The sequence below is a fragment of the Lithobates pipiens genome, unplaced genomic scaffold, assembly GCF_037356315.1.
Source record: "Lithobates pipiens isolate NorthernLeopardFrog02 unplaced genomic scaffold, aLitPip1_a1.2 Scaffold_16, whole genome shotgun sequence".
NCBI lineage: Eukaryota > Metazoa > Chordata > Amphibia > Anura > Ranidae > Lithobates > Lithobates pipiens.
Window position 1 is genome coordinate 353,634,564 of NW_027507748.1, and position 72,089 is coordinate 353,706,652.

Consider the following 72,089-nt stretch of genomic DNA (forward strand, 5'->3'; position numbering starts at 1 on the left):
TGTACAACACAATGGTACAGAGTGGAGCAGTGTGAAGTATGCAACTCACAGTTAACAGAGTGGACCTATGCTATAGAACATTCAGTACAGAGTGTGGAGTATATGATGTATAGTACAGTATATAGAACATACAGCACAGTGTCACAAGCCCAATGTCCACTGCACACATCCTAACTTTTGATCCTGAGAATGAAGGACTTTTTAGGGAGGCAGTGACCTTCGGTATGCCTAGTGTGCCATGACGAACAGTGGGTGTATCCAGACTGTTAGCAGGCTTAGAGGGGAAGGTTAAATAAATCCCAGGCCTACTTGTACCTATAAAATATTGCTGTGCCACAAGCAAGAGTCTCACAAACATACAATACATACAATACCCTCAGCACAATCATTAAAAAAAAACTGTTTAGCAACCAGCAACTGTTGAGACACCTGAACACCTTTGTGAGAAGTGTATAATGTACAATATAATGTATACAATGTATAAGTCTGTAGGACAAAGTGCAAGGGCCCTGAGTATGCAATGTACAGTGCTGCAGTCAGTGTTGGGTTTAGGTATACATAACACAAATGCCCCATACACACGGTCAGATTTTCCAATCACAAAATCCGTTAGATTTTTTCTGACGGATTTTGCCAAAACTTGTGTTGCATACACACGGTCGCACAAAGTTTCGGAAAATCCGATCGTTCTGAACGAGGTGACGTCAAACACATACGTCAGGGCTATAAACGGGCCAGTAGCCAATAGCTATCGTCTCTTAGTTTATTTTGAGCATGTGTGGCACTTTTTTCGTCGGAATTGTCTACACACGATCAGAATTTATGCGAACGGATTTTGTTGTCGGAAAATTTTAGATCCTTCTCTTCGGAAAATCCAACGGAAAAATTCCGTGGAGCCCACACATGATCCAATCGCACATTTTCCATCAGAAAATACCACCGTGTGTATGGGGCAAAAGTGCAGGTGTCCAGGTTATGTAATGTAATTTAAGGATCAAGAGCATGTAACACAAGGAGTGCTGTAGTCAGTGCTGTGTATAGGAGTGCATGGCACTTAGAGAGCAGAGTTCAGGAGTACTTAATGCACAGAATGCAGTGGACAGGAGTGTGTCATGCATAGTAGGAGTAAGGATGAGCCGAACACCCCCTCCCCCTGGTGCGGTTCGCACCAGAACTTGTGAACATGCAAAACATTTGGATGAACACATTAACACCGTTAAAGTCTAAGGGACACGAACATGAAAAATCAAAAGTGCTCATTCTAACAGCTTATATGCAAGTTATTATCATAAAAAGTGTTTGGGGACCCGGACCCTGCCCCAGGGGACATGTATCAATGCAAAAAAAAGTTTAAAATGGCAGTTTTTTCGGGAGCAGTGATTTTAATAATGCTTAAAATGAAACAATAAAAATGAAATATTCCTTTAAATATCATGCCGGGGGGGGGGGGGGGGGTGTCTATAGTATGCCTGTAAAGTGGCACAGTTTTCCAGTGTTTAGAACAGTACCACAGCAAAATGGCATTTCTAAAGGAAAAAAAGTCAAAGTCAAAACTGATTGCGCCTGTAATGAATTGTCGGGTCTTGACAATATAGTTAGAACACAAAAAAACGGCATGGATCCCCCCCCCCCCCCCCCAGTCCATTACCAGGCCCTTTGGGTCTGGTATGAATACTAAGGGGAACCCCAAACCCAAAAAAAAAAAATTGCGTGTGGTATGGATATTAAGGGAAAACCTGCACCAAATTGAAAAAATAAATGGCGTAGGGGACCCCCCCCCCAAATCCATACCAGACCTACCCCTCCATCTCATCTATCTAACCCTATCCATGCAACCTATCTAACACTACCGTCCCCATCCTAACTATCTAACTTTACTCCTCATTCTAACTATTTAACCCTATTCCCCCCAATCTATCTAACCCTACATCCCCCATTCTAGCTCACAAAACCTACCTCCCCTATCCTAAATAGCTAACCCTACCCCCAGTCTGAACTATTTATGCCTATCCCCCCCACTAAACCCTATCCCTATCCTAATTATTTCATCTGGCCTCCCCCATCCTATCTAACCCTACCCCTCATCCTAATTATTTAAACCCCCTTCCTAACTATTTAACAATACCCCCACACCCCCAAATCTATCCACCTTGCCCACCCACCTAAACCATGTGTCTCTACCTCCCAAAATAATTCTGTCTCTCTAACCCAACCTCACTACCTAACCCAACGTAACTATTTACCACTAACTTCACATGACCATATTAAGCACCGAAACACCCCCCCCCCCCCAGAATCTCCCCGATTTTGCCATGATCTGTTCTTTTCTTGCAACATGAGAATTGCTCCTCTGTGGGGTAAAAGGGAGGAGACAGGACACCCTGATGACTGAGGGGAAGAGGTTAACTCTTTGGGGGCTGGAATGAAATTGGCCAGATAGGGGGTTCAGACATCCCTAGTGCTTATAGGAAGTGAGCATCTCGGGGGAAGGGGAAGATTGTTATCCCTGGAGGAGGATGGGATTGTGAATGGGCTGGTTCCAGGATCTTCGCTCCTCCAGCCGATGCTGTCCTGTTTCTATGACAAACATAGTCGGTCTCCACTCACCCCTGGAACACCAGGTGGTACCTGTGTTCCTGCCCAATCACGTCTGTCACCGCCAGACTCTGCCCACTCTCAAAATGTAAGAATGCATCTGCAGTCCTGGCCAACTAAGATTTGTGGGGAGGTGTCTGTGCTAGCATGCCCCTGTTAGATAAATTAGTGCAGCCAAGTGCTTGAACTTGTTTTGGTACTGGGCTCTGGTATTTATCCTGGATTTGTGGGATGCTGGGATTTAGTTCATATTTCGGGATGGCTGGAAGGTAAACTATCCAGCGCCACTTCCACATAAGCAGAACTAAATCTATCTAGGGCACAATCCTTCTGCTTAAGAGAAATAAGAGAAATACTATCCAATGCAATACACTATGAAGGAGGGTATGTCTTAGCTATTACCACAAAAGAAGTGGGCCTGAATACATCAGTTGCATTATGGGACTGCAATTATGCAACTGAAGTTTTACTCTACAGTTTACAAAAGCAGAAACATTCAGAGGAGCCGCTACTAGTGGGATCCTCATAGTACTAGGATGAAACCTACTGAAAATCCAGCATTGTTTGCAGCGCCGTCTTTAATATTGATTGGACCCTGGGCAAAAAAAAATTTTGAGACAGCTTTTGGGAAGCTTTGGGACATATGATAAAAAGTAGCAAGACTCAAAATCAGTTTACCGAATCAGATCAGACAGCGATTGCATTTGGTTGCCAGAGGTTACAGTGTATGATTATCACTCACTGACTGGTTGCTAGAGGTTACAGCACATCATTTCTGCTTGTTGATTGGCTGCTAGAGAATACTATACATCAATACTGCTCATTGATTGGTTGCTATAGGTTACTGCACACCATGGACAGGGGAGATGAGGGGGCCCATTAATAGACATTAAACTCCTAGGGATCCTAGGACTCCTGGGCTCAGTGGCAGTGCAGACTTTCAAGCATGCCCCTTTGCAGTATAGGTGATGGTGGATCTGACCTCAGGGGGGCATGATATACATATGACTCCTGCCGGTCTGCCTCTATTTACATATGTCTGTCGTCACTATTTACATGTCAATGTCGGTATTTACATGTAAACACGGGGTCTGCAGGTGAGTCATCTGTACACAACAATAGGGCAGAGCTGGGCAGCATTAGTAACAGAAATTCACACTGAGATATCAGGACACAGCACTGGAATAAAACCTCAAGGGACAAGGGAATTTAAACTGGGATAGTTGCCAAGTATGAGGCAGCTGCTTTGGGCCCCACAACAATGACAGGGCCCAGGGCAGATGCCCCTTTTGTCCTGCCTTAAAAAGGCCCTGATTGTTTGTGACCAGACCTTTGGACATGCAGGAATAGCATATAATCAGTGAGCGATATCTTCCCTTGATTCTTGACCCTTTATTTGCTCCACATCCAAGTCTGTATTAACAGTCACACCATTCATATAAACTAACCATTGACACATAAACAGTGGCAAAAATGATGAAGACTATTGCAGATAGGATGATCAGTCCCCATGTAGATAGTTGATCAGTGATGCCTCTGGTACATCTGTGGCCTTTGTCTTTTCTTCCGAAGCAGGAGCCTCTTTGTTCTACTTGCATGGATCTATGCTGGTGAGGTGTCACTCAAGACTGCTGTACATATCTCTGCAATCACCATCTCTGGTTCCCCAAAAGGAGGATCCAAGGTTTTGTTCTTGAATAGCCTTTTCCCCAGGACTTTATTACCAGGCTTAAAAGGATGAGTAGGTTCCCCTGCGGGTAGAAGTAAAGACAAAGACACATCAACATAGATACTATTCAATTACTCAATAAGTTTAATCACATATTCTTCCTATATTATTCTCAAGCTGTCCATGATTGCTGCGCTTAGGGCCTGGGCTTAGGTGTAATTCTGATCTCAGCTAGCATTGCAGGTAAATGATCAGGCCACTTGGTACCCTTCATCAATTTGGCATTACTAGTTATATTGATATAAAGGGGGGGGGGGGGGGGGGTTTGCGCTATGGAGACAAAAGATATTGAGATAAAAAGGCCAAAAATTACCAAAAATTTGTTAAATCGCTTTTATGGGAAGGGGGCTGCCACTACCAAAAAATCCCAGCCTAATGGGCTGGAAAGAACTAAAAATATCAAGTTGGTAGTTATGGCGCTCTCCTATGATAGTGCAAAAATCACATACTATTTATGAGCTGAAAATTATTGCAGCCTTCTCAAGGTGCTAATGTTGCATATGTTCTTATGTGTTAAATCCCAGTGCAAAAATATCTGCAAACTACTAAAAATATAAAGAAAACATATATGAAAAATGTATATTAAGAGTTAATAAAATTAACGACTGTGCAAAAAAGTGTTCACGTGCTATAATGCAAAATACGTGCATATAGAGCCTATCAAGCTTATATCATCTTCAAACAAACAAACATTTAAAAAAACTTGAAATAAAATCCATTTGAAAAAATTTTTGAAGAAAAATCCAAAAACCAAGAAAGCAAAACGAAACAAAAATCCTCAGGAAAAGTTTTCTCAGAAAAAGTTTTTTTCCAGAAGAAATTCACAAAAGTTCAATAAAAGTGACTTGTGCTCAGTGCCTGGTGTATTCTGAATCACAACCGGTGTGTTTTCCATGCGTAAAGCAAATTGCCGCACTCACCAGCCCCCCTTCCCCTGCAGGGGTTAACTCGCCTCCACAGTGTAAGCCTCTGTGCCGCTGTATAAAGCTGGTCCGGTTGGTGTTCAGTTACTCCTCATTTCCTCGTGTTTATATAAAGAAATATAGAACATCCATTGTACAGTACTGTTTAAAATTAGCGCCTTTATTGTATTCAAAAAGTGGCTACTCACATGATCACAGATTAAAAACGTTCGTAAATAACACAAAACACCGCCGCCGCCTTGTAAGAGAGAGTGTGTACGTTAGGCCATTCCCTATGCGTTTCGTCGCTCCAGACGACGTCCAATGACGAAACGCGTAGGGATTGATAGGCTCTATATGCAAGTATTTTGCACTATAGCACGTGAACACTTTTTTTTTTATTTTATTAACTCTTAATATACATTTTTCATACTAGTTATATTGAGTCTTTCTACCTGCCCTGAAAATTGTACATGAAAGTGAAAGTGAAACTTCCAATCAATACAAAACAGTTCACATACTGTATTTTCCAAGTAAGGGCTGAAGTGGAAGGTGTGCCATTATCACTATTACTAGACAATGGACAGCCAAACCTAGGAACGATCTCTTTACAGAGAAGTTTTGCAAATGTCTTGGCATTCTCTGGTCCTATAGGAAAAGTGTCTGGTCATTTGCTGAACTGATCAGTAGCAACTAACAAATATTAGTATTCTCTATATCTAGGCACGTGGGTGAATTCTAACTGCAAAGCTTGCGTTAGTCAATCTGGTGGAGGTAAATGGTCATGTTTTCCAAATGTCAGTCTTTGTGGGCTGTTGAACATGTCAAGCATCTACCTACTTGACTGTCTATAAGTTGATATAAGTCTCTGGACATAAACCTAGTTTCCAGAAGTCTTTTCATCTGGTTTTTCCCTTTATGTACAAAATAACTAATGAAAGTGGTGTAGCTGGTTTTGGGATTCCTACTCTCCCCAACTTGCCTGACCATGTTGGTCCTCCATTAGACCCTTCATCATCAAAAATCAATGTCCTCAGATGTGGCCTACTTTTGCACATCTGCGTGAGAACAATCAATGCAGCTTCTTGAACAGAGACAAAAGGGATGGAACATGTCTCTAGCACCTTATCTGGCAAATGTATACTGGTATATCCTGTGTAGATGTCAGGGCTAGGCTCAGCCCTTCCTTCTCTGAGCTGGCTGCTCAGCTGTCGGCTAAGTGCCAGCTCCTTTCTCTCCACAGTGACTCAGCAGTTGTTGATCTGCTCGTCAGCCCTGCCTACTTAAAGCCATCCAGCTCACTTCATCTCTGCCTTCGTTCACATCTCAGAGACTTTTCTCCTGCGTTCCTGTTGAAGACTTGCTCGGCTGACGTCCCTTCTGGCTCCTGATCCTGCTTGCTGTACTACTACGTTGATCTCTGGCTCTCTGACATTGGCATTGGCTGACTACTCGATCTGGTTACTGAACTCTGGCTATGTATTGGTTACGTTTACACTGTTTACCTTTTTATTATTATTAAACAAGTGTGATTAACTGTACTTCTGTCTCAGTCTGATTCATGGTTCCTGACAGTAGAACACCAATACATCAATACATCTTGCCCCAATAGATTTACTGGGCCGTGGGCACCCTTGAATTACCAAAAAGGCACATTGTGTTAGCGGCTCAGCCTTGTTAATACCCATGGTCAGTGTAGATGTGGTCAAGCAGTGTGTCAAATGTATCACTCAGAGAGGTGCTAGGAGCATTGTTCTTTAACTGGAAAATCCTGTTCTACTCCCTCAACTATCAAGTTGCACACAGGTTGCTATTGCCAATCTGAAGTCAATGTAACACTGAGCAATGAGAGAAGGTCCCCTTCTAGGTATCGCTATGGGCTGGGCCGGGCGCCACTGAAACTAATATTGTGGCTGAATTTGGGCTTGCCCTTGTGTTATCTGAGGAGTATCTTGTAAAGACCCCTGATCAACTTGCCCTACTTTAGGAGGCCAGGCATTCTTCCAGTATTTCATCTGTCTACAAATAAAACAGGCCTTATTCCTCACATTAACCAGTCTGCCTCTCTGCCTGAATCCCCCAAATGCATTTCCACAAGGTCTCTCGGCTTGCTTTAACATTCTCAGGAAAGCAACCTCCTAATTCCGTTGTCATTGAATTTTCTTATACCTTTCCTCACTAGTTTACCCACCATAGCATAACCTGTTTAAAAGAATCATCCTTGCTTAATAACAGTCTTTAATCACTTACATATTCCCTAATCAACTTTCCTTATTACTGTTCTGGCATTTATATTGTACCTTCAGTGTACACACACACACACACACACACACACACACACACACACACACCACTTGCTGCATCACGGATCAGTGCAATTTTCCCCATAAATCCTTTTAACAAAAATGTTAACATCTCACCAGGCTTAAGTTTCAACCAGAAGTCAGCTGTAATTGTTGGCTTTTTTGGGACATTGCCAGCAGTTTTATACTTAATATTCAGAACATTAGAAATTTTTCAGGGTTACCTTGCTAAAAGTTCCTATGACTCATATCTGCAGCAAGCAATTAATATGTAACTAAGCAAAAAAAAGCAAGAAAAAGCTATACAACTTGTTAGAGAAAACTGCAAATATTGTAGCACATTAATCAAGAGTCAGAAGAAAGTATGAATCTGATTCTAGGGACTGATAACCTTATGTGCTTTTACTTTTATTTCTTAAATAATTTTGTCTTCAAGCAATCCTCACTGCTGTTGATGATTTATAAACAACTCAACACACAATGCAACAGTCACTGGCTTTTCAACAGAGGCTGGTCATTGGCTTAACCAGCAGCCAGGCTTGGGGAATCCTACTGTCACACCTTATATCACAGTTTCAGACATAATATAGATACTTCCTTCAAACGTTAAAATACCAACAAAACAATTTACAACTGAGTTCACTGATCCAGCAGAAGCACAACACAAACTCAATTAGTTCCTCTTACATGTGCTACCAACGCACTAATGAATAACCCACCAGTCAGAGATCCCTAGAAGCAGCGAGCAGTCATAAAAACAACATACCCACCACTGCCACCAAATTTTTTTGGACTACTTAATAGTACCCCCAGGGGTTAACCCGCAGGCTTTTGTTTCTGTTTGAATTGGTCAGATCACACCAAGCTTGGGATAATGAGAAGATGGAAGACACAGGAAGGTATTGTATTGCTCAGTATTAAAAGTTTTTTTTTCAGGGCCTTAGATATTTATAGAATTTAGACATAGAAGGCAGCTTAATCAGTAACCAACCACAGGTTAACAGATTGCATATGTAGTGGGAATAGATCTAGCTGATAATACGATCTCAGTTTAATGCTGCTACCTTTGTGAAGACTCAGTCTTCAGTTTTCTGTACAAGTGCATTGTGGTTTAATAGCCTTAAAAAAGAAAGATCTAATGGTTTGTTCACACTTGTGGCAGCGTCTAACACCCCTGCAATGGATCGCATTTCAGAGGGGGATTGACAGGGGACTAGGAGGCAATATGTTCCTTCCTCACCGTCTGTTTTAACCTTGAAAAGTCTACACCATCGTATAACTTTTAGGGCTCATTCTCATAGTCGGCTGGGGGGTAGTTGACGGCAGACTTTGGTAAAAATAGGCAACTGAACCATGGTTTTACAGCCTCCCTAAGCTTTAAGGGCGCTTGGGTGGCAAGGGCTGCCTCAAGTGTCTTTATAGTTACACTTAAAGCGTATCTATGCTCAGAATGTAAAATGTAAATATGATCTATTCCACATTGCTTTTCAATTATTTCTTGGCTACTCCTATTAATCTAAATGATCTTGAAGTTTGTAAACTTATTTTGTGAAGAACCTCACACGTTTACTTCCTTGAATTCTGTGATACGTATTCACTAGGCCCTGCAAGTACGCACTGCTGTGTCACACATTTCATGGAGTCTTTCTTGTAAGGCCCCTTTCACACATGCGGACAGTATGTCCGTATTTCATCCATCCGTTTGCGGATGAAATACGGACATACATGCATTCCTATGGGATAGCGGGTGTCTGCGGATGTTCGCCTCCGTCCATCTCCGCTATTGTCCGATTCTGCAGACGGAGGAAAATCCTATTTTTCTATCCGTATGCAGAGCGCATCGGATGAACACGGACAGACGGTCCGTGCTCATTCGATCCCCCATAGTGGAGAGCGGAGAGCTGACAGGGCCGGGACCGCCCTGTTATCCGCCAGCTCAGCGGGGACAACGGATTGATCCCCGCTGAGCAAGCGGATCATCACAGGGCGGATCATTACTGATCCATCCCATGTGAAAGGGGCCTAAGTGTGAAGGAGTTTCAGGAGGCAGAGTCAGTACAGGAATCACTGCTTGCAGGTAGCAAGGTACCATGTGACATGTAGTCCTTAGAAAAGTAACCAGCAGAGGAAAAGCTACAAAGCATGAAGGGAATCCAGGAATTTTTGGAAAGAGATGGCCAACTGATATCACTCACAACATGAAAGGAACACAATAACTATTGTTTGTATTGCCATTACAATGATGATATTATATGAAAGTATATGCTGTGACCATAGAACTCCTTAAAGGACTACCCTAAATATACTGTAATTAATATGGTCATCCGTAATAAGTATTTTGGATGCATTTACAAACATGGTAATGTAAACGTGACGTCATGGAGCCCGCAAACACAGAAGGAAAACGGATGAAGACGGAAGCCCTTGTCAGTGGTGACAGCGCTCTGCTGGAGGGCTTTGTTTTTAGCAAAGTCTTTCATAATATGCTAGTATGTGATGGATACTAGCACATTATGCTACTAACTTGCAGGGGGAAGATTTTTTTTTCCATCTAGTAGCACTAAAACATTCAGGTAACAACCTCCCCCCGCCCCCTGCCCCCAACAACCCAAATACTCAGTTCTCTCCCTCTTCACTTCTACAAATATATCCCCGATAAAGTGCACCTGCAACTCAGTGTAATAGCTCAAGGATTGGGCTTGACCATTGACCATTCATCTCCAGTAGGGGGCTCAATTTCAATTAAGGCTGAAAACTCCTTGAGGTATATTCAACCTCAGTATTCTCTTGACCACAAGAGGTCAAAAGCCCGAAGGCGGTGCTTGGTTTTTGGGGTCCTGTGCGCAGCTAGGCTCCCACAAAGTCTCCCTCATGTGGTATCCCCATACTCAGGAGAAACAGCAAAATGTATTTTGATGTGTAATTCCACATATAACCATGCCATGTTTGAACAATATATCATTTAGTGGCAACTTTGTGTAAAATATATATATATTGTAGACATGTCACTGGAGAAGTGATCGAGGGGGTGTACATCTCACCTAGGTTGCTACACAGTGTGAGATGGTAAATCCAGGATGGATCAGTTTCTCAGCAGCGATATGCTGCTGAGTTGTTATTTAATTTTGCCGGGCCTGGGTTTATATGGAATGGCAGGTAGGTTTGGTAGAGGGACCTGTCATTCCACATCCCCCGATCCAGTTCTGGGTTTGGGATCAGGTGAGCTTGGATCCTAATTAGCCTGGGAAGCTAAAGGCTCTGTAGGGTCTGCAGGTGTTTGTTCTCAGCCAGGGAATGAACAATCTGTGTGTTGAAGGAAGCTGCAAGCACAGCCACTGCTGGAGCAAAAACTCACCCTGCGATATCCAGGCGAAAGACGCTGTGTTTGTAAGTGTCAGATAGGTGAGCAGAACCTGTTAGTAAGCGCCCAGCCGGGCTAGGACTTTTATTTTTGTTGTACTTAGAAAGCACGGTGTTGCTGTATATTTTGTTTGCTGGACTGTTTGTACCACGAATAAACGCCAAGATCTGCTTTATAAATTCCAAGTCTGCTGTGAACTGTGTCCAAACACACCCTACCCCGGGAAGATCCCTTACAATTGGTGGAGAATGCGGGCAAAGTCGGTTGCTAGGGGCAACGGTGTGGACAGACTTGGCTACAGCTGCTTATGTCTTGGGTGAAAGCTGCAATGACACTCCAGGAACAGTCCAGCAACATGGAGGAGATGCTGAAGCAGTTTATGCAAGTGAGTTTGCAACAACAGCAACGACATGAACAGTCCATGGCTGCACAACAGCAGGCTCAGATAGAGGCCAATAGACGACATGAACAGTCCATGGCTGCACAACAACAACTTATTGAGCACCTGATAGCAAATCGAGAGGCGCCTGTGGTGATGGGAGCCGCTCCAGAGATTTTTTCTGGGAGAAGGACTGTGCAGAAAGCGCTGCAAAAGATGACTGCTGAGGACGATGTTGAGGCCTATCTAACAGTATTTGAGCGCGTGGCTGAGCGAGAGAAGTTACCAGCCGCTGAGTGGGCAGAGGTAATTGCGCCCTATTTAACAGGTGAACCTCAAAAAGCCTACTATGACCTCAGTGAGCAAGAGGTTAAGGACTATACTCGGCTAAAAGAGGAGATGCTTGCCCGACTAGGAGTTACTACTGCAGTCCGTGCCCGGAGGGTACGCAACTGGAGCTACAGTCTGGACAAATCAGCGAGGTCCCAGATGTATGACCTAATCCATTTGGCAAGAAAGTGGTTGGAGCCAGACACTTCTACTCCTGCACAAATCCTAGAGAAGGTCGTGATGGATCGCTACCTCCGAGCCCTTCCTACTGACTTGCAACGCTGGGTGGGACAAGGTGATCCTAAGAATGCAAACGAACTTGTCAACCTTGTGGAGCGGTTCCAGGCGACTGAGGACTACCTCCGTGATGTTCCTGCAGCATCTTCACCTCCCCGGAGCGCCAGATCTGTGCCGTCAGCTGGTAAGAGACTTCCATCTATTGGGGGAGTGTGGAGGGGTGCTGATGGGGGGAAAAGGGCTCAAGTGGTGTCTCAGGGACAAAAGACTGGTGATGGTCCCGGGTGGCTAAGGGGCTCTGAAAAGGACTCCTTGCCAAAGAGACCAGGCCCTATCCAGTGTTGGAGATGCCATGAGGCGGGACACGTGTCGGCCCATTGCCCTCTTACCTCTGAACCCATGGAATGTGACGCTAGCCGGCGTCAGTCGCTATTTGCGGAACCATCTTGTGCTGCAGTTCCTGGACTAGAGACTGAACCGCAAATCTGCGATATTACAATCAATGACTTTCCTGTTAAAGCGTTAATGGACTCAGGAAGCCTTGTAACCTTGGTGCATGCTAGCCTGGTGACTGGGGACTTAGAGTCTAAAAAGCATATGAGTGTTGTGTGCATACATGGTGATACAAAAATGTACCCTATAGTGCTGGCTAAAGTCGGGACTGAACAAGGCACCGTACAATATGAAGTGGGTGTGGTTAAAAACCTCATGCATAATGTAATATTGGGGCGCGATTTTCCATTATTCTGGGCTCTCTGGGAAAAAAGAAAAATCCCCAAAAGGAGTGAGGATACCTCTAAGGGGGTTGCCTTGTCCACTGTGAATGATAAAAGTATGCAGGATGAAAATGATTGTTTTCCTTTACAGGTCCTGGCTGGGGAGGAGGAGGCTCCTCCCACTGAGCAAAATATACTAGACTTAGAGGTGTCTAGAGATAATTTTGGGGCTGCACAATTACAGGACCCCACTCTCAAAAATGCGAGAGAGCAGGTTGCTGTAATGAATGGGGTACCTCAGGAACCAGATGCTGAAAAAAGATTTCCACATTTTTCGGTGACTAATGATCTTTTCTATAGGGTTAATAAGGTTAAGGATGAGATTGTGGAACAGCTTCTGGTACCTAAGCCGTACCGGCGTCAGGTGCTTGACATGGCACATAACCATGTTCTTGGGGGACACTTGGGGACTGACAAAACGCGAGAGAGGGTTCTCCAGAGGTTTTTTTGGCCGGCCATATATGATGACATTAAAAAATACTGTGAGTCGTGCCCCACATGTCAGGTTAGTGCCCCAGTGTCACATTTTCGCAGTCCTTTGGTTTCGCTCCCTATTATAGAGGTGCCTTTTGAGCGTATTGCCATGGATTTAGTGGGTCCCATTGTAAAGTCAGCTAGAGGACACCAGTATATTTTGGTAGTCCTGGATTATGCGACCCGCTATCCTGAGGCTGTACCCTTAAGAAACACTGCATCTAAAACAATTGCACGTGAGTTGTTTTATATGTTCTCTAGGACTGGGATCCCCAAAGAAATCCTAACTGACCAAGGTACGCCATTTATGTCGAAAGTAATGAAGGAATTATGCAGACTATTTAAAATCTCACACATCCGTACCTCTGTGTACCACCCCCAGACGGACGGATTGGTGGAGAGATTTAATAAAACTTTGAAACATATGTTGAAGAAAGTGGTGGCAAAAGATGGTCGTGACTGGGATCATTTATTACCCTACCTCATGTTTGCTATTAGGGAGGTGCCCCAAGCGTCCACAGGGTTCTCACCATTCGAGTTGGTCTATGGTCATCACCCTAGGGGTCTACTAGACATTGCAAAAGAGACATGGGAGAATGAGTCCACCCCATACAAGAGTGTTATTGAGCATGTAGCACAAATGCAGGACCGTATAGCCACTGTAATGCCCCTGGTAAGGGAACACCTCCAGAGAGCTCAAGAGGCCCAAAGTAGAATTTACAACCGGTCCGCAAGAATCAGGACATTCAACCCAGGCGATAGGGTCCTTATACTAGTCCCCACTGTTGAGAGTAAATTCTTGGCGAAGTGGCAAGGTCCTTATGAAATTGTTGAAAAGATCAGTGAGGTGAACTACAAGGTGCACCAACCAGGTAGAAGGAAGCCTTTCCAAGTTTATCACATAAACTTGATCAAGCCCTGGAAAGACAGGGAATCCTTGGGGGCGACAAATACTGTTAATAATTTGTCACAACCAATCCCTCCAGTCAAGGTAGGTGATACTCTATCAGTGTCACAGAAACAGGAGGCTCAGGAATTTTTACAGAAAAACAAAAACAAGTTCTCTGACCTCCCAGGGCGTACACACCTCATCCATCATCACATTGAAACTGAGCCTAGAAGCAGAGTAAACCTTAAGCCCTATAGGATACCCGAGGCACGTAGGGAAGCCGTATCTGCCAAGGTAAAACGTATGCTTGCTCTGGGGGTAATTGAGGTGTCACAGAGTGAATGGTCCAGCCCAATTGTGCTAATCCCAAAGCCCAATGGAACTTGGAGGTTCTGTAACGATTTCAGAAAGTTGAATGAGATCTCCAAGTTCGATGCGTATCCTATGCCCAGGGTAGATGAGTTGATTGAGAAGTTGGGTAACGCCAGGTACATAACCACCCTCGATCTCACAAAGGGCTACTGGCAGATTCCACTTTCTGGTGAGGCTAAAGAGAAAACTGCATTCTCCACCCCCTGATGGGCTATTCCAGTATGTAGTGATGCCATTCGGGTTACATGGAGCGCCTGCAACTTTCCAGAGGTTGATGGACTTGATTCTGCGACCACATCGTGATTACTCAGCTGCCTACCTCGATGATGTGGTCATTTTTAGCCCTGATTGGGAAAGTCACCTCTGTAAGGTACAGGCCGTGTTGGATGCCATAAGTGATGCGGGGTTGACCATAAATGCCGAGAAGTGTGCTCTAGCCCTAGAAGAGGCCAAATATCTGGGCTACATTATTGGGAGAGGGTTGATCAAGCCACAGCTAAATAAAATTGAGGCAATACAGAGTTGGCCTAGACCCCTGACAAGGAAACAGGTTAGAGCTTTCCTGGGTATTACGGGGTATTACCGTAGATTTGTGCCGAACTTTGCCTCAGTTGCTGCTCCACTAACTGACTTGACAAAGGGCGGAAAGACAGCAATGGTCACGTGGACCCCAGAGGCCGAGAAGGCTTTCCAAAGCCTTAAGTCTGCCTTGTGCCAACCACCTGTGTTAGTCACCCCCGATTTCAGGCGAGAATTTCTGGTCCAGACAGATGCCTCTAGCACAGGCTTAGGTGCAGTACTCTCACAAGTAGTGAATGGTGAGGAGCATCCGGTGACGTACTTGAGTAGAAAATTAACCCCGGCCGAGAAAAATTATGCCATTGTGGAGCGAGAATGTTTGGCAGTAAAGTGGGCCCTAGAATCGTTAAAGTATTACTTGCTAGGCAGGAAATTCAAGTTGGTGACAGACCATGCCCCCCTAACATGGATGAAGTTAAACAAGGAGAGAAATGCAAGAGTGACTAGATGGTTTCTCTCCCTACAAAACTTTAATTTCACTGTGGAACACAGGCCAGGGAAATTACAGGCAAATGCTGACGCATTGTCAAGGGTAAGTTGTCTGTGGGGACAAAAGGCTCAGCCCTCCGGTCTGAAAAAGAGGGGGGGGATATGTAGACATGTCACTGGAGAAGTGATCGAGGGGGTGTACATCTCACCTAGGTTGCTACACAGTGTGAGATGGTAAATCCAGGATGGATCAGTTTCTCAGCAGCGATATGCTGCTGAGTTGTTATTTAATTTTGCCGGGCCTGGGTTTATATGGAATGGCAGGTAGGTTTGGTAGAGGGACCTGTCATTCCACATCCCCCGATCCAGTTCTGGGTTTGGGATCAGGTGAGCTTGGATCCTAATTAGCCTGGGAAGCTAAAGGCTCTGTAGGGTCTGCAGGTGTTTGTTCTCAGCCAGGGAATGAACAATCTGTGTGTTGAAGGAAGCTGCAAGCACAGCCACTGCTGGAGCAAAAACTCACCCTGCGATATCCAGGCGAAAGACGCTGTGTTTGTAAGTGTCAGATAGGTGAGCAGAACCTGTTAGTAAGCGCCCAGCCGGGCTAGGACTTTTATTTTTGTTGTACTTAGAAAGCACGGTGTTGCTGTATATTTTGTTTGCTGGACTGTTTGTACCACGAATAAACGCCAAGATCTGCTTTATAAATTCCAAGTCTGCTGTGAACTGTGTCCAAACACACCCTACCCCGGGAAGATCCCTTACAATATATATATATATATATATATTCCCGAATCTTGTGTCAGAATATTAAATATTCCATGGACACAACATGCCTCTCAGCAAAAAGCTTGAAGTGTCTTCTTTCCAAAATGCGGTCATTTGGGGGGGGGGGGGGGGGTGTTTGTACTACCTTGACATTTCAGGGCCTCCGAAACTGCGATAGGTAGTGAGGAAGTGAAATCACTATTTTACGCCCTTAGGAAGCCTGAAGGCGGTGATTGTATTTTGGGGTCCTGGACACGGCTAGGCTCCCAAAAAGTCTCACACATGTGGTATCGCCATACTCAGGAGAAGCAACAGAATGTGTTTTGGGGTGTAATTCCACATATGCTTATGGCATGTTTGAGCAATATATTGTTTATTGGCAACTTTGTACAAAAAAAAAGTTTGTAATTTCCCCGCAACTTGTGGCAAAATCTAAAATATTCCATGGACTCAACATGCCTATAAGCAAATAGCTTGGGGTCATTTGGCACTTTTTGTTTACATGAAAAAATATTTTTTTTGCTAGAAAATTGCTTTGAACCCCCAAACATTATGTATTTTTTTTTTTTTAAGCAAAGGCCCTACAGATTAAAATGGTAGGTGTTGCAACTCTTTTTTTTCACACAGTATTTTCACATCGATTTTTCAAATGCAATTAAAAAAAACAAAAAAAACACTTTTTTACATTTTAATGCACTAAAACACACGATATTGCCCAAATGTTTGACAAAATAAAAAAGATGATCTTATCCTGAGTACATGGATACCAAACATGACATGCTATAAAATTGCGCAAGCTACAGGCATTTTAAAAGCCTTTAAAATCCTTTATAGGTTACCACTTTAGATTTACAGAGGAGGTCTACTGCTATAATCACTGTCCTCCATCTGACCTTCGGGGTGATACCTCACATGCATGGTGCAATTTCTGTTTACATATGACACCAGACAGAAGCTTGTGATCGCCTTTGCGCATTAGCAGAGGGGGACAGGGGTGCTTTTTTTTTTTGCTTTTTTGTTTTATTTTTAAACTGTTCCTTTCATTTTTTTTTAATCATTTTTATTGTTATCTCAGGGAATGTAAATTTTCCCTATGAGAGCAATAGGTAGTGAGAGGTACTCTTTTTGAAAAAATGGGGTCTATTAGACCCTAGATCTCTCCTCTGCCCTCAAAGCATCTGACCACACCAAGATCGGTGTGATAAAATGCTTTCCCAATTTCCCAATGGTGCTGTTTACTGTATATCTGGAGAAACCTAAGTCATGAAATGCTTGTAACTTCCAGTTTCTTAGGCCATAGAGATGATTGCAGCCATTCTGGTCTCCGATCAGCTCTATGGTCAGCTGGCGGAACCACCAGCTACCATCTCGGGTTCTCTGTTGGGACAGGAGGGCCCAAGGAAACCATGGAAGGCGGCGAGAGGGGGGAGGACATTCCCTCCCACTGCTTGTAAAAGCAGTCTAGAGGCTAATTAGCAGCTAGGATTGCTTTTACATGAAAGCCGACCACTGGCTGAAAAGGATGATACCAAGATTATACCTAAACCTGCAGGCATCATTCTGGTATAACCACTCAAAGTCCAGCAACATATAGAGCAGACAATAGAGAGTGAACATAAGAGAGAGAACAATAGAGAGAGAAGAAAAATAAAACCCCAACTATTTTGGGCTTTTTTTTGTTTTTTTGTGTTTTTTTTGCAATTTTATATAAAACTGTAAACTGTAAACGTTCCAGATTAGGGTCTCCCAAAATGTGATGGCCATCTCACCTTTTGAGATCCCGTGTAAGTGAGCCTAGGACTGTGCAATGCTGTACCTTACACTAATACTCCACTAGTGTGTGGTAGCGTTTGAAACAGTCACCAATGCAAAAACCAGGTTGGTCAGGACAGGAGGGACAATAAAAGCGGGTGTCATGAGTATATTCGCGCTTTCTACAGACGCAACATCTTCTTTAGGGATTTCTTTGGGTAGGGGTACCAGGGAGGACATGCAGAAAATGCCTCTCATGCAGCCAGCTCACTGCATTTGGATTGGGAAGTTGGGCCACAGCACCCTCTAGAAACAGAAGGGCTATGATGATCTCTTCCTGAAATTTAAGGAAGGAGTTCGTCCTGAAGCTTTGTATAGCACATAAGCACTCAGCAGAGCCAATTAGAATAAGTATACAGACACTTTTTTATACCAGCGTCTGGCCTTACGGACAATTAGGTATGGCGCCAACAACTGGCTGTTGATGTCCACCCCTCCCATATTAAGGTTATATTGGTGGATACAGAGGAGTTTCTCCACAACACTAGTCACCGTAGGAATTTGGACCATGATGTCTGCGTGAAGGGAGGACAGAACAAAAACATTCTTATTATCTCTCTACTTCACAGCAAGCAAATTATTACATCTCAAGCAGGCTCTCTCCCCCAGCTTAAGATGGCAATCTACAAGCTGCTGGGGTAAGCCCTGGCAATTAGATCACACAATGCCGCATGCAACAATTCCATGATCAAACAAGTGACTAAAAAGTGGCAAAAATTTTTTGCATACAAATAGTACCCCTTTCCGAATAAGGGTGACACCAATTCCCACACAATCTTACCAGCGCTCCCTATGAAGTCTGGGCAGTTCTCCGGTTCTACGTAACTCTCTCTTCCCTTGTAAACCATAAAACTATATGTATAGCCTGTTGCCCTGTCACAGAGCTTATACATCTTGACCCCATATCTGGCACGCTTGCTAGGAAGATACTGTTTGAATGACAAGCGGCCAGAAAACTTAAAGAGGAAGTAAACCCTGATGGGTTTACTTCCTCTTTGTCTCCCTGCAAAGGTAAAGCATAATGGGCTACTATGCATCGCATAGTAGCCCATTATGTGTCACTTACCTGACACAGTAGCCAGCGATGTCACCGCTGTCCCCTGTAGTCTGGAGCATCCATCTTCTTCTGGGTATCGCTACTCCGGCCACTCACAGCGCCGGAGCAGCGATGACGTCACTCCCGCGCATTCGCATGGGAGACACCACTAACGGCCTATCGCCATTAGCAGCGGCATGCTGCTAACGGTGATAGTGCTTCTGCATGCCGCTGTCTACGGCGCATGCGCTGTAGACAGCTGTCACTGTCTTTTAGTAAATATCTCCTAAACCGTGTATCCTGTCCTGGTCATGGAGGTCACGTGGTGAATTGGGTCAGTGGACAAATTTGACCGCAACTCACTTTTTTTAGTTATGCCCATGAGGAGGGATAGGCTCAGGAAGGTCTTAAATTTGAGACCGTAAAAGGTTTCCAATCTCTGACAAGAGTCAACTGGGGATTAACGGTGATTAATTGACCAGCATACAAATTGCTTTGGTCCACAATAGATCTATAGAGATCTTCCGTGAAAAACAGTGACTAAAAATCAAGTGACGTAAAATTAACTGTTTCTGCCTGAATTCTGGGTTGGCCAGTGAATGGGGGAAGTATGGGTGCTGCAGAAGTGGTGGGCTCCCAGTTCGAATTGGCAAATGAAGCATGAAGGGCACGATGGGCTCGACAGGCCGGTCTTTGTCTTCTTGGTGGCTGCGGGACAGTTGTGTTAGCCACCTCACCAGCTTGAACTGCACTTATGGGACTCGCCGCGTCACTACGTAATACTTCAGTGCTGGATGTACGACCAGGATGTACTAGGCCGCTGGTGCTTACCAGTTCACCAAAAGGATGAGCGGCACTAGTGCTGGCTCCCTGCTCCATACAAGAGCACTTGCACCTCAACAACAGCAGAAGAACGGGGTCAGACATGGGTGTCCGCAGATAGAAGCAAGGGGGATCAAGTGCCCCCCAGAAATCGGCAAGGTGTCTGCACACAGACACTGGTGTCCATGAGCAGTCCTTGCAGGCATGGCGGAGAGGAGAGGGGGCACCAGATTGTGAGCTGCACTATGCTCATAACAGTCAGGAAAGCTCTTGAGCAAGCTGTCACACTACCCATGCTCTGAACTCTGACACAGCCTCACACTGAACTGAGGCTGTGCTTGCCACTTTCTCTGTAGCTGCAGCCGTACCAGACAGGACAAGGACGATTCTCCCAGGTTTGGCTGCTGTCCAAGTCAGAGTGATCACAGTCAGAGCACCAGTGATGGTGGGTGGAGCAGCAGTGAGGGTGGGCGGAGCAGGAAGATAAAGTTCACTCAGCAGCCACTGTCCAGCCCAACAGTCACCAGAGCTCACCCCAGGCCAGCTAAGAAGTTCCTGAAGCCATGGAAGCTGCCATTAAGGTGAAGTGCTAAATTATATTTGTAGAACAAGTTGGGTTAGTGTCAGCTTGTTCTGTCTCATGGTCTGTCTGTAATCACCAGTGCTTCCAGATTACTGTTTAATTATCAGTATCCAGCAACTCTGATAAGACTCCAGACCAGGACAGTTCTACTACTTCCCAGGCTCATTACAAATCTATAATGGACATTTTTAAGGCTACATGTTTTGATTGCAAAGGAGGTGAGTGTCTGCAAGAATACATTTCTGACCAAGCATGTAATCAGTTACATATTCTTTAAGGTCAGTTACAAATGTCTAAAAATCTCTCACTCAGTATAAATCATTTTGGGCATTCTGTATGTAGCTGTTAATATTTTAGAAGAAATCTGTATTTTAAGCTAACTAAAGACACCCAACATTAAAGTGGTTGTAAACCCATTACCACTACTTTAACCTACAGGTAAGCCTAGATTAAGGCTTACCTGTAGGTGCAAGAAATATCTCCGAAACCTAAAAGGTTTAGAAGATATTTTTAGAAATAGGCATGCGCCGTAGACATCAGGCGCACTGAGCATGGCGATCATGCTGTTAGTGGTGGCACCAGCACGCATTCACGGGAGTGATGTCATCGCGGCTCCGGCCAGTCACAGTGAGGTCACTCCGGGATAGATGGCGGCGTCGGAGGAGGCGAACAAGGGTTGCTTTGGGGGCTTCGATCTCAGGCAAGTTATTCATAATGAGCTAGTATGCTATACATACTAGCTCATTATGCCTTTGCCTTGCAGGGAGTATTTTTTTTTCCCCGAGGCTTTACTTCCTCTTTAAGGGCAGTTTGGCATCTTCGACCTGGTCACCAAATAAACTTGTTCCGGCACTGGGGTGGCAATGGACACAATAGGAGACAGTAGCATTTGTATGGCCACAATAGGAGTTATACAGTATGGGCAGAATATCATCTTTATGCTATTGTGCCTATATAGATGCTGTTTCACCCATATAGAGGCACACCAGCATCTATATGGCCACAAAAGCAGCTATATGGGCACAACAGCATAAAGATGCTATTGTGTCCATACAGATTTTAAAATCTCCACTGTCTTAAGCCAATGCGGATGCCCATGGGGTCGGGTACACCTGACCTTGGCAGGGACTACTACTCCATTGTCAGAGCTATCTGTCAGGGTGCCACTGCTGTCTATGGGTTCGTATTCTGAGCCTAAATGTGATAGATGGGTGAGTTCCTCTTCACTCTCATCTGTCATGCTCAGAAACGTGTAGGCCTCTTCACTAGTATACTGTTGATTTGACATTTTGGCCTCTAAATTTACTGGTACACTAGTGAGACTCACAGGAAAAAAGAGCATGACTGTCAGCGACTGCTTCCAATGCTACCAAAAAAAACTGTTAGTGTTCACAGGGATCTGGCGCTTACTCTGCAAATACTGCAGTTAAGTGTTTAGTATTTTGTAAGTGACAGTGATCGATTGATACTGCACTTGGGTGGGCTGGGCTGGGAGGAGGGGCTAAACCCAGGTGCTAGCAGGTATCTGGGCTGAAGACCTATCTGGGGCTACTAATAAGAACCCTAACGCTGATTAGTGTCACAAATGACTGATCAAAAAAAATTATGAACACTGCACTGGGTGACACAGTGACAGGTAAAGAAGGGGTTAACTGGGGGGGGGGGGATCGGGGGGTGAAATATGTGACTATGTGTACTGTGTCAGTGTAGTGTTGGTGAAACTCACATTTGGATGTCCTCTCTCCTCTCTCTGGAATGGAAAATAGTTCCACGAGGGGAGGTGACATCACTTCCCCTGTCTGTGTTTACACTTACACAGGAAGGGGAGGATTTCATTTGTCAGGACAGATCAGCAGGTCGTGACAATGTCTGGACCTGGAGACTGATCAGTTCTGAAACAAATCCATTTGTCGCAGCCAACGCAACGTAATGTCACTTCGCCCACCCGTGCCATTCTGTCGCAGTAAAATTGCGGTGGCTGGTCGGGAAGTGGTTAATTCTCCCTATTAATGAGAAGGGGAGTTTTTGCCACGCCTGGACTTTCTGTTAAAGAAGGTCAAAATGGGTGTCGGGCTAAGGGGCGTGTAATCAGCTACATCCGTCGTGACCTTGACACCCAAGTATGTGATCTGGGAGGCCCACCGCAGTGGTAAGTCTGGGTCTGCAATCTCCTTGGTACCTGCGTCAAAAGGCAAGATGGAGGACTTGTTCCAATTAACTCTCAACCCCGAAAATGTAGTGAATTTATTCATAATTAGCAACACTGCCTCCAACGACTCTTTTGGTTCTCGTAGGAATAGCAACAAGTCATCTGCATATAGTGCCAGACCTTTGTCAATGTTTCCCATTCTAATTGCCTTAACCTCTCCTGATGCTCTCAAAGCAACTGCCAGTGGTTCCATCATGAGAGCAAACAGGAAGCATTGTAAGGGGCAACCCTTCCTGGTGCCCCTACCTTCTGAAAAAAAGAGGGAAGTATTGATGCCCATTCAAATCGCCATCCTAGGATTACTAGAGAGGAGCGAGATCCATTTCCTAAAGATCGGGCCAAAACCCATTTTCTCTAGGACTTTGATCATATAATGCCAGTCTATTGAATCAAAAGACTTTTCAATACCAATAGACACTTTGATTGTAGCAGGGAAATCAAAATTAGGAAGCTGTAGGTGTGTAAATAGATGTCGCAGGTTAGTGTCCGTAGACTTTCCAGGCAACCCGTCTGGTCGATATCCACCAGAGAGAAAATAATTCTGGATCATGCATATTCTGATCAGCTGAGGCTGATCAGGAATACTGGGACCATGGTTATCTGTCACCCTTCTAGGACAAGTTTACACAAAAACATAAGCATACCCAAAAAATATACTATACCACTCAATCACCACACTATGTAATTCAAAAGGACTGTGCACACAATACCAACAAAGTAAAAACAATAAAACAATCAGTGATACATGCAATTATTACAATAGTCTTCCTGCAGCCTCATTAAATATGCAGATACAATATAAACATCTAAAGAGAGTCCCCATCTATGGACTCTCTTTAGATGTTTATATTATACTCAAAAAATTGACTTTTAACCTAAACTGACAGTAGTAGTGAAAACAGAATGCAACTATGTGACACCATAGAGTTTAAAAAGCACAATATGGTACAACAAAATGGCAAATCTCTAAAGTGGGTGCGGATATTTTGTTTCAAATTTGTAGTGTCTTAGCTAAAGCAGTAGAAAAACATAAGGTCCCATAACACACTGGAGATTAGCCCTGGTGCATGGGGCTCCGGTATTTAGCTGTGGGCAGAGGAGACAGCCTTTCTGCCCATGGCCTGTCAAACTCAATGAGCTGGATGGGTCTGGATGGTGCCCTTAGTTTTATGAGTGTTTAGGGACGTATGAGACAAATGGCCAAAACACAAGAAGTCTGAATTCCTGGGAACATACTGCCCTAAAGAACAGGATAATATACTTACAAAATTGCTGTTTTCAATAAGCAACAGCAGACCAAATAATATCTTGGTATTCTGTACTTAACATAGCCTTCACAGGTATGAAAACGCTAAAACCGATGGTTGGTCACGATAACTAAAATTCTGTAAACTTTTACCAATATTCCATCCCCTAGTTGTTCCCCTGTTAAAAAAAGATCAGTACTCTAATGAGGGATTTAGTTAATATATCTTCCTATCAGCACGCAAAGCATGTACATTTAAAGTGACCCTATTATCGAATGCTAAGCAATTCACTAGGAATCCAATGAATAACTAACCATGTGAATATTAATTAGGAGTCATAGGATTTCTGGCTGATGCAGAGGTCACATTTAGTTTTGTCACATTTGTGAGGCTGGAATTATGTTTACGCTTGGGATTCGAGACTTTTGAACTATCAGTCTGAGGTGCTGACAGACAGCTTTTAAAGAGATCTTGTCATCAACTTTAGAAATTGCAGGTAAAATCACAGGAAATCAGTGTGCAGTGCTTTATCTACCCATAATTTATGATTTAGTTACTTTGCAATGTAATTCTTAACATGCTAGCAAATCTACTTCAGAAGAGTCAATTCACTAGCAGAGAACCCATCCTCCCTCTCGCCACATCATAGCCCTTTTCTCTTCTAGGAAGGACTTATTACTTTCTGTGCTGGCCCAGCTTCTCTGCTCCTCAACTCCTTATACAACATTTAGATGAAGAGTGATGGCAAACCTTGGCACCCCAGATGTTTTGGAACTACATTTCCCATGATGCTCATGCACTCTGCAGTGTAGTTAAGCATCATGGGAAATGTAGTTCCAAAACATCTGGGGTGCCAAGGTTCACTGCTAAAGAGTGTCAATTTAGCAACAGCTCAGAGTTTGCTAAGGCCGCTGACATCACATCCAAGATGGCGGCACCTAGCAGCAGTCTCAGGGTGTTTGTCTGTACAAGAGAGGCTTTTACAGGTAAATAACATGCCTAAAATACATTTAATGCAAATATAGTCTTATGGGTAGATTGTTATTGAAATAAATGGTCTGGCAATAAGGTATCTTTAACAAGCTAAGTTAAGGTCACAAACCATAATAAAGCTGACCATAGATCCAGTGTTGTGCCCATCTGCAGTACACAGCACAGCTCAGCCACACCCCCCCACTCCCTCCTCACTAAATTTGACTAACAGCAGCAGGAACCAATTGCTGCTGTCAGTGTATAAAAGGGGGTGATATACTGCGCTAAAATATATATGAACGTGAAATGAGAACTAAGAACTGTAACAATAAACCAAGTGATATAAACTAGGTAACATATATAAACAAAAAAAAATGCGCTAGTCTGTGAATGTAAACAATACTTGTACTTCTATGACGCACTAAACAAGTGAAACATCATAAAGTGTGAAGTGCAAAAAACAAATAATGAAATCATTAATAGTAATAAATAAGTCCTTTTAGTATAAAGAAAAACAACAAAGAATAAGCGTATATTCCACCACAAAGTCAAAGTGGCTTGATGTAGGGTTTTCTGTGTTACTCCACATGCAATAGTCAAGGACTCTTACCAAATATTTACCTATATTGTTGCCTCTTGATCCAGCGTCAGCACATAGCACCGGCCGACATGTTTTCGTCGCGCGTGACATCTTCCTGGGGCCCCTGGGACATGTGACAAACATATTGTTTGGTTCTACACGCTCACGCCATCACACTCCACGTGTCCCCAGAAGTACATGTGTTTGTTCTGTTTTTTCCGGCAATTGATTTTATGTGCGCATACCAATTTGTACATTGTAAGTAGCCATTCGGCTTTCCTTTTGTAATTAACTTTGCCTTAACAGTATTATACTATTGGAGCTCCTTTTCTTCTTATGAATATCTTCTGCCTCTGAATCTTTGGGATGTACCGCCACAAGGGGAGACCACAGTGAAGGATTCATCCGCTATCCCATTGCCCTTGGAGTCTATATTTTTGCTACCCCGCAGAGGTTATTCTGATTGCCTGTTTGACCATTCTAGTGATAGGTGGTCCTTACCATCTGGTACTTGACTACAGCATGTGGTGTGCCACAGAAAACTCTGCATCAAGTCACTGGGTGGTGGAATATACACTTATTCTTGGACTTTTTTCTTTGTACTAAAATTACTTATTTATTACTATTAATAATTTCACTATTTGTTTTTTGCACTTTGCACTTGATGATGTTTTACTTGTTTATTGTGTCATAGCAGTAAAAGTATTGTATACATTCACAGACTAGCACAATTTATTTTGTTTATACTGTCAGTGTAGCCTGTGAATTCATGAAGAGAGGAGGAGAGCCGTGCTGCAGACAGGCACAATGCTGGATTGAGAGATAACTCAAGTAAGTATTTGTCGGGGGGGGGGGGGGTACCAGACAGTAGAAGGTTTTTTACTTTAATGCATAGAATGCATTCATGTAAAAAAAAAAACTTTTTTGTATATTGTATATATATTCAGTTTGGACACTTCACTAACAAAGTGAGAGATTAGAGAGGTCACACAAACAGCTGTGCCATAGTCTGGGGATCAGATAAAACACTATTTATACCGTTACATGACCATATCCACTGTCACTACCGAATAAATCCAAATAGTGGCAGTGGGTCCCTCTGAAAGAAATAAGTCCTTATGTCACTCCTCAGAGTGTACAAGGCCGAAGCCGTAGCTAACATATAGTCAGAAAAAAAGAAAGAAAAGAGACCTTTCCCCTGCTGTTGTGTCCCGCTTAAAACTTGCGTACCAACACCAGGAAAAAAGAAAAGTAGCTACCTTAGGTTTCGGTGAACACTAGGACATTTGATTAATATCAAAAATATTTTTATTTAATCAATCCTAGATGTTTACACAACATTAACCAAAGATCATCCTTATCTGCAGGGTGTGTGAACTGTGAAGATAATGAATAAGAGTGGAGATGTCCGTCCAGTATACATTTATAAAGGGACACCCCCACCAAATATGTAAAGTATGACCGTCCATATTGCAATTCCTCCAACATTTGCTGAAATGAGTGGGGAAAATGCGGGCCAGTTTTACGGGAGTATAGTACCAGTTGTATACATTTTCATTACAGTCTCCCAATGGGATACGTTTTTTGAGAACATCGCTGGTAGGTGAATTGCACGGTACCAGAGTGATGGGGGAATGTGAGTGTGCAGTTTGGTCCCCCAGTAAGTAATTGCCAGAGGGATTTCTTCTTGAGTCGGCTGGGTTAAGAGAGCATAAAAAAAAGAGATGCCGCAAATCTTGTTGGTGGGCGAGCAGAAAAGCTGGATGATGTCTTTGGTGGAGTTGTAAGTGGAGGTTGGAATTGAGGAGAGAATGTGGCGAATTCTCAAATAGATGTAGAAATCTTTGTGAGAGAGGAGGTATTGATTTGTAAGTTGATGAAAGGGGAGGAGATGGTTGTCCTGGAATAGGTCTCCAATATTTCGGATGCCTTGCGCTAGCCATTTCTGTATTGGTAGATCCGGGGAGAGAAGGGAGATGGCTGCAAGAGGCAGTTGGTGAAGAACTTGGGGGTGTATTCCACCTGAGACTTGTGATATAGATTTCCAGGTAATTAAAGTTGCGTTCATAGTAGGTAGAGAGGCTTGTGTGGGGTGAAAACCCAACCATACCGCTGCTAGGAGATGCGAGGGAGTGTGCACGATGTCTGCCGCTTCGATTAGGGTCCAAGGCTGTAGCGAGGACATATCCCAAAGTTTTCTGGTTTGGTCAAGTAAGGTTGCTTTGTAGTATAGTCTGAGGTTGGGCACTCCCAGACCAGCATATTTCGTCGGTGTGTAGAGCAAGGAGGCCTTAACTCGTGGTTTGCAATCTGCCCCAATATAGTTGTTGAGAAGTCGCTGGAGTCCAGCGATGTCAGATTGGAGTATTGGTATCGGTAAAGTTCTGAACAAATATAGGACGTGTGGTAATTAAAACATCTTAGAAAGGGCTATTCAGCCTGCCCTGGAAGCCTTCACCTGTAGAAGCGAATTGGTTAGGGCCTGTAGCTTCTGGGTAAGAGCAGCTATGTTAGTACATAGTAGTAGAGAAGCGGGGGAGGTCAGCTGGATGCCCAAGTAGGTCATAGAGGAGTTGGGGGCCCAGGAAAAGGGGGATGCAGAGGAAATGTTTGTTCTAAGCTGTGGGGGTAAGGATATTCCCAACATAGCAGACTTAGAGTGGTTCAATTTGTATAGGGAGATCTGACTAAATTGGTGTAGGATATCACAGAGTGGGGGCAGGGACCATAGTGGGTCGGTGAGCCAGATAATAATATCGTCGGCATATAGGCCTATTTTATGGGTGCTTTGATCTACCGTCAGTCCGGCTATTTCTGGGTGCGTTCTGATCACCTGTGCTAGCGGTTCAATCACCAGCGCAAAAATGAGTGGGGAGAGGGGACAACCTTGACGGGTTCCGTTTGTGATGGAAAAAGGGGAGGACAGTAGACCCAATGTGAGAACTTTTGCGCTTGGGGTTGAGTAGAGACCAAGAATGGCTTGTCTGAATGGGCCACGTATGCCAAAGTTTTGTAGGACAAGGTCTAGGTATAGCCAGTTAACCCCATCGAATGCCTTCTCTGCATCAAGCGAGATCAGCAGAGAAGGCACTCGACGGTGCTCCGCCCAATGGATCATGTCGATGAGTCTGCGGGTGCCGTCTGAGGCTTGTCAGAAAGGGATGAAGCCCACTTGGTCAGGATGTATTAGGTTGGGAATAAACAAAGCTAAGCGGGTGGCTAACAATTTGGCATAAAGTTTCGTGTACGTATTAAGGAGCGAGATGGGGCGGTAACTAGCAGGGTCATGAGAAGGTTTACCAGGTTTGTGAATGGTAATTATTGTTGCTTCAAGGGATTCTGAGGGGATCTTACCAGTGTTTAAGAAACTATAAGCCCACGTACACACGGTCGGAGATTTTGCCAACCAAATCCGTCTGATTTTGCCCGTCGTATTTAGTCCGACGGATTGTGTCCGAAACTGTTGCATACACACGGTCGGGCCAAGTTGGCGAAAAATCCGATCTTTCAGAACGTGATGACTAGTGATGGACGAACTTCCGACGGGACGTTTCGCGAACGCGAAACGCGAACGGACACAAACGTTCGCGAAAACGACCGTTCGCCGCGGGCTCCATTGACTTCAATGGGAGGCGAATTTCGCAAACCTTTAGGTCGAATTTGCGGCCACGGGGTAATTATTAGGGGGTAGCACGTAGTCCCACCACCTGGACAATAGCATAATACATGTATGAGGTGAATTTGGGATCGATAACTACAAGCATTTTTTTTTTATTTGGGAAATTGTTCTGACAATTCAGGACTATGGAGCTAATGAAGGCAATGGAGGAGAGGGAAGGTCAGGGACCAGGGTAGGCAAACAAGAGGGTGCAGGAGATACAGAGCACTGACAGCAGCACCGTAATACAGAGCACTGACATCAGCACCGTGACATACAGCGCTGACAGCAGCTCCGTGACATACAGCGCTGACAGCAGCTCCGTGACATACAGCGCTGACAGCAGCTCCGTGACATACAGCGCTGACAGCAGCTCCGTGACATACAGCGCTGACAGCAGCTCCGTGACATACAGCGCTGACAGCAGCACCGTGACATACAGCGCTGACAGCAGCTCCGTGACATACAGCGCTGACAGCAGCTCCGTGACATACAGCGCTGACAGCAGCTCCGTGACATACAGCACTGACAGCAGCTCCGTGACATACAGCGCTGACAGCAGCTCCGTGACATACAGCGCTGACAGCAGCACCGTGACATACAGCGCTGACAGCAGCTCCGTGACATACAGCGCTGACAGCAGCTCCGTGACATACAGCGCTGACAGCAGCTCCGTGACATACAGCGCTGACAGCAGCTCCGTGACATACAGCGCTGACAGCAGCTCCGTGACATACAGCGCTGACAGCAGCTCCGTGACATACAGCGCTGACAGCAGCTCCGTGACATACAGCGCTGACAGCAGCTCCGTGACATACAGCGCTGACAGCAGCTCCGTGACATACAGCGCTGACAGCAGCTCCGTGACATACAGCGCTGACAGCAGCACCGTAAGCAGCCCCAGGAGGAAGTCAGCACAGCACAGGGATGGTGTGATCCCCTCATAATAAGAACCCCCAGGAGGAAGTCAGCACAGCACAGGGATGGTGGGAGCCCCTCATAATAAGAACACCCAGGAGGAAGTCAGCACAGCACAGGGATGGTGGGAACCCCTCATAATAAGCAGCCCCAGTAGAAATATGACACCGCTCAACCTCTTCAAAGAGGAGGGTAGGGGCATATAGTACGGTGTGCTTTTTTGGGTCAGGGAAGTGAGCCAAATGAATTAAGAAGGTCTGTGTGCTTGATTCCAAAAATTGTTTATAGACATATACATGGTCTACTGATCACATGTGTTGAATTCCTCCGAGATCCATGCCTCATTCATTTTTAGAAATGTGAGGTAGTTAACACTGTGGTGAGCTAGGCGAGTACGCTTATCGGTCACAATCCCCCCTGCTGCGCTGAACGTCCTTTCGGACAGGACACTGGATGAGGGGCAAGCCAACAGTTCGATTGCAAATTGGGCAAGCTCTGGCCAGAGGTCAAGCCTGCCCACCCAGTAGTCTAGGGGTTCATCACTCCTCAGAGCGTCCACATCGGCCGTTAACCCAATGTAGTCGGACACCTGACGGTCTAGGCGTTCCCTGATGCTGGATCCGGATGACACCTGTCGATGGGTCGGCTGAAAGAATGACCTCATATCCGAAGTCACCAACACATCTTCAAACCGGCCTCTTCTTGCAGGCGCTGTTGGATTGGTACCCGCAAATCCTTCTCTGGGAGTGGGAATTGCTCCTCTGCCAGCGCACGCAAAAGCAGAATGCAGCATTTCTCGAAGCAAGGCCTGGAAGTGCTGCATTCTGACAGCCCTCTGCGACGGCGGTAACATTTCCGCCATTTTGTGTTTGTACCGGGGGTCTAAGTACGTTGCCACCCAGTACTGGTCCTTGACCCTCATGCTTTTTATACGGGGGTCCCTATTAAAACACTGGAGCATGAAGGCCCCCATTTGCACTAAAGTGGAAGCGGTGTGGTGGCCTGGCTCCTGCTCATCATCCAGGATAATGTCGTCCTCTTCATTCTCCTCTCCCCATCCTCGCACAACAGGGATCCCAGAAAGGTTTAAAGCATGCTCTTCTTGCTCCTGCTCATCCGCCCCGGCACCATCCTCCTCTGACTCCTCATCAGACTCCTGTTGTTGACTTGTCTCAGATAGAGTAGCCCCCCCTGGGAATTCATCCAGCATTGCGACTTCCTCATCTTCCCGCTCCTGCTCCTCCACAGCCTGATCAATGACACGACGCAATGCACGCTCCAGAAAGAAGGCATAAGGTACCATGTCACTGATGGCGCCATGGCTGCGACTGACCAGTTTGGTGATCTCCTCAAATGGCCGCAGAAGTCTGCATGTGTCGCGCATGAGCAGCCACTGGCGCGGTGAAAAAAAACCCAGCTCCCCAGAACCGTTTCTTTCGCAGAGTTCATACAGGTAGACGTTAACTGCACGTTTCTGCTGGAGCAGCCTATCAAGCATATAGAAGGTTGAGTTCCATCGCGTCGGGCAATCGCAAATAAGACGTCTGACCGGCAGATGGTGTCGCCGCTGAATGTCAGCAAGGCGAGCCATGGCCGTGTAAGATCTTCTGAAATGGGCCGAGATTTTCCTTGCCTGCCGCAAGATGTCCTGGACCCCAGGGTATTTGACAAGGAATCGCTGCACGACCAAGTTTAAGACGTGTGCCATGCACGGCACGTGCGTGATTTTGCCCTGTTTCAATGCGCTAAGCAGATTGGCACCGTTGTCACACACCACTTTACCAACTGTCAAATTGAGCGGTGTTAGCCACTCATCTGCCTGTGAACGCAAAGCTGAAAGGAGTGCCGGGCCAGTGTGGCTCTTTGCTTCCAGGCACAACAGACGCAGCACGGCATGGCAACGTCTCACCTGGCATGTGGAATAGGTTCTGGGGAGCTTGGGCGGTGCAGTGGAAGAGACGCTAGCAGCGGAAAAGGAGGAGGCAGCTGAGGAGGAGAGGGAGGAGGATGGAGTAGGAGGAGGAGAAGAAGAGTCAGGCCTGCATGCAATCCGTGGCGGTAAAACCAAATCTACACGGGTGCCACGGGTTACATGCTTGACGGCCGTCAGAAGGTTCACCCAGTGGGCAGTAAAACTGATATACCTTCCCTGCCCGTGTTTGCTAGACCACGTGTCTGTGGTCAGATGTATCTTGGCACCGACACTGTGTGCCAGAGATACATTCACTTGCCGCTGAACATGGCCATATAGCTCTGGGATGCCCTTCTCTGAGAAATACTTCCTTCCTGGGACCTTCCATTGTGGTGTTCCAATGGCCACAAATTTGCGAAAGGCCTCCGAGTCCACCAGTTTATATGGCAGTAGTTGGCGGGCTATGAGTTCTGACAAGCCAGCCGCCAACCGTTGGGCAAGAGGGTTATCCGGCGTCATCATTTTTTTACGCTCAAACATTAGGCCCACGGAAGCCTGCCTTTTTGCAGAAAAATGTGAGCTTGGCGTGATGGAAGGTGGAGTGGAGGACAATTGTGAGGAGAGAGGAGAAGGAGAAGTAGAAGACGAGGCTGGACGGTGAGAGCCTGCAGTGTGGCTTTGTGTGTTCCGTTGCTCCCACTGGGCTCGGTGATGGCTGCTCATGTGCCTTCTTAAGGCGGTCGTCCCTAGGTGAGTATTGGGCTTACCGCGACTAACGCGTTGACTGCAAAGATTGCAGATGGCAACGCTATTGTCAGCAGCGGACACGTTAAAAAAAGCCCACACTGCGGAGCCATGTGCCGGTGTCCTGGGAGCGCCAGATGTGACCGTACATGGTCGATGACTCGCTCCTGATACATTTGCAGTCTGCTTTGTCCCTGCTGTGCAATGTAAGTCATTGCTGCTTCTCCTCCCTATCTGCTGGTCCATATCTCCCTCTGAACTCCCCTCCTCTTCCTCTCTTGTGGGCACCCACGTGACATCACTAGACACGTCATCATCAACGTCACCTTCCCCACCGCTATAAGTAGAGTAGGCAGCAACACCGGGGACCAACCTCCTCCTTGGGCTGATCTGGGTACTGGCGTCAGACTGCTGAGTAGCGCTTGTTGCTACCTCCTCTTCCTGATCCAATACCAAGAGTGGCTGCGCATCAGAAATGTCCTCTTGATATGGATCGGAAAATAATTCCAGTGACTCAAGCGGAAGGTATGTGGTGGTGGTGGTGGTGGTCGTGTTGTTGGTGGTAGTGTCTTTGGGGGTGCACATAGCAGAGAGTGAAGAAGAGGGTGCAGATCGAGAGGATGAGGAGGGTGCAGAAGAGTAAGGCTGAGCGAGCCACTCAACCAAGTCTGGTGCATCCTTTAAAGTAATTGAACGCACCTTCTGCAACTTCCCACTTTGGCTCAAGCCTGTTGCTCCTGCCCTACCCCTACCACCCCTGCGGAAGGGCCTGCCTCTTCCTCTGCATGTCATTTTTTAAATGACCCTGTGACAAAACTCTTAGTCCCTATACCGCTGAAGGACTGCTGCAGTATAGGTGAGCGGTCAGCAGTGGTGCACGTCAACCCTATCTATTGTGGACCTATAGCGGTCCTTACAGAACAGCAGACTGTACCGCACTCAAGCCTATGTACCGTAGCACCCTATACCAAGTTACCAGTCCTTATAAGAACTTTTGTGGACCAAGCAGGTTGTGTATTAGTGTTTAGCAGACTGTACGTCAGTCCCTATACCGCTGAAGGACTGCTGCAGTATAGGGCAGCGGTCAGCAGTGGTGCACGTCAACCCTATCTATTGTGGACCGATAGCGGTCCTTACAGAACAGCAGACTGTACCGCACTCAAGCCTATGTACCGTAGCACCCTATACCAAGTTACCAGTCCTTATAAGAACTTTTGTGGACCAAGCAGGTTGTGTATTAGTGTTTAGCAGACTGTACGTCAGTCCCTATACCGCTGAAGGACTGCTGCAGTATAGGGCAGCGGTCAGCAGTGGTGCACGTCAACCCTATCTATTGTGGACCGATAGCGGTCCTTACAGAACAGCAGACTGTACCGCACTCAAGCCTATGTACCGTAGCACCCTATACCAAGTTACCAGTCCTTATAAGAACTTTTGTGGAACAAGCAGGTTGTGTGTTAGTGATTAGCAGACTGTACGTCAGTCCCTATACCGCTGAAGGACTGCTGCAGTATAGGTGAGCGGTCAGCAGTGGTGCACGTCAACCCTATCTATTGTGGACCGATAGCGGTCCTTACAGAACAGCAGACTGTACCGCACTCAAGCCTATGTACCGTAGCACCCTATACCAAGTTACCAGTCCTTATAAGAACTTTTGTGGAACAAGCAGGTTGTGTGTTAGTGATTAGCAGACTGTACGTCAGTCCCTATACCGCTGAAGGACTGCTGCAGTATAGGTGAGCGGTCAGCAGTGGTGCACGTCAACCCTATCTATTGTGGACCGATAGCGGTCCTTACAGAACAGCAGACTGTACCGCACTCAAGCCTATGTACCGTAGCACCCTATACCAAGTTACCAGTCCTTATAAGAACTTTTGTGGACCAAGCAGGTTGTGTATTAGTGTTTAGCAGACTGTACGTCAGTCCCTATACCGCTGAAGGACTGCTGCAGTATAGGGCAGCGGTCAGCAGTGGTGCACGTCAACCCTATCTATTGTGGACCGATAGCGGTCCTTACAGAACAGCAGACTGTACCGCACTCAAGCCTATGTACCGTAGCACCCTATACCAAGTTACCAGTCCTTATAAGAACTTTTGTGGAACAAGCAGGTTGTGTGTTAGTGATTAGCAGACTGTACGTCAGTCCCTATACCGCTGAAGGACTGCTGCAGTATAGGGCAGCGGTCAGCAGTGGTGCACGTCAACCCTATCTATTGTGGACCGATAGCGGTCCTTACAGAACAGCAGACTGTACCGCACTCAAGCCTATGTACCGTAGCACCCTATACCAAGTTACCAGTCCTTATAAGAACTTTTGTGGAACAAGCAGGTTGTGTGTTAGTGATTAGCAGACTGTACGTCAGTCCCTATACCGCTGAAGGACTGCTGCAGTATAGGTGAGCGGTCAGCAGTGGTGCACGTCAACCCTATCTATTGTGGACCGATAGCGGTCCTTACAGAACAGCAGACTGTACCGCACTCAAGCCTATGTACCGTAGCACCCTATACCAAGTTACCAGTCCTTATAAGAACTTTTGTGGACCAAGCAGGTTGTGTATTAGTGTTTAGCAGACTGTACGTCAGTCCCTATACCGCTGAAGGACTGCTGCAGTATAGGGCAGCGGTCAGCAGTGGTGCACGTCAACCCTATCTATTGTGGACCGATAGCGGTCCTTACAGAACAGCAGACTGTACCGCACTCAAGCCTATGTACCGTAGCACCCTATACCAAGTTACCAGTCCTTATAAGAACTTTTGTGGACCAAGCAGGTTGTGTATTAGTGTTTAGCAGACTGTACGTCAGTCCCTATACCGCTGAAGGACTGCTGCAGTATAGGGCAGCGGTCAGCAGTGGTGCACGTCAACCCTATCTATTGTGGACCGATAGCGGTCCTTACAGAACAGCAGACTGTACCGCACTCAAGCCTATGTACCGTAGCACCCTATACCAAGTTACCAGTCCTTATAAGAACTTTTGTGGACCAAGCAGGTTGTGTATTAGTGTTTAGCAGACTGTACGTCAGTCCCTATACCGCTGAAGGACTGCTGCAGTATAGGGCAGCGGTCAGCAGTGGTGCACGTCAACCCTATCTATTGTGGACCGATAGCGGTCCTTACAGAACAGCAGACTGTACCGCACTCAAGCCTATGTACCGTAGCACCCTATACCAAGTTACCAGTCCTTATAAGAACTTTTGTGGAACAAGCAGGTTGTGTGTTAGTGATTAGCAGACTGTACGTCAGTCCCTATACCGCTGAAGGACTGCTGCAGTATAGGTGAGCGGTCAGCAGTGGTGCACGTCAACCCTATCTATTGTGGACCGATAGCGGTCCTTACAGAACAGCAGACTGTACCGCACTCAAGCCTATGTACCGTAGCACCCTATACCAAGTTACCAGTCCTTATAAGAACTTTTGTGGACCAAGCAGGTTGTGTATTAGTGTTTAGCAGACTGTACGTCAGTCCCTATACCGCTGAAGGACTGCTGCAGTATAGGGCAGCGGTCAGCAGTGGTGCACGTCAACCCTATCTATTGTGGACCGATAGCGGTCCTTACAGAACAGCAGACTGTACCGCACTCAAGCCTATGTACCGTAGCACCCTATACCAAGTTACCAGTCCTTATAAGAACTTTTGTGGACCAAGCAGGTTGTGTGTTAGTGTTTAGCAGACTGTACGTCAGTCCCTATACCGCTGAAGGACTGCTGCAGTATAGGGCAGCGGTCAGCAGTGGTGCACGTCAACCCTATCTATTGTGGACCGATAGCGGTCCTTACAGAACAGCAGACTGTACCGCACTCAAGCCTATGTACCGTAGCACCCTATACCAAGTTACCAGTCCTTATAAGAACTTTTGTGGAACAAGCAGGTTGTGTGTTAGTGATTAGCAGACTGTACGTCAGTCCCTATACCGCTGAAGGACTGCTGCAGTATAGGTGAGCGGTCAGCAGTGGTGCACGTCAACCCTATCTATTGTGGACCGATAGCGGTCCTTACAGAACAGCAGACTGTACCGCACTCAAGCCTATGTACCGTAGCACCCTATACCAAGTTACCAGTCCTTATAAGAACTTTTGTGGACCAAGCAGGTTGTGTATTAGTGTTTAGCAGACTGTACGTCAGTCCCTATACCGCTGAAGGACTGCTGCAGTATAGGGCAGCGGTCAGCAGTGGTGCACGTCAACCCTATCTATTGTGGACCGATAGCGGTCCTTACAGAACAGCAGACTGTACCGCACTCAAGCCTATGTACCGTAGCACCCTATACCAAGTTACCAGTCCTTATAAGAACTTTTGTGGACCAAGCAGGTTGTGTATTAGTGTTTAGCAGACTGTACGTCAGTCCCTATACCGCTGAAGGACTGCTGCAGTATAGGGCAGCGGTCAGCAGTGGTGCACGTCAACCCTATCTATTGTGGACCGATAGCGGTCCTTACAGAACAGCAGACTGTACCGCACTCAAGCCTATGTACCGTAGCACCCTATACCAAGTTACCAGTCCTTATAAGAACTTTTGTGGAACAAGCAGGTTGTGTGTTAGTGATTAGCAGACTGTACGTCAGTCCCTATACCGCTGAAGGACTGCTGCAGTATAGGGCAGCGGTCAGCAGTGGTGCACGTCAACCCTATCTATTGTGGACCGATAGCGGTCCTTACAGAACAGCAGACTGTACCGCACTCAAGCCTATGTACCGTAGCACCCTATACCAAGTTACCAGTCCTTATAAGAACTTTTGTGGAACAAGTGAGTTGTGAATGTTTAGCAGACTGCAGCAGAAGGGCAGCAGTCAAGTATAATATCCTTTCTATATTTGGAAGAAAGAATATTATACATGTACAAGCCTATTACTGTACCACTGATACCAGTCCTGAAAAGAACCTTTGTGGAACTAATAATAACAGCAAGTCTTTAAAATTACCCTCACTGCCTGACAACACTGCTTCCTTCCTGTCCCTATACAAATTGGCAAAAAAAGAGAACGATTAGTGGTTACTGGAACAGCTCTTTTGTGGACCTTGATAGTAACAGCTAATGATGATGATGATGATGATGATGATGAAAGACTAATCTGGCTGTCCCTGTAGCATACACCGTCCTTTCCCTTTCTCTAAACTAACAAAAGACACTCAGGCTGCTGCAAGAATCAGCAGCACAGCAAACCTATCAACACCTAACACCTATACCAGTCCTGAAAAGAACTTTTGTGTACCAAATAGCTAGTGGTTTATCTCTCCCTACTCCACACAGGAACCTGTCCCTATCTTAACAGAAGAAAGAATGTAAAATGGCCACCGGATCGGGTGTATTTATAGGTTAGGGGGAATGTACAAGTGTCCATGTGCTGTCATGTCTCAATTGGCTGTCCTGTATCACATGATAAACGTGTCACCAAAGGTTAAAGTTCTTGTATACATTAAACACGTAAGTCCGCCGCGGCGAACGACGGAAAAAGGCGTTCGAACGTGCGGACCGCGAATGTCGGAAATTCGCCGCGAAACGACCGCCGGGCGAACCGTTCGGCCATCACTAGTGATGACGTAATTTCGTTACGATGGGACTACATTCAGGCTAGTAGCCAATAGCTTTGATGTAGGAATTTGATCTGAGCATGCGTGGCACTTGGTCCGATGAAAATGCTCTACACATGATCGGATTAGGTCCGTCCGGCCCAGTTGGTCGGGAAATATTTCCAACATGTTGGAAAATTGGGTCGGACGGAGATTCGGACGGAATCAGTCCAATGCATACTACACACAGTCGGATTATCTGACGACACGGTCCGATAAGACTCATTCCGACAGATTCTCCGACCGTGTGTACAAGGGCTTAAAGGCGTTGCAAAGGTGGGGTGTAATTTGGTCTCTGTAAGTTTTGTAATATTCATTTATATAACCATCCGGACCAGGGGCTTTATGTAGGGGAAGCTCTCTTATACAGTGGTGTGAAAAAGTGTTTGCCCCCTTCCTCATTTCCTGTTCCTTTGCATGTTTGTCACACTTAAGTGTTTCAGAACATCAAACCAATTTCAACAATAGTCAAGGACAACACAAGTAAACACAAAATGCAATTTGTAAATGAAGGTGTTTATTATTAAAGGTGAAAAAAAATCCAAACCATCATGGCCCTGTGTGAAAAAGTGATTGCCCCCCTTGTTAAAACATACTATAACAGTGGTTGTCCACACCTGAGTTCAATTTCTCTAGCCACACCCAGGCCTGATTATTGCCACACCTGTTCACAATCAAGGCATCACTTAAATAGGAGCTGCTTGACACAGTAAGGTCCACCAGAAGATCCTTAAAAGCTACACATCATGCCGAGACCCAAAGAAATTCAGGAACAATTGAGAAAGAAAGTAATTGAGATCTATCAGTCTGGAAAGGGTTATAAAGCCATTTCCAAAGCTTTGGGAATCCAGCGAACCACAGTGAGAGCCATTATCCACAAATGGCGAAGACATGGAACAGTGGTGAACCTTCCCAGGAGTGGCCGGCTGCCCAAAATTACCCCAAGAGCGCAGCGACGACTCATCCAAGAGGTCACAAAAGACCCCACAACAACGTCCAAGGAACTGCAGGCCACACTTGCCTCAGTTAAGGTCAGCGTTCATGCCTCCACCATCAGGAAAAGACTGGGCAAAAATGGCCTGCATGGCAGAGTTCCAAGGAGAAAACCACTGCTGAGCAAAAAGAACATCAAAGCTCGTCTCAATTTCTCCACAACACATCTTGATGATCCCCAAGACTTTTGGGACAACATTCTGTGGACCGATGAGACAAAAGTGGAACTCTTTGGAAGGTGTGTGTCCAAGTATATCTGGCGTAGAAGGAACACTGCATTTCATAAAAAGAACATTATACCAACAGTAAAATATGGTGGTGGTAGTGTGATGGTCTGGGGCTGTTTTGCTGCTTCAGGACCTGGAAGACTTGTCGTGATAAAAGGAACTATGAATTCTGCTGTCTACCAAGAGATCCTGAAGGAGAATGTCCGACCATCTGTTCGTGTACTCAAGCTGAAACGAACTTGGGTTCTGCAGCAGGACAATGATCCTAAACACACCAGCAAGTCCACCACCGAATGGCTGAAGAAAAACAAAATGAAGACTTTGGAGTGGCCTAGCCAAAGTCCTGACCTGAATCCTATTGAGATGTTGTGGTATGACCTTAAAAAGGCCGTTCATGCTCGAAAACCCTCTAATGTAACTGAATTAGGACAATTCTGCAAAGATGAGTGGGCCAAAATTTCTCCAGGACGCTGTATAAGCCTCATTGCATGTTATCGCAAACGCTTGGTTGCAGTTGTTGCTGCTAAGGGTGGCACAACCAGTTATTAGGTTTAGGGGGCAATCACTTTTTCACACAGGGCCATGATGGTTTGGATTTTTTTTCACCTTTAATAATAAACACCTTCATTTACAAATTGCATTTTGTGTTTACTTGTGTTGTCCTTGACTATTGTTTAAATTGGTTTGATGTTCCGAAACACTTAAGTGTGACAAACATGCAAAGGAACAGGAAATGAGGAAGGGGGCAAACACTTTTTCACACCACTGTAGCTTTGAGGATTTCTAGTTGGGAAAATGGCTTGGCTAGATCTTCAAGTTGTGAGGGGGTTATCGAGGGGAGCTGTAGGGGAGTAAGGAAATCCCGTATCAGTTGTGCGGTGGGCTGCGGTTCTGAGGTTGATAGGGAGAGGTTATACAATTTTGAATAGAAGGCACCGAATTCATTTGCGATATGTTTGGGGTTTGATAGTTTGTGGCCTTGCTGGTTTTAGCAAAAATGGGATTCTGCTTTACGCTGTTTTCTTTTTATATTGTTGGGCCAAGTGTTTCCCTGCTCTGTTGCTCTGAGAATACCAAGTTAGACGAAGACGTCTAAGATAGAAGTCATGTTTTTTTTGAAGGAGTGAGCTTAGTTCATTTCTTAAGGCGCTAAGATCTTTTGCATTGGCCGGAGTGGGATTTTGTTTGTTCAGGATTTCAATAGCTTGAATACGCTGTAGGAGGGAGTTTATTGCGAGTGTTTTCTTTTTCTTTTCCTGGGCCCCCAGCTGGAGGAAGATTCCCAGAATGACGACTTGTGTGCATTCCAGAGTGTAGTTGGGTTGGAGACAGAGCCATAGTTAGAGCTAAAGTAAGAAGTTATCTCGGAACGAATCTGTTCCCGGGTCTCCTTTGTACTGAGTAGTGCTGCGTTTAAATGCCAGATTGTATGTCTAGAGGTGGGGGGCGAAAGAGAGATGGAAATGGAGACTGGTGCATGGTCCAACCATGTGATGAGGCCAATGGTTGCTTTATTCATTTTTTGTAGTAGGAACTTGGAGACCAGAAACAGATCGAACCGAGAGTAAGATCTTTGGGTATGGGAATAGAAGGAGTAGTCCCTCTCAGTACCGTGCAGACATCGCCATGGATCATGGAGGTCTTCCATGTAAACTATTGAGGATAGGGTCTAAAATCTAGATCTAGAGTCCATCTGGGTGTCTAAAATCTCGTTAAAGTCTCCACATATTACAATTTCATGTTTTGGGTAATGTTGGATCTTATGAAGTACTGCTTTAAAGAAGGGTTTCTGGCGGGTATTAGGCGCATATATGTTAACTATGATGAGTGGTTGGTCGGTGAATGTGGCTGACAGGATAAGGTATCTGCCCTCGGGATCATATTCTGCGTGTCTAAGGATAAAGAACACCGAAGAGCGGACTGCTATCATTACTCCCCTCATCTTTTTATCAGCGCGGGCATGAAAGCAAGTGGGGAATAGTCTATGAGTGCATATTGGGGGGTTGGGATTGGAAAAGTGAGTCTCCTGGATGCATAGTATGTCTGCCTTCTGATTCAAGGCTTCAAGCCACAGGAGAGATCTTTTAAAGGGACTGTTGAGGCCTTTAGCGTTTAAGGAGACAATTGTGAGCGACATTTCGCCGAAGTTGGGAAGTCAAATAATAGATGGCTGCATGGCACTGGGGGGGGGGGACAGACTCTGACTAGAGAGAAAAAAAAGGGGGAGGATGGGATGGAAAGGGGGAGGGAGGTAAGAGTATCACAGGATATTACTAAACACAATGCTATCTATAAGCAGTGCTGGATCAGATCAGGTGAAATAGACCCAATCTGAGCAAGCTATGTTAGAACTGTGCAGACACTAGAATAGGATAATGACGTATCTTATAAATCAAAGGCAAACAGAACGATTGAAAACGTAAATGTGTAAACCAATAAATGTGCTTAGCAAATCAACAATTATAGAGCGTGGAAGGGATAACATAACTGCTTCCCCTCCTCCACACCACTAACACAAATGATAAACATACTGATAGTAAAGAACCAGCCATAAACTATATATACTTTTAGAAATATTCAGAGTGCTGCATGCTGCAGGCGGATGGCCTGCAGCTAAGTTAGAGCGTGTGGCTCCCACGGGTTGGAAAACTTGGAGGATGGACTTGCAGGCGGGGTGCGAGGAGGCGCTTGGGTTAGCAAGCCCCAGTTGAGGAGCTGTTTGAGGCCTTCCTTGGGAGATAACATAGCAACTTGTTGGTTGTGATGGGTCACAATGAGCTTAACAGGGTAGCCCCATTTGTAGGCAATTTTTCGTTTGTTCAGAATGGAAGTGACCGGTGCAAAGGCTCTACGCGCCTGGGAAGTGGCCGCTGAAATGTCATTATAGAGTGTTACTCCATGGAAGGGATCTGGGAGTGAACGCAAGGACCTTGCTTCACGCATAATCTCTTCCTTGACATGAAAAAAGTGTACCCTTGCCAGGATGTCTCTGGGAACAGAGGGCGGGAGATGCTGCGGTTTGTGGATTCTATGTGCTCGGTCTATGAGCATGTCTTGTGTCATCAGCGAGGGCACTAGTTTGCGGAACAGTTGGTGTAAGTATGGCACGATTTCCGTGGCTGCAAGAGATTCAGAGACCCCTCTCACCTTAATATTGTTCCGCCTCGAGCGGTCCTCGAGATCTGCGATTTTAAGACGGAGCTGGGTGACCATAGCAGCTTGCTCATCTTGTAAGTCAACCATGATGCTGTGAGCCTTGGTGGCTTCAGATAAGTGTTGCTCTATGTGATCTGTACGCTGCTCTAAGGAGGTGACCTTCTCCTGCATCTGGCTAATAGAGATTTTTAAATCCCTGTGCAGTTCCGTTTGTAGGGAGAGTAGCATGGCTTTTAGTGAGTGCTCAGATGCTGGGTTGTCTGTGGTGGGGTAAGCAGCAAGTGACTGTGTGGCTAATTGGTCTGTAGTGGTGGGACTACAGGTCCCAGCGCCATGCTGCTTCTTAGAGGGAGGCTGCTTATCTGGGGAGTGTGTGGGGAACTCTGCAAGCCTCTTACCTCTGTCCCCAGGAGAGATGTAGTGCTCGGTTGTTTGATCCATTCCTTCTTCCAGCGCGTGGAGCGGAGAGGAGGCCGCCGCAGGGCTGATAGGTGGGAGCCTCGGGTTTCCCGAGTCCCGGGCGGCGCCATTTTGAGAGTCCTGCTTTGAGGGCTTCATGTAGAAGTCCAGGAGTCTACGGGATCCCTTGAGCCTGCCTTTCTTCTTGGACATAGTCTGGAGGCTGTCCGGTGTGTAGCAGGCTGTGCAGCAATTCGTTTGGTCGGCGGGAGATGGCTGGTTTTGCTGGGCTATAGTGTGGAGGAGCGGAGCGGTGTATTCAAGCGGCCAGCTCACTCAGCGGCCAGGCCACGCCCCCATGTATATATATATATATATATATATATATATATATATATATATATATATATATATATATATATATATATATATATTATAGTAAAGTGCTGAGTGGTCCAAAATAAAGTGCTTCTGTGATACAGGATAAAGTGTTCAAGTGCCACACTTCCCTCTTGTGACCCCATTCACCAGAGTTAATGGACCCTCAGCTTTGTAGTCTGGTGTAAAAAAAAACTGCGATGTACAAGATCTGGGGTACGAGGAATGGATTCTCAGAGAAGTTTTCAAATGGGTGTTCACATGGATTGACCGAGGTAGATCAATCATAATGGGAAAAGCACAAAAAAGGCAGTAGTGAAGTACCGCTTGTACTGTCTGTGTGCTGTGCAATTAAACAACGCCAATCACGAGACATCTGTGTTAAACAGGTTTCAGTATACGTTCCGGGTCAGCCGATAGGATGGCGCGCATTCCACGGGTAGCAGACGTTGCGTCACTGGTTTGAGAAACTAGAAATGCATAGTTTTTGAGCATATTATTAATTTGTTGATCAATATTCTGCTAGCACCGTTAATTCATATATTCCAGATTAATACAGTCCTGTGTCTCTCTCAATAGATGATAAAACATTTTTAAACTTGTTTTGATTAGAGTGGGGTAGGGTTAAAACCGCTATTGTGTTTTTATTGTTATCTTGGCCTCTGTTAAAGTGGAGGGCCACCCTGAAAAAAAAATACATTAAAAATTTGAAAAAAATCTGAAAAATAAATGATTATTTTTTTTTAACTTACCAGAAATGCCTGTTGCTAGGCACATCGTCCTAATCTGCCTCTTCCTCCTCCACGGAGATCTTCTATCTTCTCTCCTCCATGCAGCGTCGTCTGGGTAATGGGTCACGCTGTGTTCTGGGAACTGTGTGTCCCAGAACACAGCGCGCCCCATTCACAAAGCGCTGCGCGACTCGCGCATGCGCAGTAGGAAACAGGCAGTGAAGCCGCAAGGCCGCCGGGACTCGAGAGCCGAGGGATGGGTCAGCCTCGGGCGGCTGACATCGCGGGCACCCTGGACAGGTAAGTGTGCTTATTTTGCTGACATCCCTTCTGTCTCCTGATCCTGTTTGCTGTTCCACTACATTGATTCCTAACTTCTGGCTTGGCTGACTATCCGTTTGGGTTACTGAACTTTGGCTATATTTTGATTACGTTTGTTCTTTTTACTTATATTATTAAACAAGTATATAATTATCTCTATGTCCAACATGCAATATGGAAGGTTGGAAACCATAATTCACCATAAAACAGGGAAAATCGGGAAGCAGAATTCAAAGCACTGTTGTGAGCAAACTCTGCCCACAGTAATATGTCTGACCAGTTGTTATGATGATCAGAAATATAGCAATGTAGGAAATGCTCAAAGGACTGATTGGCTTGTTCTGTGGCCGCATTAGACTGCGGGTGATATGCAGAGGAGAAAGCAAGCTGAATTCCCAACTGTGCACAAAAGGCTCGCCAGAAGCAGGACACAAACTGACTACCCCTGTCCAAGACAATCACCTTGGGTAGCCCATGTAAGCAAAAGATCTCCTGAGCAAAAATAAAAGCCAGTTCCTTAGAAGTTGGCAATTTCTTAAGTGGAATAAAATGAGACATCTTTGAGAACCAGTCAACCACCATAAGGATAACTGTGTTGCCCTGGGAGTTGGGTAACTCCACAATGAAATCCATAGACAGATGGGCCCAGGGCCTCTCTCCATTGGGTATGGGTTGTAGGAGGCCCACTGGAAGGTGTTGTGGAGTCTTACTCTGAGCACCCACGGAACAGGCAGCAATGAAGGCAGTTACATCAGCACATAGACTAGGCCACCAGAATTGTTGGGAAATGGCCCAAAAGAGTTGATTCTTCCCAGGGTGGCCAGCAGCCTTGGGAGAATGGTAAGTCTGGAGCACAGTAGTACGGAGACTCTCTGGGACAAGGCAGCGGTCACAAGGTTTCTCAGGAGGAGCATGGACCTGAGCAGCAAGAATTTTGTCACACAAAGGAGAAGTGAGACTGGTGCGAACCGTAGCCAGAATTCGATCAGGGGGAATCACAGGAACCAGAACCGACTCCAACTTGGAAGTGGGGGAAAATTGTTGTGACAAGGCGCCATTCTTAGTACCGGGTAAGAATTAGTCAATTGTAATTGAAACTTGAAAAGAAAAAAGCCCATCCCGCCCATCTGGGAGAGAGGTGTTTAGCTTTAGACAAGAATGTGAGATTCTTATGGTCAGTAAGAATGAGAACTGGTATATTCTTTCAAGGCTAACATGATTGCCAAAAGCTCTCTGTCACCAATCTCATAATTGCACTCCGCAGGTGACAATTTCGTGGACAAGTAGCCACAAGGATGCATAGCGCTCTCAGAGGTAGGACGTTGAGACAGAAGGGTGCCAACACCAGCCTCAGAAGCATCAACCTCAAGGATAAAAGGTAACGTAGGATCAGGATATGCCAACACAGGAGGAGAAACAAAGGCAGCCTTGAGACTCTCAAAGGCCATAATGTACTCCGGAGACCAACTCTGTGGATTACCATGCTTTCTGAACATATCAGTCAGGGGCTTGACCAGAGACGAGAGGTTACAAATAAACTTCCGATAATAGTTGGCAAAGCCCAGGATACGCTGTGGAGGATGTAAACCCACGGGTCGGGGCCACTGTAGAACTGCTGAAAGTTTCTCTGGGTCCATAAAAAAACAGTAGTGGAAATTACATAACCCAGGAATTTAACCCGTTCACGATGGAACTCGCACTTCTCCAGTTTACAATAGAGATTGTTCTCTCTTAGTTTCTGAAGCACATGACAGACATCTGTGTGGTGGCTCTCCAGGAATTTGGAAAATATGAGGATATCATCGAGATAAACCACTACATATAACTGCAACAAATCTTGGAGCACATCGTTATTAATAAATTTCTGGAAAACTGCCAGTGCGTTACAAAGGCCAAAAGGCACAACGAGGTACTCACAATGGCCTGTTCTGGTATTAAACACAGTTTTCCACTCATCACCCTCCTTAATCCTCATGAGATTGTATGCCCCTCTCAAATCAAGCTTCATGAAAACTGTTGCTTGAGGCGGTTAAGTAACTCCATAATCAACGGAATTGGATAGGCATTCTTAATCGTGAAACAATTGAGACCCCTATAATTAATACGAGGTCTCAGTTCATCACTCTTCTTCTTCACAAAGAAGAAACCAGCACCAGCTGTAGATGAAGATTTGCAGATGAAACCTTAAGAAAGTGCGTCTGCAACATACTCCTCCATGGCCTTATCCTCCAAAACTGACAAAGGTTAAACCCGGCCATGAGGGGGTATGGCACCGGGTAAAAGGTCAATTAGGCAATCATATGGTTAGTTTGGAGGCAAACTACCTGCTTGACCTTTGTCAAAGACAAAAAAAAAAAATCGCGGTACTCCTCCGGAAGGGAGGAGAGTAGAGAGGTGCACAGGACCTTGGCTACCTTCTGGAAGCATGTCTCACTGAATTGTAGTGACCAGGAGAGAACCTCAGCATGGAGCCAATCAAAAGATGGGTTGTGCCTCTGTAACCAAGGATAACCAATAACCAGCAGAAACTTAGGCGAGGAAATAACTTGGAATTGGATTATCTCATGGTGAAGAGCCCCTATGGCCATGGACAACGTAACCGTCTCATAAGTCACATGGGTAGCCTGTAGAGGTCGCTCGTCAAGAGCTTCAGTGGCAAACGTGATCAACTTCTTCAGCTCAGTGGGTATATCTTGGGCTGCTATCTCATCCTTGATGGTATCTCAGAGACCATGAGACAAAGCAACCACAAGGGCCTCATTGTTCCACACAGCCTCTGCTGTCAGAGTAAGGAATTTCATGGCCTAGTCAGCAACAGTTCTCATACTCTGTTCGATGGACATGAGGCACTTGGCAACAGAAGCGGAGCATGTGGGAACATCAAACACCCTTTTAAACTAAGCCACAAACTCAGGATAACTCAAGATAACAGGTTTTTGCATCTTCCATAGAGGGTTTGCCTAGGCCAAGGCTCTCTCAGAAAGTAAAGAGATCATGAAACCTACTTTGCTTCTGTCTGTGGGAAACACCTGGGGCAGCATCTCAAAGTATATCTCAACCTGGTTGAGAAACCCTCTGCATTGGACTGGATTGCCCCCAAATCTCTGGGGAAGTGGAGCGGAACCAGACATACCTCTTATAGAGGAAAAAAGGGGGCGTGTGCCTGCACAGAGACTGGAGCAACAGCAGGGTCGGTCTGAAACATAGGTTGTATTGGGTCGGAGCCATGGCAAACTGATCCATGCGGTGATCCAGTTCATCCATCCTGGTAAAAAATATTACCAACAAGTGGATTGACTGGATCTTCTGAATTCATGGCCTTTCCCATCTGTCAGAAACCATGAAATCAGGCCGAGACAGAAGTACAGTTAAATAAAACGTGTTTAATAATAAAAGTAAAAATAACAAACGTAGTCAAAACATAGCCAAAGTTCAGTAACGGGAACGGGTAGTCAGCCAAGCCAGAAGTCAAGGATCAATGTAGTGGAACAGAAAGCAGGATCTGGAGCCAGAAGGGATGTCAGCAAAGCAAGTCTTGAACAAGATCACAGGAGTTTCTGTGATGTTGACCAAGGCAAAGGCAAAGATCCTCTGTACTGGATGGCTTAAGTAGGCAGGACGAGCAGGATATCATCAACAGCTGAGTAACTGTGGTGAGATAGGAGCTGGCACTTAGCCAACAGCTGAGCAGCCAGCTCAGAAAAGGAAGGTCTGAGCCCAGCCCTGACAGTTCCAATTTAAGGGAGGCATTTTATTTAAACTTTTTTGCTCTGAAACACAGGTGCATGGAGTCCCCATTGTGTGCTATTTGGTGAACCACATTTCTTAGTGAATTTGCTCAGCTCCTTGGACTCTTCGATGAAATGGTGTATGGTTTAGTAACTCAAGCGCAAAGTATTTACATCTCCACATAAATGCTATTGCACATACTGTACAAAAACATGTAAATGAGCCAAGATATAATTTATTAAGCTTCATTTGTGTGCAAGAGAGCTTGTTCAGTAATATGCACAGCATTTTCACAATTAACATGGAAATTGGCCTATAATTCATTCTACAGTGATAATCCCAACCACGAAATGACTGGGACAAAAGACTCTGATTTTCTGTGTCTCCTCTGGGTAATCGTTGTAATGTTCATTGGTCATACAGTGATATGAAAGATAATCAGCAGCTTTACTTGGTGATTTCACTCTATATTTTAACATGAAAAATGATAACTTTGTATCATATACGGTTACTTAATCAACCCTTTTCTTCTAATGTAATTGAATATATTCGCTAATTCCCAGTTTGTCATCTTTATCTGAGGCAGGGAAAGTAAATGTAGTAAATTAGGTGCTTTATGCTGTTTATTAAATTTGGAATACTTCAGTAGGCTGTTAGTGTGCAGAACACAAAACAGAATTAATATATGTGGACAGGCATATATCAGACTTAGTATATATGATTCTATTTTATTTTCACACAGAACGTAACCTATTTTGATTATCATGCACAAAGAAAACAGAATGTCAAATGAATATGAGGTTTTCATTTTTCTTTTATGTAACCAACAGCGTATTAAAGGAAATATTTGCTTGAGGAACTACAAACTCAGCCATTGCTAACCTTCTTATGAAAATGCTACTTTACTGTGTATCTCTAGGATCAATACTTTGAGTTACTGACCTAGAACAAGCACCACATTATACAAGTCAGAACCTCTGATATGCATACTTGCTCCAGCTCAGTGACTCAGAAGCTACTGGATCACCAAGATCGTCAAAATTTTCAGAAAGACAGGTATTTCACTAATCAGAAGTTTGCTTGATGGGCCCATTCACAATTCAGTAATGTTGTGCAGTATGTTGCACTACAATTTATTTTGAATGGCACCTCAACATACTTAAACAGTAGTAACCAACATACCACTGTACTTTGTGTTATGCTGCAATAATAAAAATGGGTTGTGTATGATTTTGGCTGTGTTGTAAAATGTTGAGAACTCATTCAATATAAAAGGACTGCCTTAACACAATGCACATTCATGAACACAAAGAAACCTTGCACTAAATTGTGAATGGTTCCTAAAAGTATTTCTGATTTAACATACCAGAACTGTGCAAATAAAACCACATCTGGCTTACAGCTAAATACTACTACCAGATTCACCAATTTTACATTCCTGAAGTTACTGTTGCTTAAATAGGAATGAATATTCATAACTGTCATATTTATTGGAACAATGCGTATTTACAGAGCTCCTAATAACCAGTGGCAATTCCCCACCACTTTACAGAGTCTACCCATTGGTCTGAATTTGTGAATTTTTTCAAGTAATAACCTTCTGTCTTTGCACTTGATATGCTTTGATCGGTAACAAAATTGTATAGATACCATTTTATGAAAGGTATCTCCAGACTGTAACCTTACATTTCAATTCATCTCAGGTTGTAATCCTAATTTTTTTCAGTGTTGTGTGATGTTTGCTTTTTGCTTTATCCTTGTATGCATACTCAGTCATTCTTCCCTACCAAATTGTGCACATTAACCTCCTTTTTTTATATCAGTGATTTATTCTCTGTGCATTAAGCCTTCAGCCTTGAGTGATATGTGGGCTATAGAAAGCATTACAAGGGATATGCACTTGTGTGCCTAATACTGATGTGTGGGCAGGGTAAGAACTATCTATTAATACAGCCATGCTTTTAATTGAATATTATATTTTTTTACCCTTTCTGCACATTTATATGAACTCTGTAAAATCATTTAACTGTAATGCTGCCAGGACCAAGACTGCCTATGAATAGTTACACTATATTAGCATAACTTTCTGTGATGGTCTTTTAACAGAAGAGTTTCCAATGATGGCCATTTTAAATAAACATGTACTAGGGTTAATATATTTGTTATTGCCTATATCTCCTTCCAAAAAAATATTAGTGTAGAACCCTCTAGTGTGTGCTACTAGAAGTTTTAGTATAAGAAAAATATTGTCTGGCTCTGGGTAAATGTAAGTCATTGAATCTGGGTCAGGGTTATTAGAGGCCAGGGCTGGGTGACTCATCCTGGCAGCTCTCTGGTCCTTCTCCCTGTTGGAGAACATTCTAGAAAATAGTGGACGGAGGCTAGGGTGGGTTGCCTTGACTATTTAGGGGCCTTTGGCCACTCCCCAGGTTGGGGGCCTGGTAGGGAGCCAAAGAAGCCCTTAAATAGATATGAGCCATGCCAGCAGGTGGTCAGATGGAAGATGGAGAAGGAGTGCTGAGGGAGGCTATTGGTGGCCCTTGAGGGACCCCTTACCATGAGGGGGGTTTACCATGGCTGGAGCTCTGGAGACTGGCCTGGAAGGATCCCACCACAGGAGGCAATTGGAGGGATTCAAGCCAGAGAGGCAGCGGAGAGAGCAAGGAAAGACAGTGAGTAGATTGGAACGGTGCAGGGACAGACTGCTAACTGTAGCAGTGCTCTCTTGAAGACAGGGGTGTGCCATGTCTTCATCAAACCTTGCCATGGGGAATCTCCAATTGTTTGTCAGTCAGGAGGACTGGGAAGAGAGAAGTAGCCAGGTGCAGCTGTTGGCAGCCAAACAGTCTAGCATTTTTTGCAAGCAGTGGAATTGGAATCAGCGGCCACAGGGAAGCAGAATGTGATGTGATTAACTGTTCACTCACTTAAGTGTTGCTTTGATAAGAGACTGAGAATGCCTGCCTATAATGGACTGTTACTGAGCTGACAAAAGCTTGTCAGTTCTCCCAGTAGTGAACTAGCAGAAGCTGTACAAAGAGAAACAAAGTTTGTGCAGGTGGAGGGAAGGAGAGGAGTAAGTACTGAGTCACCAACCTGGAACAAGTTCTGACATCAATGGTTGGATGTTTGTTCCAGTCTGTCACAACTGTTTAGGAATTCAGTGCACTTTGTAGACAGTTTCCTGTTGCATATTCAGAACATAACGCTGAAGCTAATCACTTCAACCAGGTAGACAGTTATACAAACACTTTACTTCCTTGGCCTTCCTCAGCAATTACATTCAGTGGAGGTTTAGAGATTAAGTAAAGATGACCACACTCTAAGCAAATTTTTGGCAATTCATGACTAACCTTCTAAAAATCACTACATGATGGTTCTGACACCTCCCCTGCCCAACATTCTATACTAAAAAAATAAATAAAAAATCAAAGGCTTTGGATTGAAAAATTTGGGGTACTTTGACAGCCGGTGGCGGCAACCGTCAAAATACAATAGGAGCAGTGGGAGATTCCTCTATCCATGTTGTATGGTAAGGTTTTTTTCTTTAGATTTTTTTTTTTTTTTTTTTATATTTGGGAAATTTTTCTTTCAGCCCACCAGCTTGAGAGAGAGTGAGAGAGAATACTCCACAATGTAGAAAGAGAGAGATTTTTCAGTATCAGTGATGTAGAAGTACTAAGTAGATAAGTAGAGCTGAGCTTCAGCACAGTACCTGCTAAGACAGCAGTATCAGAGATAGAAAATCAGTTTAACAACTGGATAAATAGGGTATTTATTTTAGCCAAAGGATTGATCCACCTCTACAGACATGTACCCATCCCTCGAACTGAGCCAAAACAATCAATAATCCCAACCATTTCATTTGCCACCATCCAGGCTTCTTCCTATTTGCTTAGTATTGCTTTATGTTCTGCCTACCTACCATAGCCAAGCAGTGACCATTCTAGCTGAGTTGCTGAGTCAATTTAAATATTTCTCACCTGTACACATCCTGGCTGTCAGTACTTCTTGTCCAGAGAAACAGTATCTCTCTGGTGGAATATTAGAGAAAGCTACGTTACTGTGATGAGTTATATTGCAGTTAGCTTCTACAAGAGAGTAGATCTTTAAGATCTGTGGAAGACCTCACAATTTAAAGTAAATTAAAGACATGGAATCAGACATTGTGACTGTGTGACAGCAACAGTTACTATATATATTTCTCTCTCATATGATACTGTATTCACATTGTTTACAATTTTTTTTTTTTATGTCAATACTGCTAATCTCCTCCAGGTTTTTAAACATTTCCTATCCATGTGCACTTACTTCTGATTCAGCTAACTATCATTGCTGTAGACCAACTTCTGGTTTGTCATAATTGTGGAACAATGTCTGCCCAATGAGTGCCAAGCAGCAAATCAGATAGGAGGTGTTTTTTGGGGGATGCTAAGTCAGTACTTCCATGTGCTAAAGCCTAGAAAACACTAATTTTGGCCCTAACTACATCAGGGAAAGGATAGCAAGCAAAAAGGACAAGCAGTTGTAGATTTTTACTGAAGCAGGTCTGTTGGTAATTGTTACAGTCTGGAGTCAGACTCAAAGACCAGTAGCTATAGCAATAGAGAGGCTCCCACCAACCAGCAGAATAAATACACAAGCACATCACCCTGGCAGATGATGCAGGCTCACCTGAGTTGCAGAGTCTAAGAACTTCCCACGTTCTACTAATGGTGGAGATGGGTTCTGCTGTGTATTAGTTCAAAGTTTGAGAAAAAAGGTTCAACTTAGGATCATTCAAGAAATTGTTTCATTCAATATCCCAGTATCATTAGACACAACAGGAGGTTGCAGGTTCAGACCTGGGTCCTTACAGAAATGTTAAACAAAATGGCAGGTGCCCCAATTTATAATTAACTTTGAGAGCAAGGTACATGATAAAAAGCTTTGTACTCAGCAAACTTACTAATGTATTTCAGAGCCAGAAGCCAGAAAAAAAAATCCACTGCCTGTGGGCTAGTTTACACTTGCTTCAAACATGCTTTGTTAAAGCTCTCTGAACGCCAGTCAAAGCGTCTTTCACTAAATAAAATGATTAGCTTACAGTCCTGTTTGCATTTTGCTTGAGGCTTTGGTGCAGCTTCGATGGGGCTTTGATGAGCCTTTGATGAGGCTTTGGTGAGGCTTTGGTGAGGCTTCGGTGGGGTTTCAGTGGGGCTTCAAACGAGCTTTGCCATAGGTTTCTATGGGGATTTTGAAGATGCTTTGAAGCACAACTAAAGCCACATGGGGTATAATTTTTGAAGCGAAGCCGAAGCAAAGCAAAGCAAAGCAAAAGCCTTATTTTGAAGCAAGTGTAAACTAGCCATTAATGTGTGTTGAAGCCGAAGCAAGTGTAAATGAGCCCTAACAGTTTGCACTAAAAACAGAGGTTTTAGTTGCACAGCATTTTCAAATCTATGTGGAAGCCAACTGCCTCTGCTTTGCTCTGGGCCCAACGGACATCTCATATACTTTAGAGCCTTTATATAAGTCGTAACCCCCTGAAAAATGTTGGTGCCCGGTGTTTGTTTTTATCTGTTGTATAATTAGCAAAACACCTCTTTGGCTAAAATCATATGGGCTTTTCAAATTGGATGACCTCTGTCCCTCAAATATTGGCTAAATATGGAATATTGGAGTAAATATGTATTGCAATGTACTGATGGTCACAGCATATGTAATTGGTTTTCTTCATATCGCCATAATATGGTGATTTATAGAAATCATCTCCCGTGAAGAAGATTGATTGTATTTAAAATGTGTTGGGAATTAGTATCTTCTGTGATCCTCTATTGGGCATCATGTAACATTTATATCATATGACATCATGTCACTTCATTCACTTTGAACCTGTATTTGCTGATTATTCAGTGGATCAGTGATGTTTATATAGGTTTTCATGCAGTAGTGGTTTATTTTGATGGGTGGGTGTACCCATCAGTGATCTAAAGGATTACAGTGTGAAATTCTGTTTAAGTATTGTGAGATCATTAATATATCATCTTTGACCCAACACTTCACGATCAGCCATTGCACTACTTTTAGTCATTTTAATGGTCTTTGCAATAAGATTTGTAAAAAATCTTTTATAATTTTTTTTCTTGTCTTGGGAGTCTAAAAAAAGTCCTCTATATTTATTCTAAAAAAGGTTTATATGATTCCTTTGGATGTGGCACATCAAGTTGAAACAAATCATTTAGTCTTTCTGTTTATGGACTCTGGGAACTTTTGTTTGGTACTCTCTTTGGTTGAAATTCATATGGACTTTTCAAATCAGATGACCTTTTCTCTTGAGAGGGGTCCCCGTTTTGTAGAGAGCTGACAAACACAATCCATTTGGCTTTTTGAGAACGTTGACACAATGTAATTCTCTCATATACTATATATTACCTCATATACTGTATATGTCATTACATATCAAAGATCCATATCCATTGCCTCATATCATCTCTCGGTCTGTCTCCCTGCTGGGGATAGTCACCCCTCTATGTGTACCATAGAAAGTAAGTAAGGTAAAATTCAAAATGTTAGAGTTATCCACTGGACAAGAAGTAAAGTGGAACACCAATGGGACGCATGTTCCAATCTAATTGTTCAAAAAGATCATTTCCCTCACTGTGGAAGAGTTCTCTAATTTCCCGTCGCATCTCTGACTTGAGCACATGTTTAGTGATTTGAAGGTCAGCCCAAATTTTTTTTAAATCCCTCTTGAAACTCTGTTACCATGCAAGCAACCTTTGGCATTATTATATCACTGCTAGATTTGCACAACTTGTACAATGGCATTCAGCCTCTCTCCAAATACCATGGCTCAGATTTCAAACTGCATCTATAGTTTCCTATTATCTGCCTGGCTTAGTTTGGTTGAAATCTAGCCGCCCTAAAGATTTAGCTCCTTTGAATGCAGCGGTATGCTTCATCATAGGGGGATGCTTTGTGGCAAGGGGGGCCCCCCAACCCAAAGCACCTTGTTCCCATGTTGATGGGGACAAGGGCCTCTTCCCCACAACCCTGCCCTTTAACAACAGGACCCCCGACCCCAGCCCCCCTTTGTGAATGAGTAGGGGTACATTGTACCCCTACTCATTCAGAAAAAAAGTATCAAAAATAAAGACAGGAGACAGTTTTCGACAATTCCTTTATTAAAAAGGAATTACATGCTGGTGACATTATAAGAGGGCAGTGCCACCAGGTGACCTCACCATGTGTCTCCGCCCCTTACCTATTTAAGAACTGTCACATGGCAGAGAAGGCATGTGGCTAGGCATGGTTCAAGAGGGGGAGGTGCTCACTCGCCCTCCCCTTTTCTGGCCTGCCAGGCTGCATGCTCGGATAAGTTCCAAGTATGGATTTTGGGGGGGCCTCTATTTTTTTTAATGTTGGCATGGGGTTCCCCTTATAATCCATGCAATTTTTTTCATGATTTATTTAATTTTTTTTGTATTGCCGGTAATAACTTTTTAAGTAAATTGAAATGTATTTTTTTTCTTTACATATGTTGGTTTTGCTGCAGCATGTGCTATACACGATACAGGCAGGCTAAGGAGACCCCCCCCCCACCCCCCCAGCACTATATTTAAAGGAATTTTTCATCTTTAATGTTTTACTTTAAGCATCATTAAAATCACTGCTTATGTAAAAACAATATTAAAAAAATATATATATTTACATTGATACATGCTCCCCAGGGTGGTCCCCTGGCCCCCATACCCTTTGTATGGTCAATAACTTGTGCATAAGCCTTCAAAATGGGGACTTTTTTTATTTTTCATGTTTGAGTCCCATAGACTTTAATAGAATTTGCGGCTCGGGTTTGAACTTTTCCCTTTCGGAGTTTCGGTGCAAACCACACTGGGAGATGTTCGGCCCATTATTACTGAGGATTCGCAGAATGGTTAGGGTGCCCATGCTGACCCATATCCACAGCCAAAGGCATGTAAGCATCAGAACTGGCCCATCAAGCAATGGAAGAAGGTTAGGGTGCCCTGATCTGATGAATTGTGTTTAATTTTACATCATATGGATGGCCAGGTGAGTGTGTGTGCTTCGCTTACCTGGGGAAAAGCTAGCACCATGATGCAGTATGGAAAGAAGGTAAGCTAATGGATGCAGTGTGATGCTTTGCACAATGTTCTGCTGGGAAACCTTGGGTCCTGCCATTCATGTGAATGTTACTTGACACGTACCAGCTAGCTAAACAAAGTTGCTGATCAAGTACATCCCTTCATGAAAAAAGTCAACCTTGATGGCAGTGGTCTCTTTCAGCAGCATAATGCACCTTGCCACACTGCAAAAATGGTTCAAAAATGGCTTGAGGAACATAACCATGAGTTTGAGGTGTTGACATGGCCCCCAAATTGTCCAGATCTCAATCCAATTGAGTATCCGTGGGATGTGCTGGAAAGATAAGTCTGATGCTGGTCGGGACCCCAGTGAGTCCGGTCGCGGGTCCCGCAGACTCGATCGCCGCGGGCATACCCACGATCATCTCACGGGGAGGCTGAACGAGCAAATGCCGTTGTAAACAGCATTTCCCCATTCTGCCTAGCAACTAATGACACAGATCTCTGCTCCATGTGATTGGAGCAGAGATCAGTGTTCACTAAATTAAAGCCCAGCCCCCAACAGTTAGTAACACACCCCTAGGAACACTTAACCCCTACACTGCCACCCACTGGTTAACCCCTTCACTGCCAGTGTAATTTACACAGGAATCACTGCATTATATAGCAGTGATTGCTGTATAAATGACAATGGTCCCAAAAATGTATAAAAAATGTCCGATGTGTCCGCCTTAATGTCGCAGTCACAATAAAAATCGCTGATCGCCGCCATTACTAGTAAAAAAAAAATATTAATAAAAAATGCCATAAAACTATCCCCTATTTTGTAAACGCTATAACTTTTGCGCAAACCAATCAATAATCGCTTATTGCGATTTTTTTTTACCAAAAATATGTAGAAGAATACGTATCGGCCTAAACTGAGGGAAAAAATGTTTTACATATTTTTGGGGGATATTTATTATAACAAAAAGTAAAAAATAATGTGTTTTTTCAAAATTGTCACTCTATTTTTGTTTATAGCGCAAAAAATAAAAACCGCAGGGGTGATCAAATACCACCAAAAGAAAGCTCTATTTGTGGGAAAAAAAGGACGTCAATTTTGTTTGGGAGCCACGTCGCACGACCGTGCAATTGTCAGTTAAAGTGAAGCAGTGCCGAATCGCAAAAAGTGGTCTGGTCTTTGACCAGCAAAATGGTCCGGGGCTGAAGTGGTTAATAAAAGTAAGATCAACTCACATTTTGGTGAGATATAATGTGCATGGCATAAGTAGCTTGGGCTCCTGTAGTCCAGCTGGGCAGTGGTGGTGGTCAGCAGTTCCCGGCGGCACCACTGGTTCCCAAGGCTTTGAGGCGGGACGGTCACACAACAAGCACGTCAGCTGTGATGGATAGGAGGCGTGTTCGAGCTTACATTTGGAGCATGCATGCTCCTTCATCAGGCATGTCCTGATGAAGGAGCATGCATGCATGTTGTGGGACCGTCTTCAGCCTTGGAGCCATGGGAACCACCGGAGCCACCAGGAACTGCTGACCACCAACACTGCCCAGCTGGACTACAGGAGCCCAAGCTACTTATGCCATGCACATTATCTCTCACCAAAATGTGAGTTGAGCTTACTTTTAGTAACACTCAATTTTAACTAATATACTGCACTCAGAGTGGCGCCGCTCCTCTCTCTCTCACCCATATCCACAGAGTTGCTTCTGCTCCCTACAGCTGGCTGTCCACACTGCTACAGACCAGAACCCCTAAATCCTAGTCTGGTCTCAGCAGTGAATGAACTTTGCCTACTGACTCACCTGGACCTTGGAATTATTTCCATATTGCACTAGCTGCGTTTCTAGGGCTCCATGTTTTTCATTTTAATCTCTGCTACTGATGGCTTGGTGCCAGATACCACAGCATATCTTCAGAGGTCTAGTAGCATCCATGCCTCAATGGGTCAGGGCTGTTTTTGGAGGCAAAATAGGAACCTTAAATTCTCAGGATTAGGTGGTTGGTCATAAAGTTATGGCTGATCGGTGTATATTAATTCACTTGCTGTTACAGTGATCACCAGTGGTGGCCTCTCATTAGGGGCACAGGGGCACCATCCCCCTAATCATTCCCCTGGCCCCTAATTTCCATGCAGGGTGCTGGACGCATGGATTTTAAAGGTTTTTTTTTTATGAAGCACATGATTAGAGCCTGAGGCTCTAATTGGCTTGAAAATGGGCGAGCCCCACTTGTGTGACATTAGTGAATTATTATTCACTAATATTTTCCTGTGTCTCCTTCCAGATAAGCAGGAGGCTGGTCCTGACACCCAATTGGCCGAGAGTCCTGAGACTCAATTGGCCAGGAGTCCTAAGACCCGATCAGCTGGGAGGAGAAACGACTCGGGAGAATATGCAGGGGGGAAGCTGCCCGAAGCCGTGACTTGGATTGGGTAAGCGTGGGGCTGGCGGTTGGACGTGCAAGCAGGAGATCGATCGAGTGATGGGGGAGTGAGGGAGCCGGTTTGTTTGCTGCCCCTCCACCCCAAAAAATGAAGGCCCCAGTCGCCACTGATGATCTTTCTGATTGACTTCTGCTGGCAGACCAGCAACACGGTGAAGGGGGGCACCAATTCCTAAGTCATATAAATACTGCAGCAAGTCCACAAGTGGTTAATCTGCCAGTTAGCAATTAGCAAATAAGCTTGATCATACATAGAAAATTTTGCTGATTTACTTCAGGATGCAGTAATGACTCTGCATGACTGTGTAATGATTCAGTAATATTCATAAACCCTTGTCTTCCATGCTGGGTGTGCTAGGCTTCATTACATTCTGTAATTGGCTTTCCATAAAGAGAATGGAGCTTTTCAAACAAGTTGTTGAGTGTTACAAATTAAACTTTTTATCACAAGCTTTTGCACAAGATACTCACAAGAAATATAGCAGCTGTTACAGAATCGGTGTGTTGATAGTAAGGACCATCTATTCTTGTAACACAATTGCAAGCATTATTTACCATGTTAAGTAAGCAGTATTTTTCTTTGTTTTACATACATATGAATAAATTCTCAGCTTATGTATTCATTACATGCGTATAATATCTCTGTTGCTAAGATACATACTGCATATTTGCACCTGACTTGCTTGCATCACTAGCAAGATGGAAATAGTTTTCCCAGGTGTTGGCAAGGTGAGAAATATTGTGTGATGCTCAACACAATTACAATACTGTTCACCAGGATGGTATTCATGTATATCTTTAAGAGATCTGATCTTTATCAGTCTAAATATTCATAATTTCATCAATAAATATTAGCTTTTTTTCAGATCAAGCTGATAAATAAAAAGGTATTTCATGAAAATAATTTACACAGATAATTGACCAGTGAAAAATAAATAATCAGTAAGATTAGAAAATTAAGATTTCAGCGTGTTTTCTTTTTTTTTGTGGATTTTACTTCTCTCTGTCACGTCAGCTTTGTCACGTCAAGCTGTTAAACTGTCACAATTAATTGGCTAATATTGTATTTATAGAAGATATAGAGTAACAGTAGCTGTGCAACCATTGCTATACAAGCACTTTTCTCAGGTTTAGATTTTGCCATCATGCATCTTCTATTTATATATGAATTTGTTATCCTGGAAGCAACAATACAAAGACGTTTGCCTTTACTCAAAATTCCTAGTGTAATAGCATATTGAATTGTCATCACTGTGGCAAAATAAACAATGCTCTCACTAAACACAGGGCTTGCAATGGATGTAGTGTCCAGATTTGTCCTTTAAATTTGTTCTTTAAATTTGAACTTGCAAACAAATATCAATTTTGTTCTTATCGTTACAAAGGTCCACATACCTCCTAATGCAGCTATTGGACTCAGTTTCTAACAATACCATGATGAATGTTGGGTAAAATCAAGGCCAATGAACTCACCGAGGTGGATTTACTAAAGACAAGTGGAAGTGCAGTTGCACACATTTTTCATGGAGCTTAGTGAATGTGGGGAAGCTTCAATTTGCAAAGAACACCCAATCACAAAAAAAAAAAAAACAGCATTTTTGCTTGCACATGATTGGATGATGGAAATCAGCTAAGCTTCACTGCATTCACTAAGCTCTGGGGAAAATAAATGCAATTGCACTTCCAAAGTGCACAGTCTGCATTTTAGTAAAACAGTATCAGTTCCCTACTCAGTATGCATAGTAGCGTTGAATTATAACTGCCCTGGGCAATGTAGCTATACCTTTACCCCCTCCCTTTGAGCTATATCAATATAACATCTACCCCAACACACTCCTGCATCCTGAGTGTCAACATTGTCTTCCAGGCGAGGGTGCCCCAACCACGACACTACCTGCCTGGAGTTTGCATGTTCTCCCTGTGCCTGTGTGGGTTTCCTCTGGGTACTCCGGTTTCCTCCCACAATCCAAAGACATGCTGGTAGGTTAATTGGCTTCTGTCCAAAAATTGTCTCTGGTATATGAATGTGAGTTGGGGACCTTGGATTGTGGGCTCCTTGAGGGTAGGGACTGATGTGAGTGTGCGATGTATGTCTAAATTGAGGGTGCTATATGGATACCTTATATATATGAGCATCTTAACCACTTCCTCACCGGCGCACGCCGATGTACGTCGGTAGAATGGCACGGGCAGGCATATTGGCATACAGGTACGTCCAATTTTAAATGCCGCCCTGTCATCGCGAGCGCGCCGCCGGTCGGGACCCCACCGTGAGTCCAGTCGCAGGTCCCGCAGACTCGATCGCCGTGGGCATACCCACAATCGTCTCACGGGGCGGCTGAACTGGGAGATGCCGTTGTAAACAGCATCTCCCTGTTCTGCCTAGCAACAAGTGATGCTGATCTCTGCTCCATGTGATTGGAGCAGAGATCAGTGTTCACTAAAAGAAAGCCCAGCCCCCCATAGTTAGTAACACACCCCTAGGAACACTTAAGCCCTACACTGCCAGCCACTGGTTAACCCCTTCACTGCCAGTGTCATTTACACAGGAATCACTGCATTTGTATAGCAGTGATTGCTGTATAAATGACAATGGTCCCAAAAATGTGTCAAAAATGTCCGATCTGTTTGCCATAATGTTGCAGTCACAGTAAAAATAGCTGATCACCGCCATTACTAGTAAAAGAAAAAATTATTAATAAAAATATCATAAAACTATCCCCTATTTTGTAAACGCTATAACTTTTGCGCAAACCAATCAATAATCGCTTATTGTGATTTTTTTTACCAAAAATATGTAGAAGAATACGTATCGGCCTAAACTGAGGGGAAAAAAATTTTTTTTTTATATATTTTTGGGGGATATTTATTATAACAAAAAGTAAAATTAATGGGTTTTTTTCAAAATTCTCGCTCTATTTTTGTTTATAGCGCAATGTCACAGTCATGATAAAAATTGCTGATTGCCACCATTACTAGTAAAAAAAAAATATTAATAAAAATGCCATAAAACTATCCCCTATTTCGTAAGCGCTATAACTTTTGCGCAAACCAATCAATAAAAGCTTATTGCAATTTTTTTTACCAAAAATATGTAGAAGAATACGTATCAGCCTAAACTGAGGGAAAAAAATTGTTTTATATTTTTTGGGGGATATTTATTACAACAAAATGTAAAAAATAATGTGTTTTTTTCAAAATTCTCACTCTATTTTTGTTTATAGTGCAAAAAATAAAAACTGCAGGGGTGATCAAATACCACCAAAAGAAAGCTCTATTTATGGGAAAAAAGGACGTCAATTTTGTTTGGGAGCCACGTCGCATGACCATGCAACTGTCAGTTAAAGCGACGTAGTGACAAAACGCAAAAAGTGGTCTGCTCTTTGACCAGCAAAATGGTCCAGTCTGTAAGTGGTTAAAGTGAATTCAATGTAGCACCAGATACACATTATAATACAAGACTTCCATTTTACATTATTATGCCTACAAGATTGCTACAAGTACCTTGAACGTATCCTTCTTGAGACAAAGGTAGATCTCACTTCTTCTGTGATTACTCTTGTGTGAAACACACAAAGGAGAAGCTTAGGAATGCTATGCTGTATAAGAGCTTCTGATAAGAATGCAATCATAATTAGTTATTATTTTCTGAAAAAGTCCCAGATTACAGCTGCTATTTAAGTTTATGTTGCATATCAGACAAAAGCATGGGGCTTGATATTGTATTGTAAGAATCATGAAATAGAAAATGTAGTGTAATTATTACATCTTTCAAAACAAGATTATCTTGAATATTGTGTTTATGTGTTTTCTCCTTTACATATAATAATTCAGAGTAAATACTTGACAACAAGAGCAATTTCAGTGACTTGCATGATTTATAAATAGATAAATATGCTTTGAATTAATATTTAAATATCTTTCTTTTAATTTGTATTGTTCTACAAAACAAAGAAACCAAGTAAAGAAAATGTCATAGAAATTTAGAGGGATAAGGGGTAAGACTTTTCTAGGCTCCAGATGAAAGCGGAACAATTCCACGATGTCTTTAGCCATGGCTTTAATCTGTTGAAAAAATAATAACAATACACTAAAACATAAGCATGCGATTTAATTAATGACTGTAATAGATGTTATGTCACTTAAAATGAAACGTATTTAACTATTTCGAGAATATCAACGTTAACATTTATAATTCATCATTTATTACATGTTGACCACGAAATTGGATTTTTAAGACTATAGGCCCGTACACACGATCTGAATTTTTGACAACAAACATGCAAATTAGTTGTTTTGGAGCAACATTCAACCGTGTGTATGCTCCATCCGGCAAACTTTTTTGGTTTTCATCTGACTTTTGTTGGCAACAGACAAACTTTCCGGCAACAAAAGTCTGATGGAGCAAAGTCCGATCGTGTGTACATAAAACCATAGGACTTTTGTACAAAGTACAAACACACATGCTCAGAACCAATGCAAAAGATCAGACAACAATACAGAAGTTGACCAAAGGTGGCAGTAAAGATCAGAAAAACCACGTAATTTGGTGAAAGTTGGCTAAAAAAGTCCTGCCGTGTGTATGCAATACAAGTTCACAGCCGACACCCTTTGCACAAACATCCACGGGAAAGTTTGTACAAAGTCCAATCGCGTGTATGAGGCTTATGAATGCCTTAGAAACTATTGTAGCTGATGGCTGTGGACTGTCAAAACCCTGTCTAAATCAATTAAAAACAGCCCTGTGCTCTCCTTCAGATCGCAACTGTCTGTCTTATGTGCTCGCCTTCATACTAAGCTGTTGCCCATCATGTGACACTGTGCCTGCAAGCTCTTCCTTGGTGCCTCTCCCCCTCTACCAATCTCTTCCATTTGCAAGCACTCACTGATAGCTTTGTGCCTTGACACCATAAAACAAAACAAGATAAAGTTGGCGCACAAATGAATGGTCTCTTTAAGAGCGTTTGACTATCTCGTGGGATGTTTGTTTATTTAAATAAATGTCCTGTAGATGGTCTCAATGTGCGGCTGTTAACCCATTATGGACTTGGCAAAAAATGGATGCAGCAGAAAAAACGATCAAAAACAGCGCATCAAAGGGACTAGTAGATTGATGTGAAAAAGACTTTAAAATGTCATTTATTAAATGTAAAAAATAAACACAGACATCTGATCCCTGCAGGATCTCAAACACATAAAAAACACCAATCATAAAACGGACAGATGTTTGGTAATGAAAAGCTCCTCAGATCTCTCAATTATAACTTTGGAAAGGTCAAAACCAAAGACCAATGTGCACAGCTTTCGAATGCCTAATGAATGCAATCAATCATCTGAAAGAACCCAAAAAGTCAGTGTAAACGAATGGAACAACGTTCCTAGGGACACTCACTTCATAGGTGTTCAATGGGCTGCAGAGCTGATGAGTCCAGTCTGATGACCGAGGGGGGGTTTTTTTTTCAGCTCCATCTGAAGCGTTCGGCTTGGAGGCAGAGGTGTAATGCTGCACGCTAGGTGGTAAAGATCAAGCTTAGTCACCAGATGATATCAGCTGTACACATAGGCAGCTTGGAGAACGCTGCACTGCCTGCAGTGCCGCTTGTCCGAGCGGCTGTGGATCACATGAGAGGCTTGTCACGTGGAAGGCTGTGAAGGGGAAGGTTGCTATGCCGACTCTCCTGCTTACATGTTTCGCGCTCCTGCGCTTTGTCAAAGCTTTGACAAAGCGCAGGAGCGCGAAACATGTAAGCAGGAGAGTCGGCATAGCAACCTTCCCCTTCACAGCCTTCCACGTGACAAGCCTCTCATGTGATCCACAGCCGCTCGGACAAGCGGCACTGCAGGCAGTGCAGCGTTCTCCAAGCTGCCTATGTGTACAGCTGATATCATCTGGTGACTAAGCTTGATCTTTACCACCTAGCGTGCAGCATTACACCTCTGCCTCCAAGCCGAACGCTTCAGATGGAGCTGAAATAAACACCTCCCCCTCGGTCATCAGACTGGACTCATCAGCTCTGCAGCCCATTGAACACCTATGAAGTGAGTGTCCCTAGGAACGTTGTTCCATTCGTTTACACTGACTTTTTGGGTTCTTTCAGATGATTGATTGCATTCATTAGGCATTCGAAAGCTGTGCACATTGGTCTTTGGTTTTGACCTTTCCAAAGTTATAATTGAGAGATCTGAGGAGCTTTTCATTACCAAACATCTGTCCGTTTTATGATTGGTGTTTTTTATGTGTTTGAGATCCTGCAGGGATCAGATGTCTGTGTTTATTTTTTACATTTAATAAGTGCCTTGACACCAGCCTTCTGGTGTTACTAACACTGGTCACATCTTTCAATATCAAATGTTCTTATTTTGTGACTCTGAGCTTTTCATCATCCTGACTTGATTATGTTCCCACTGGCCATTATGAATAGCAGTGGAAGGGGAGGCCCACATTATGCTTATGTTTCCTTGATGGCTGCTGAAGAATCTTATTTTTTTGGGACTCCATGCTGTAGAATATGTTCCAGGCAAAAATGTTCTCCCTGTTTAGAAAGTTTTTGACAGCTCTCTAATGGCTAAACCCTAATTTGCAGTGCATTTCCTCAAAAGAAAAGTGTAAAGCATACAAGATTGAACCTGCAGATGTGAATCTGTACCCACATGAACATATGTTCTGAAAGTATACACACTTGCACATGCATCCAGAAAATTGTGCCTTGTGGGGTCATGTGTTGTAGTTCAAAAATGAATGTGCACATGAGTAGTGATGGCCGAACGGTTCGCCCGGCGGTCGTTTCGCGGCAAATTTTCGGCTGTTCGCGGTCCGCCCGTTCGGCGGACTATTGGCGCCGTTCGCCTGGTGGACTTCCGTGTTTACTGTGTAAAAGAACTTTGACCTATGATGACACATCCATCATGGGGTACAGGACAGCCAATTGAGACATTACAGCACATGGACACTTGGACATTCCCCCTAACTTATAAATACACCCGCTCCGGCGGCCATTTTACATTCTTTCTTCTGTCACTATAGGGAGAGGTTGCTGTGTGGAGCAGGGAGAGATTGCAGTGACCCAAATCGTTAGCTATTTGGTACACAAAAGTTATTTTCAGGACTGGTATAGGTGTTAGGTGTATATAGGTTTGCTGTGCTACTGATTGTTGCAGCAGCCTGAGTGTCTTTTGTCAGTTTAGAGAAAGGGACAGGACGGTGTGTCTGCTGCAGGGACAGTCAGTTTAATCATTAGCTGTTACTATCAGGTCCACAAAAGTGCTATTCCAGTAACCAGTTATTGTTCCAGCAGCCTCTGTTTTGTCAGTTTATATAGGGACAGGCAGGAAGCAGTGTGTGAGGCAGTAAGGGTCAGTTTAATCAGTAGCTGTTACTATCAGGTCCACAAAAGTGCTATTCCAGTAACCAGTTATTGTTCCAGCAGCCTCTGTTTTGTCAGTTTATATAGGGACAGGCAGGAAGCAGTTTGTGAGGCAGTGAGGGTCAGTTTAATCAGTAGCTGTTACTATATTAGGTCCACAAAGGTTATTTTCAGGACTGGTATCAGTGGTATGGTAATAGGCTTGTACACGTATAATATTCTTTCTTCCAAATATAGAAAGAATATTATACTTGACTGCTGCCCTTCTGCTGCAGTCTGCTAATCATTCACAACCTACTTGTTCCTCAAAGGTCCTTTATAAGGACTGGTAATATCCTGGTGTAGGGTGCTATAGTATACAGTGGTGTGAAAAAGTGTTTGCCCCCTTCTTCATTTCCTGTTCCTTTGCATGTTTGTCACACTTAAGTGTTTCGGAACATCAAACCAATTTAAACAATAGTCAAGGACAACACAAGTAAACACAAAATGCAATTTGTAAATGAAGGTGTTTATTATTAAAGGTGAAAAAAAATCCAAACCATCATGGCCCTGTGTGAAAAAGTGATTGCCCCCTAAACCTAATAACTGGTTGGGCCACCCTTAGCAGCAACAACTGCAACCAAGCGTTTGCGATAACGTGCAATGAGGCTTTTACAGCGTCCTGGAGGAATTTTGGCCCACTCATCTTTGCAGAATTGTCCTAATTCAGTTACATTAGAGGGTTTTCGAGCATGAACGGCCTTTTTAAGGTCATACCACAACATCTCAATAGGATTCAGGTCAGGACTTTGGCTAGGCCACTCCAAAGTCTTCATTTTGTTTTTCTTCAGCCATTCGGTAGTGGACTTGCTGGTGTGTTTAGGATCATTGTCCTGCTGCAGAACCCAAGTTGGTTTCAGCTTGAGTACACGAACAGATGGTCGGACATTCTCCTTGAGGATCTCTTGGTAGACAGCAGAATTCATAGTTCCTTTTATCACGGCAAGTCTTCCAGGTCCTGAAGCAGCAAAACACCCCTAGACCATCACACTACCACCACCATATTTTACTGTTGGTATAATGTTCTTTTTATGAAATGCAGTGTTCCTTCTACGCCAGATATACTTGGACACACACCTTCCAAAGAGTTCCACTTTTGTCTCATCGGTCCACAGAATGTTGTCCCAAAAGTCTTGGGGATCATCAAGATGTGTTGTGGAGAAATTGAGACGAGCTTTGATGTTCTTTTTGCTCAGCAGTGGTTTTCTCCTTGGAACTCTGCCATGCAGGCCATTTTTGCCCAGTCTTTTCCTGATGGTGGAGGCATGAACGCTGACCTTAACTGAGGCAAGTGAGGCCTGCAGTTCCTTGGACGTTGTTGTGGGGTCTTTTGTGACCTCTTGGATGAGTCGTCGCTGCGCTCTTGGGGTAATTTTGGGCGGCCGGCCACTCCTGGGAAGGTTCACCACTGTTCCATGTCTTCGCCATTTGTGGATAATGGCTCTCACTGTCGTTCGCTGGATTCCCAAAGCTTTGGAAATGGCTTTTTAACCCTTTCCAGACTGATAGATCTCAATTACTTTCTTTCTCAATTGTTCCTGAATTTCTTTGGGTCTCGGCATGATGTGTAGCTTTTAAGGATCTTCTGGTGGACCTTACTGTGTCAAGCAGCTCCTATTTAAGTGATGCCTTGATTGTGAACAGGTGTGGCAATAATCAGGCCTGGGTGTGGCTAGAGAAATTGAACTCAGGTGTGGACAACCACAGTTATAGTATGTTTTAACAAGGGGGGCAATCACTTTTTCACACAGGGCCATGATGGTTTGGATTTTTTTTCACCTTTAATAATAAACACCTTAATTTACAAATTGCATTTTGTGTTTACTTGTGTTGTCCTTGACTATTGTTTAAATTGGTTTGATGTTCCGAAACACTTAAGTGTGACAAACATGCAAAGGAACAGGAAATGAGGAAGGGGGCAAACACTTTTTCACACCACTGTATAGGGTTGAGTGAGGTACAGTCTGCTATTCTATAAGGACTGGTATAGGTCCAAAATACATAGGGTTGCGGTGCACTACTGCTGACCACTGCCCTATACTGCAGCAGTCCTTCATCAGTATAGGGACTGACGTACAGTCTGCTAATCAGTCACACACAACCTACTTGTTCCACAAAGGTCCTTATAAGGACTGGTAACTTGGTCTGTCTAGGGTGCTACAGTACATAGGGTTGAGTGAGGTACAGTCTGCTATTCTATAAGGACTGGAATAGGTCCACAATACATAGGGTTGCGGTGCACTACTGCTGACCACTGCCCTATACTGCAGCAGTCCTTTATCAGTATAGGGACTGATGTACAGTCTGCTAATCACTCACACACAACCTACTTGTTCCACAAAGGTCCTTATAAGGACTGGTAAGGTATAGGGTACTACAGTACATAGGGATGAGTGAGGTACAGTCTGCCATTCTATAAGGACTGGTATAGGTCCACAATACATAGGGTTGAGGTGCACTACTGCTGACCGCTGCCCTATACTGCAGCAGTCCTTCATCGGTATAGGGACTGACGTACAGTCTGCTAATCACTCACACACAACCTACTTGTTCCACAAAGGTCCTTATAAGGACTGGTAAGGTATAGGGTACTACAGTATATAGGGTTGAGTGAAGTACAGTCTGTCATTCTATAAGGACTGGTATAGGTCCACAATACATAGGGTTGAGGTGCACTACTGCTGACCGCTGCCCTATACTGCAGCAGTCCTTCATCGGTATAGGGACTGACGTACAGTCTGCTAATCACTCACACACAACCTACTTGTTCCACAAAGGTCCTTATAAGGACTGGTAAGGTATAGGGTACTACAGTACATAGGGTTGAGTGAGGTACAGTCTGCCATTCTATAAGGACTGGTATAGGTCCACAATACATAGGGTTGAGGTGCACTACTGCTGACTGACCGCTGCCCTATACTGCAGCAGTCCTTCATCGGTATAGGGACTGAGAGTTTTGTCACAGGGTCATTTAAAAAATGACAGGCAGAGGAAGAGGCAGGCCCTTCCGCAGGGCTGGTAGGGGTAGGGCAGGAGCAACAGGCTTGAGCCAAAGTGGGAAGTTGCAGAAGGTGCGTTCAATTACTTTAAAGGACACACCAGACTTGGTTGAGTGGCTCGCTCAGCCTTACTCTTCTGCACCCTCCTCATCCTCTCGATCTGCACCCTCTTCTTCACTCTCTGCTATGTGCACCCCCAAAGACACTACCACCAACAACACCACCACCACCACCACATACCTTCCGCTTCAGTCACAGGAATTATTTTCCGATCCATATTAAGAGGACATTTCTGATGCGCAGCCACTCTTGGCATTGGATCAGGAAGAGGAGGTAGCAACAACCGCTACTCAGCAGTCTGATGACAGTACCCAGATCAGCCCAAGGAGGAGGTTGGTCCCCGGTGTTGCTACCTACTCCGAGATCTCTACTTATAGCGGTGGGGAAGGTGACATTGATGATGACGTGTCTAGTGATGTCACGTGGGTGCCCACAAGAGAGGAAGAGGAGGGGAGTTCAGAGGGAGATATGGACCAGCAGATAGGGAGAAGAAGCAGGAATAACTTACATTGCACAGGAGGGACAAAGCAGACTGCAAATGTATCAGGAGCGAGTCATCGACCATGTACGGTCACATCTGGCGCTCCCAGGACACCGGCACATGGCTCCGCAGTGTAGGCTTTTTTTAACGTGTCCGCTGATGACAATAGCGTTGCCATCTGCAATCTTTGCAGTCAACGCATTAGTCGCGGTAAGCCCAACACTCACCTAGGGACGACCGCCTTAAGAAGGCACATGAGCAGCCATCACCGAGCCAAGTGGGAACAACGGAACACACAAAGCCACACTGCAGGCTCTCACCGTCCAGCCTCGTCTTCTACTTCTCCTTCTCCTCTCTCCTCACAATTGTCCTCCACTCCACCTTCCATCACGCCAAGCTCACGTTTTTCTGCAAAAAGGCAGGCTTCCGTGGGCCTAATGTTCGAGCGTAAAAAAATGATGACGCCGGATAACCCTCTTGCCCAACAGTTGACGGCTGGCTTGTCAGAACTCATAGCCCGCCAACTACTGCCATATAAACTGGTGGACTCAGAGGCCTTTCGCAAATTTGTGGCCATTGGAACACCACAATGGAAGGTCCCAGGAAGGAAATATTTCTCAGAGAAGCGCATCCCAGAGCTATATGGCCATGTTCAGCGGCAAGTGAATGTATCTCTGGCACACAGTGTCAGTGCCAAGATACATCTGACCACAGACACGGGCAGGGAAGGTATATCACTTTTACTGCCCACTGGGTGAACCTTCTGACGGCCGTCAAGCATGTAACCCATGGCACCCGTGTAGATTTGGTTTTACCGCAACGGATTGCATGCAGGCCTGACTCTTCTTCTCCTCCTCCTCCTCCTACTCCATCCTCCTCCCTCTCCTCCTCGGCTGACTCCTCCTTTTCCGCTGCTAGCGTCTCTTCCGCTGCACCGCCCAAGCTCCCCAGAACCTATTCGACATGCCAGGTGAGACATTGCCATTGCCGTGCTGCGTCTGTTGTGCCTGGAATCCAAGAGCCACACTGGCCCGGCACTCCTTTCAGCTTTGCGTTCACAGGCAGATCAGTGGCTAACACCGCTCAATTTGACAGTTGGTAAAGTGGTGTGTGACAATGGTGCCAATCTGCTTAGCGCATTGAAACAGGGCAAAGTCACGCACGTGCCATGCATGGCACACGTCTTAAACTTGGTCGTGCAGCGATTCCTTGTCAAATACCCTGGGGTCCAGGACATCTTGCGGCAAGCAAGGAAAATCTCGGCCCATTTCAGAAGATCTTACACGGCCATGGCTCGCCTTGCTGACATTCAGCGGCAACACAATCTGCCGGTCAGACGTCTTATTTTCGTTTGCCCGACGCGATGGAACTCAACCTTCTATATGCTTGATAGGCTGCTCCAGCAGAAACGTGCAGTTAACGTCTACCTGTATGAACTCTGCGGCAGAACCGGTTCTGGGGAGCTGGGGTTTTTTTCACCGCGCCAGTGGCTGCTCATGCGCGACGCATGCAGACTTCTGTGCCCATTTGAGGAGATCACCAAACTGGTCAGTCGCAGCCATGGCGCTATCAGTGACATGGTACCTTATGCCTTCTTTATGGAGCGTGCATTGCGTCGTGTCATTGATCAAGCCGTGGAGGAGCAGGAACGGGAAGATGAGGAAGTCGCAATGCTGGATGAATTCCCAGGGGGGGGCTACTCTATCTGAGACAAGTCAACAACAGGAGTCTGAAGAGGAGTCAGAGGAGGATGGTGCCGGGGCGGATGAGGAGGAGCAAGAAGAGCATGCTTTAAACCTTTCTAGGATCCCTGTTGTGCGTGGATGGGGAGAGGAGAATGAAGAGGACGACATTATCCTGGATGATGAGCAGGAGCCAGGCCACCACACCGCTTCCACTTTAGTGCAAATGGGGGCCTTCATGCTCCAGTGTTTTAATAGGGACCCCCATATAAAAAGCATAAGGGTCAAGGACCAGTACTGGGTGGCAACGTACTTAGACCCCCCGGTACAAACACAAAATGGCGGAAATGTTACCGCCGTCACAGAGGGCTGGCAGAATGGAGCACTTCCAGGCCTTGCTTCGAGAAATGCTGCATTCTGCTTTTGCGTGCACTGGCAGAGGAGCAATTCCCACTCCCAGAGAATGAGTTGTGGGTACCAATCCAACAGCACCTGCAAGAAGAGGCCGGTTTGAAGATGTGTTGGTGACTTAGGATATGAGGTCATTCTTTCAGCCGACCCATCGACAGGTGTTATCCGGATCCAGCATCAGGGAACGCCTACACCGTCAGGTGTCCGACTACATCGGGTTAACGGCTGATGTGGACGCTCTGAGGAGTGATGAACCCCTGGACTACTGGGTGGGCAGGCTTGACCTCTGGCCAGAGCTTGCCCAATTTGCAATCGAACTGTTGGCTTGCCCCTCATCCAGTGTCCTGTCCGAAAGGACGTTCAGCGCAGCAGGGGGGATCGTGACCGATAAGCGTACTCGCCTA